The sequence below is a fragment of the Geotrypetes seraphini genome, chromosome 8 (assembly GCF_902459505.1).
Source record: "Geotrypetes seraphini chromosome 8, aGeoSer1.1, whole genome shotgun sequence".
Classification (NCBI taxonomy): Eukaryota; Metazoa; Chordata; class Amphibia; order Gymnophiona; family Dermophiidae; genus Geotrypetes; species Geotrypetes seraphini.
The window spans coordinates 43,930,637-44,002,725 of record NC_047091.1 but is presented as its reverse complement, the minus strand read 5'-3'; positions in this window follow the sequence as shown (position 1 = coordinate 44,002,725).

The window sequence follows — 72,089 nt, the reverse complement described above, 5'->3', positions numbered from 1 at the left end:
AGAAATAAACTTCTAATCACAAGCCAACAGGGCTTCTGCAAGGGGAGATCGTGCCTAACGAACTTACTGCACTTCTTCGAAGGAATTAACAAAGGGGACCCCATAGACATCGTATATTTAGATTTCCAAAAAGCCTTTGACAAGGTACCATATGAACGCCTACTTCGGAAACTGAAGAATCATGGGGTGGAAGGAGACGTACACAGATGGATCAGAAATTGGTTGGCGGGTAGGAAGCAGAGAGTAGGAGTGAAGGGCCACTACTCAGATTGGAGGAGGGTCACAAGTGGTGTTCCGCTATTCAATAGATTTATAAATGATATAGAAACAGAGACGAAGTGCGAAATAATACAATTTGCAGACGACACCAAACAATTTAGTGGTGCTCGGACTAAAGAGGACTGCAAAGAATTACAAAGGGACCTGAACAAGCTAGGGGAGTGGGCGACGAGATTGCAGATGAAGTTCAATGTAGAGAAATGTAAAGTTTTGCATGTAGGAAGCAAAAACCCGAGGTATAGCTATATGATGGGAGGGATACTATTGAGTGACACGTTTGATAAAGGGTATGGAAAACCTTTCATACACTGAGAGACTGGAAAAACTGGGGCTCTTTTCCCTGGAGAAGAGAAGACTTAGAGGGGACATGATTGAGACCTATAAGATCATGAAGGGCATAGAGAAAGTGGAGAGGGACAGATTCTTCAAATTCTCGAAAACTACAAGAATGAGAGGGCATTCGGAAAAGTTGAAAGGGGACAGATTCAAAACCAATGCTAGGAAGTTTTTCTTCACCCAATGGATGGTGGACACCTGAAATGCGCTTCCAGAGGGCGTGATAGGACAGAGTACGGTATTAGGATTCAAGAAGGGTTTGGACAATTTTCTGAAGGAAAAGGGGATAGAGGACTACTACACAGGTCCTGGATCTGTTGGGCCACCGCGTGAGTGGACTGCTGGGCACGAAGGACCTTTGGTCTGACCCAGCAGAGGCACTTCTTATATTGCCTGACCTTATTTCTGAGGTCCCTCAGACCCCTGAACCTGAATTCAGACCAGCAGGAACAGGCTGAATGTTCCATAATGAGTGATCAGCATCCGATGTCTGCTTCCTTTCTGGACAATCCGGATTTGGCTAGGATTCTCTCGGAGGTCTGAGAGTCCCCTTAAATGTGCTAGGGACATGGCGAGGCTGTATCCCATGAACCCGGAATTCACTAAATGTCTGGTGCCACTGAAGATAGATTTGGCTGTGGCGCAAGTCACTAAACGCACTTCCTTACCCTCGGATGGAGGGGTTGTCCTGAAGGATGTTCAGGACAGGTGAGTGGCTTTTGTCCTCAAGTGCCTTTTTGATTCTGCGGCGGCGGGAGTGAGAGCTACAGCGGCCATCTCCTTTGTTGCCCGGGAATGTTACACCAAACTACGCCAAGATCCGAGAAGATCATCCTTCGGGACCTGGACTTCCTAGTTTCCGGGGTGAATTATCTGGTGGATGCCCTTTATGACATGATGAAGGTTTTTGCTAAGCTTGGAGCTTATTCAGTGTCCACCCAGCGCATGCTGTGGATTCGCCAATGGTCCAATGATTCTTTTTCCAAGGCTACGCTGAGCAGGCTTCCTTTCAGAGGTTTGCTCTTCTTTGGCCAAGGGCAGGATGATTTTATGGCTAGTGTTCAGGACCTTAAGCTTAAAGTGCTTCCCGGTTCTAAACCTTGCCTGGCACGGGGTTCAGGATGGCCGAATTTTCATCCCTACTGGCACCTTCGCCAGTATGCCTGGTCCTCAGCGACAGGCCAATGCTTCAGAGCTCCCTCTAGAAGACCTTGCTTCGGAGGCCCATCCCGCCCACGGTCCTCCAACAAATGTCCTCCTGCCCCCTCTAAGAAGCCCTTCTAATGCCAGGTATCTGGCACCTCTCCCTCGGGGGGGGGGAGGGGGAGAGGCTTTCAGTCTACCTACCAGAGTGGCAGAGGGTAACCTCAGACCAGTGGGTCCTTGAAGTCTCTGAGAGGGTCTCAGGCTGAAGTTTTACCGACCTCCATTGGATTTTTTCTTGGCTTCTCCCACAGGGCATCCGGAAAAAGCTCGGTGCATGTGAGCCACTGTTCGCAAGCTGGTAGATCTGACAGCAATACAGCCATTTCCAAAAGAAGACTTGGACATAGGGAAATACTCAATATACTTCATCGTGCCAAAGAAAGGCTCCGAAGATTGGAGACCTTTTCTGGATCTGAAGGCAGTGAATGCAATCCTGCAAGTTCCACGGTGGAGACATTGATTCATTTGGTAATTGCAGCAGTGGCTCCTGGGGAGTTCTTGGCTTCCTTGGATCTCACAGAAGCCTACCTCCACATCCCAATCTTTCCGGACCACAGAAGGTTCCTATGTTTCCATGTGCTGGGGCAGCATTTCCAATTTGCGGCTCTGCCCTTCGGCCTTGCCGCGGCACCCAGAACCTTCACCTAGATCATGGTGGTTGTGGCTGCTTACCTGCGCTCGTAGGGTGTCCTAGTCCATCTGTACCTGGACTGGCTGATCAGAGCTCCCTCGCTAGCGGAGGGCTGCAGGACAGTTTGCCAAGTGGTGCACCTGCTGGAACGTCTTGGCTGGGTGATCAACATGAAGAAGAGCCAACTTGAACCCACGCAGGAATTGGAGTACATGGGTGTCGGGTTTCATACGGCCAGGAACCAGGTGTTCCTCCCGGATCCCAGGAAGCTCAAGTTGTGGAGTTCCATTCAGGCCATGTTGGCAGTACTGGCTCTATCGGCCTGGTAGTATCTGCAGATTCTGGGTCTCATGGTGGCGACAATATTCAGAAAACACGTCATTACCAACTAATATCCTCCCTTTATGCACAAGCTCTCCCTCGATAGAATAACACATTAATTCAATTCTTAAAACCTTTCCTATCATACATACTCTGATTCCTATATAAACATTTTCCACACTATCCAATAAACTTCTTACGTCATTATTAGGTAACTTCCAATCTGTAAACCGTATATACTGATAATATCCACTATATTCTGTTATCACTTGATTCCCTTGATATGTAATTCTCATAATTGAATACTTTACCACTGTTTCTACTGTAAACCGCTTAGAACCTCACGGTACAGCGGTATATAAGAAATAAAATTATTATTATTATTATTATTATTATTGCCATTGGGAATGAGCAGTATCACTGCTTGGGTGGGGTTGAATCAGTCCTGTGCTGTCCCCATGTACTGGATGGCACAGAGCATTGTCTCTGTATGAAGTTTCCAAGTTTATTCAGGGTATTTTTTTATCCTGCTCATGAAGCATGTAGTCTGAGTGGCTTATAAGTATAGTATAGTAGGAGGGTAGAGAGAGAATGAGAATTAAGAAGAATGGGATAGCTGAAAGAGGGGATCAGGCTTGCTGTCCACATCACCACAGCAAAGAGATGTCAGGTATAGGCATCGGAGAAAAAGAAGGCTTTAAGATTTGATTTGAATAGCTGAAGGGAGGAAGAGAATCTACAGTGGAGGGGTAGCTTATTTCAGATTTCCAGGCCTTGCACAGAAAAGATTCAGCGATGAGTAGTGTCAAGAGTGAATGCATGGAAGGAAGGGATAACTAAGTAAGTTGCGTTCAGAGGATCGGAGTGGTCTAGAAGGACAGTAAGAGGTCAGGTAATGAGAAAGGAATAGGGATTCCCGTTCACATTGACCAGGAAAAGTAAACTCCAGCATTCTAGTAAGATCTATACTCGGTTATTTAAATGCGCAAGAGTATGGGAACTTCTTTTAGTGAGGATCCCCTCACACACTCAGCTACAGAAATTTAGTACCCAATATTCAGCAAGAGGCTTCTGCCCAGTTATTTCCCACTGACTGGGTGCTCCTGGATTATTAGCAGCACATAACTGCGTAGTGCTACTGAAAATCTGGGAAGACTGACTTGTCACTATCCAGCTAATGCCAAGACAGTCTGGGGAGCAGTCAGAGTAGACTTGAATTGGCATGCTGGTGTCAAGATAGCTATCCTGGCAAGTAGGACTGCAGAAATAGCTGTCCTAACTTGCCCAGATTGTTATTTGAATAACAATATTGGCCAATACTCAGATAAGCTCTGCTAGCGAGGCAAGACAAATATTTAGTGCTTGCAACCAGATTAGGCCTGGCATTGAATATGAGTCATATTCAGCCCTTAGTGGTCAGCACCTTAAAAATCACCGATCGCTGCTGGCTGAAGATGGTGCCCTTATGATACCATAACAATAATATTTATACGCAGAATAGTATTCTAGACGTGTAGATATGCATAATGTATGTGCATGCAGCTCCTCCAGATGCTGATACTATTATGAACATAATATTAATTCTGCTGCTAATATAAGCTTGTATTCATGTTTCCATGACAACTGACATGCTCTCCTGACTGCTCTCCTGTGTTTGCATATATTTATGCACATATTATTTTCATAAGATTTGGTTACAGTACTGGGTGCAATATTTTTTTAATGTGTATGTTAGAAAACTGTTGTTCTTCAGTATACAGCTCCAATGACCTACTTATCACACTGGCCTTTGAGTTCTTTTGGAAATGGCATTAAGAAAGAGACGGGGTCTTTTTAATGCAGGGGTAGGCAATTCCGGTCCTCGAGAGCCAGAGCCGGGTCAGGTTTTCAGGATATCCACAATGACTGTATATGAGATGGATTTGCATGCACTGCCTCCTTGTGATGCAAATCTATCTCATGCATATTTATTTTTTTTATCAATAAATGTTTTTTGAAAGTTTTATGTTTGAAAATATACAAACCAGAATATAAATATCAGGGACAACAGAATTGAAAGCAAGCATACAAAGACCACAACAAAAGATCTACAAGTCTCATAAAGCACCCCCAACAATACAAACATCATAAATTGCCCCCAACGATACCAACAAGCCCCCGATATTCATCAGTAACCAGAACTCCACAGTTCCCCCCCCACCCCCCAGCTCCACCTCCATCAAAGAGGGACTCCCTGTTGTTTCTTCAGAAGAGTCCCCCCATCCACAATCCCCCCCCCCACAGAAAGAAGCTCAAAATAAAGATTCGATTTTCTCAAGTATTTGTGTCCAAGTCCGGGTGTAAGTATAATAGTAACCATGACGCTTTGCAATAGACAGTTCCATTTGATAAATAAACTGAAGCTTTAAAGTCCAATCCAATTGAGTAGGTGCCAGTCCCTGTTTCCAATGAGCAGCAATCAGGCATTTAGCTGCCGCCAGACCCCAGCGTCGAAGCTTAGTTTGCCAGGAATATAAACACACATTATAAAGGCCTAACAAACATCCCTGTGGAGAAAAGGGCAATAAAATTTGTAACAGTTGTGATAAACATCCCACTACCTTCCTCCAGTAAGGCTGTAGAACAGGACAGTCCCACCAAATATGCAAAAAGGTCCCCAAGGCCAACCCACATCTCCAACACAATGCCAAAACACCAGGAAACATTCGGTGGCGACGTTCCGGCGTATAATACCACCTGATGACCACTTTATAAGCATTTTCCTTAATAAGTGCACAAGAGGAGGCCTTGCCTACTTCCGTAGTAATCATCGCCCACTCCTCAACAGAAAAGGTACAGTGCAAATCCATCTCCCAAGCCCGCTGGTAGAGAGCCGGAAAAGAAAAGGAGCCCTGAATATATTGGTAAAGAACAGAGATAGGTTTAGGAAGGTTCCTAAGAGTGACCCACATGTGAGCAAAAGGATCGAGAGATTGAATGGGCCCCCGATCCCACTCCTGAGAGTGAAGAAAATGACGTATTTGAGAATAGGCCAGAAAATCTCCTCTGGGCAAGGCAGCACTGATACGGAAGGTTTCAAAAGACACCAGGACCCCCTTCTGAAGCACATCTCGAAAGGTATATAACCCTAATTGTTCCCACCGCACAAAAACAGAACTCTCCCTACCGGCCGGGAACATGGGCTCCTCCTGCACCGCACCAAGAATTGATGGGACTACCCCAGCCCCCCAATGCCGTCGAGTAACACACCACACTTTCAAAAGATGTTCCAAAAACGGATTCCCCGGAACCGCCAATTTCCTAACACCAATGGAAGAGGACCAAAGCCAATGTTTCAAACAAGGGCGTCCCACAAAATGCTGTTCCATATGCACAGCCAACTTAAAGTCGGCAATCTCCCAATCCAATAAGAGCCGCAGTTGAGCGGCCCGGTAGTACCAAAACAGATTCGGCACTGCACGCCCCTCTCTGTCCCTGGCCGCCCACAAAGCAGCTCTAGAAATACGAGGAGATCTCCCCTGCCAAATAAAACGAAAAAGCAAAGTGTGTAACTGTTTCAACACCAGATAGGGGACAGAAATCGGTAACGTTTAAAAAAGGAAAAGCAAACGGGGTAGGACATTCATTTTTAAAACTGCAATGCGACCCCACCAGGACAACCAAAACCCATTTCAGTGTTGAATATCAGTCCGGATTTGGTGAATAATCCGTGCATAGTTAGCTGTATACAATTGGGATAGATCAGCAGGTAAACGAATCCCCAAATAGCGGATAACCCCAGGAGCCCAGCGAAAAGGAAACCGGACAGCCAAATGACGTTGATCCTCCGCTCCCAAATTAACACTCAACAATTCAGATTTATCCATATTCACCGTAAACCCCGAAACCTGCCCATACTCCAAAAAAAGATCAACCAGAATTGGCAACGAGTCCTCCGGGTCCCGGACGTACAATAACACATCATCGGCAAACATTGCTAAACGATATTCAATATCCCCAACCGTCACACCCAATAAATCTCCATGTTCCCGAATACGAATGGCCAGAGGTTCCATAGAGAGAGCAAACAACAGAGGAGACAAAGGGCAACCCTGTCGAGTGCCTCTCGCTATGGAAAAAAACTCGCTATAAACCCCATTAAATATGCACAGTGGCCCTAGGAGCCTCATAAAAGGCTTGCACCCAGGCCAAAAAGAAAGCCCCCAACCCCATCCGAGTCATCACCTGCCATAAAAACTCCCATTCAACTTGATCGAAAGCCTTCTCTGCATCAATCGCCAAAAAGGCAATTTTAGCAGAAGTCCGCTGTGCAGCCCACATGAGATGTAACGTTCGTCTAATATTATCACAAACCTGCCGCTTTTGAACAAAACCAGATTGATCCAAATGCACCAAAGAGGGCAGTACCTGTCCCAAACGAAGCGCTAAAACTTTCGCTAAAATTTTTGCATCAGTATTCAATAACGAAATCGGCCGATATGACCCACACCCAGTAGGATCCCTGCTCGGTTTAAGCAGGACCGAAATCCCGGCCTCCCCCATAGTGGAGGGCAACGGGGAACTGCCCCGTACCCCATTCGCAACCCGAACCAACAATGGAGCAAGAACCTCACGAAAAAGTTTATAAAACTGATTAGTATACCCATCCAGGCCAGGCGATTTACCCAACTTAAAATTAGCAATGACTCCCAAGACCTCTCCCAATTCAATAGGCTCATTAAGCAAATCTCTATCCTCATCCGAAAGTCGAGTAAGCCGCAACTCCGAGAGGTATCCCTCAATAGCAGTGGGATCTCACCCCATCGAAGTCCGATACAAATCAGAATAATATTTAAGGAAAACCGAGCTAATAGCCGAATCAGTACGATGTACCGTACCCACCGAATCCCTTATTGTTGTAATAGCCGCTCTCGCCTGCTTCAGTTTAATAAGCCTAGCCAAGCGAGATCCAGGTGTATTATTATACTCATAAACCGTTTGACGCAAGCGCACCCTCAAAAACTCATATTCCTCCATCTGCAGTAAAGAAAGTTCCGCACGTACCTTAACAAGATGCTCATATACTAAGGGGTCTTGGTGTCTCTGATGCAGCCTCCCCAACCGCTCTAGCTGTTCATGAAGTGCCAATGAACGCTGCACCCGTAGATGCTTACGACGAGCACCCCACTTAATAAAAATACCCCGTACCACCACCTTCAGGGCATCCCACAAAGTCACATCGCTGACCGTGTTATTATCATTAATCTGAAAGTACTGGTCCACTGTCGCACCTGGTCCACTGTCGCACCTGTGGTCCACTGTCGCACCTCCCGAACCACAGCTGGATCTTTCAATAAAGACTCATTAAGTCTCCAAAAACGACGTTGCTCCCCGTCCCAATAACCTGTACAAGCTACCCATACTGGCGCATGATCAGAAACTTGAATAGCTCCAATTTCAGCTGTTCAAATCCCACCCCACGAATTGCAATGGACCCATAGCCCATCTATACGTGCATACGATCTATGTGCATGTGAATAATGAGTATAGGAACGCTGTGTGGGATGCGACAACCTCCAGCAGTCTACCAAGCCCAGAGAAGAAAACAAAGACAGTAAAGCCCGTCTAGCAGTCTTAGACGGAGACCGAGTCCCACCCACAGAATGATCCAGCGTAACATCTGGTGTAACATTAAAATCCCCACCAAGATAAACAGACCCCTTCACCAAACCGACCAGATCAGCTTTAAGAGACCCAAAATAGCTGGCCTGACCTGTATTGGGTACGGCCCTGCAAAGTAGCCACAAGGGCCAAACATCTCCCTGCACCATCATGATAAACTTGATCGACCACAAGCCCAATCCCTTTCGTACTAATATGGCCAAACCCCCCACCTTCTTCCCCGGTGTCGACCCCTGGTGGGTCCAGATCTGATCATAAGAGGGGGAACGTAAAACTGCCACATCTCGAGGCCTCAAGTGTGTTTCCTGAAGTAAACAAACATCCCATTGCATGCGAACCAATTCTTTATACACAATACTACGCTTACCCGGACTATTAAGTCCATTAACATTCCACGAACCTACAGTGAAAAGCTTCTCATCCACCCTCTCCTTCCCACCCCCCACCCTAACCTTCGTCTTCCGACTCCGAATGAGTCACCGGTCCGGCCGCCATCTTTTTTTTCTCCCCCATGCTGCCCGCCGCCTCCGGGCCCGATTTCTCCGGCGGATCGCCAAAAAATTTGAATTTTTCCAGGCGCTTTCGGGTCGCCATAAGAAAGGGAGCCCGGACAGCCCAAAATAGTGGCAAAGAAGACGCACTTTGGAAGCACCAAGCTCAATAACAAACAAAAGCCCAACGGAGCTTCTGCTTCACGCTGCCATTCAGCAAGATGACGTCACTTCCTCTCCTCATGCATATTTATTGTAGATATCCTGAAAACCTGACCTGGCTTCGGCTCTTGAGGACCGGAATTGCATACTCCTGTTTTAATGTCTTCTACTGGTGTTATCAATCTGTTGATTTGGGCTTTAGCAACTCCTAGAATTGATATGTGTATATGCAGATACTTCTGAAGACCCATTCGCTCCCCCAGGCCTTTTGCCTACATTCACATTCAGTCATTCCTTGGTTTGACTTTCACCGCCTTGCCATCTTTGCATATATCGGCATGATGACTTCCTTCGTCCTGGTCGTGATACCCTTTTTAATGTTGGGTATCACTGAAAAGGGTATCACGACCAGGACGAAGGAAGTCATCATGCCACTGTATCGTGCAATGGTGCGCCCACATCTGGAGTACTGTGTCCAGTACTGGTCGCCGTACCTCAAGAAGGACATGGCAGTACTTGAGGGAGTTCAGAGAAGAGCGACTAAACTGATAAAAGGTATGGAAAACTTTTCATACGCTGACAGGTTGGAAATACTGGGGCTATTCTCCCTGGAAAAGCGGAGACTTAGAGGAGACATGATAGAAACCTTCAAAATCCTGAAGGGCATAGAGAAGGTAGACAGGGACAGATTCTTCAGACTGTGGGGAACCACAAGTACAAGGGGGCACTCGGAGAAATTGAAAGGGGACAGGTTTAGAACAAAAGCTAGGAAGTTCTTTTTTACTCAGAGGGTGGTGGACACATGGAACACGCTTCCGGAGGTTGTGATAGGCCAGAGCACGCTACAGGGGTTCAAGGAAGGTTTAGACAGGTTCCTAAAGGATAAGGGGATTGAGGGGACGAGATAGAAGTAGAGGTAGGTTATAGGAATAGTCAGGGACCACTTCACAGGTCATAGGCCTGATGGGCCGCCGCGGGAGCAGACCACTGGGCGCGATGGACCTCTGGTCTGACCCAGTGGAGGCAACTTCTTATGTTCTTAACAGACCTAAGTGTATTCTGGGTATGTGCAGAATAGAAACTGCAAGACACTGAGAATATAAAGAAGCTAAAGTCTTTGAATATTCAGGAAGAGTAGAAATCAAGTAGAGGCAGCTGCTCCCCAGATTATGGTATTGTAATTAATGCTTCAACCTTCCCTCCAGGGACAGGAGTGGTTTATTTTTAATTTTCAAGGGATTAAATGAGAGATATGAATCGGCATGATAATGTGGACAGTTCCAAGAGTACACAGGTGGATCTATCATCATCTCATGGCCAAGACATGAGGCAACTGTCTTGACATGCCTCCAATTAGCTTATACTACCGTCTGCTTTACAGTCTTCTAGACCCCCTCCCCTCTCTCACTGCAAGAGCTGCTGTGGAATCTGCAGTCCTAGCCATCCTCTGCCATTTCAGCCAACCACAATTCATCTTGAGTTATAGGCTTCAATATATTGATGAAAACTACTGATCTTCATTCTATTCGCTTTTTTGGCCACCACTACTCACTGGGCAGAAGATTTCAATATATTGTTCATGATGACCCCTAAATCCTTTTCCTTGATAATGACCCTAATGTAGAACAGTTAGTTATTTTATTTGATATACTGCCATTATTAACAAAAAAAAAAAGTCAAATCAAAGCGGTTAACAATAGATAAAAGTCAAAGGGAAATAATTAAAAAAACAACAATAAAACAAACACAACAGGGAAATGTATGCAGCACAATTAACAATGCTAGACAAAATGACAATCAAGGGCAGGAAAAGTTTACAATATCGAGGTAAAAACAGGAGGATAGGGGGAAAATGCGAGAAGAAAGCAAGGAAGAACTAAACTGAAGTGTTAACGCCAGTTTGAAATAATAGGCTTTCAAATGTGATTTAAATGAGTTAAGAGATTTTTCTGTGCGCAGACAGCAGAAGGGAGTTCCAGAGCTTTGGGGTCATTACAGAGAAACTAGAATCTCTGTAAATGTCTAGAAAAAGCTGCCTAATTGATGGGATAGTCAGTAAGGATTGATTGGAGGAATGCAGCTCCCTTCTAGGAAAGTATGGGATCAGATGAGAAAATAAAAGAGAACCAGAGTCCGGTATCTGAAAAGTAAGTAGGTTATATTTATAAAGAATCCTGAAGGAGATGGGAAGCATGTTCTCAGTTTTGAGAAGCGGAGTAATATGGTTGAAAATTGAGAGATGGTAGAGAAGACTAAGTACAGTGTTTTGTACTAGTTGGAGTCGACACAGTTGGTACTGCAGAAGTCCAACTAGTAATGAATTGCAATAATCCAAACGAGAAATGACCAGTGAGTGTAGGAGGATTCGCAAAGAATTCCTATTTAACACTGACTGAACCGAGTGAAGCTGACGAAGCCGTAGAAAAGAAAATGAAACTACTTTTGAAATCTGAGAGTGGAGCAACAAAATGAAGACCAATGTGACTCCAAGGATTTTAATTGAAGTTCAGTAACCTAGTATCATGTAGCTATAATTTCAGTTATTCTTTCCAATATGTATTACTTGAACTTGTCCATATTAAATTTCTTCTGTCATTTGGATTCCAGCCTCCCAAGGTCCTCGTGCAATTTCACACAGTCTACATTCAAATTAACTTCTTTGAATAGTTTCATGTCACTTGCAAATCTGATCACCTCATTTTTCATTTCCATTATCAGATCATTTAGAAATATATTTAAAATATCATTGATTCCAGTTCAGACCTATGTTCCCTCTAAGCAGAGCCAGGGCAGGATTAATTCTTCGAAGGCCCCTAGGCACACAAGTACACTGGGCCCTCTAGTCCTGCACCGCCTATGCCCCACCCTTGCCCCGCACATAATCCACCCCTGCCCACCTATGCTCCGCCCTCATTTAATTACCTGTTTTCTTATTTACTTCTTTATTTCCACTTGTATTTCTTTTTTTCTTGTATTATAAAATGCAAAACAACAAAGAATACCATACCAGTGCCAGTGTACAGTTTTAGTTCTATGCAAGCCCCAGCATCTCTGAACAAATCCTCCTTTCCTTCCCACCTATTGCTCAGGACTTTAACTCTGAACCCTTGCCATACATATATAAAAGTGTTCAAATGCATTGTAAAGCAGTAATACTATTTGAAACATAAGTCTTTATTAATAACCAAGTTTGCAACTCCTCTCAGCTGCCTCACTCTATGTTGTCCAACTTTAACCCATATGTATGTATAAACAACCAAATCTGTAACTCCTCTGGTACGTTCCACTCCATATATGTTAATTTGTAACAAACCAACAAGGCAAGTGGTCCACCAAAGAATCCAATGTGGAACAAAAGAAGATCGACAGACAATAAGTAGATTCAAGTCAGGTTTATTCAAGGTGCTCTCAGGAGCCATGCCCGATGCATTTCGCCAAACAAAGCTGGTCAATGCTAACAGAAAACCATAGGCCTGTTTTCCAAAGCCGCGCAGTAACAGCCCCGAAGCCCAAAGAGATTTAAAGGGCTTCGGGGCTGTTGCCGCGCGGCAGCCACTAGTGCGGCTTTGTAAAACAGGCCCTATGTCTTTCATACACACAAGACACAGAACCACCCTTATCCAGTATGGAATAAGTAATCACAAAATACCCTCCCCCCCCTTTTTTTTTTTTTTTACAAAAGCACGGAAGAGGTTTTTAGCGCTGGTGGGCTGAATGTTCTGCGCTGTTCTGACGATCATAGGAATTCTATGATCATTGGAGTAGTGCAGAGCATTCAGCATGCTGGCTTGTGCTACAAACTGAAGGAACTGTACAGTTTAGGGGGTGAAGAAACTGGTGCATATCCCCCAATACTGAACAAAATATAAAGATAGCAGATGTAAATTTGAAAAAAAGAGAAATAACAAATCACTTTACAAATTAACAAATAAAAATAAAACAAAAAATGTGTATGTACACGAACACAAGGAGTCTTAGAAATAAGATGGGTGAATTAGAAGCTATGGCACAAAGAGATAAAGTTGACATCATAGGCATCACAGAAGCATGGTGGACTGAGGAAAATGTCCAGGATACTGTGCTACCGGGATACAAACTATACTGCACAGACAGTGTGGCTCAAAAAGATGGGGGCATTGCCATATACGTCAAAGAGGGAATTAAATCTACTGGAGAGAACATGCCACAACTGACGGATAAGTTAGAGTCTGTATGGGTCAAAATTCCGGGAACAAACGGCCTGGAAATGAAGATTGGCATCTACTACCGATCTCCAGGGCAGTCCAAAGAAATTGATGGTGAAATGACGGACGAGATTAAATGCAACTGCAAGGGAGGCAATGCAGTTATCATGGGTGACTTCAACTATCTGGGAATAAACTGGAACCTGGGCACATCCAGCTGCATTAGATAGACCAAGTTCTTGGATGCTGTAGGCGATTGCTTCCTGGAACAACTTGTCAAGGAAAACACTAGAGGAAATGCAATTCTGGACTTAATTCTAAATGGTTTACGAGGATTGGCACAAGATGTAGAAGTAGAAGGGACACTGAGAAACAGCGATCACAATATGATCCGCTTCGATCTGGACACAGGGGAGAAACATCAGACCAAAATGACAGCCACGGCACTGAACTTCCGAAAAGGGAATTACGAAGGGATGAGACTCATGGTAGGGAAGAAGATTAAGAAGAGGATAAGCACTGTAAAAACGCTAGAGCAAGCTTGGTCCCTTTTTAAGGACACAGTCACCGAGGTGCAGAATCTAAATATACCACGTATCAACAAAGGATCAAAGAGGAAAAAGAACAAAGAACCGGTGTGGCTCACTGTAGAGGTGAAGGAAGCGATAAGAGCCAAGAAAACCTCGTTTAAAGAATGGAAAAGGTCATAAACGGCGGAAAACTGGAACAAGCACAAACAACATCAACATAGGTGTCATAAGGCGGTAAAAGGGGCCAAAAGAGACTACGAGGAAAAAATAGCCAAGGAAGTGAAGAGCTTCAAGCCGTTCTTTCGATATATTAAGGGGAAACGACCTGCGAAGGAAGTGGTGGGACCGTTGGATGACCATAGAATAAAGGGAGCACTAAAAGGAGGACAAAGCAATCGACGACAAACTGAACACATTTTTTGTGTCTGTATTTACCAAAGAAGATGTACACAGCATACTGGAACCCATCAGGCTATATACTGGAAATGAAGATGAAAAGCTGATAGGATTCACGGTCAGTCTAGAGGAGGTATGTAGGCAGATTGATAGGCTTAAGAGGAATATACCTCCGGGACCGGATGGCATCCATCCGAGGGTCATCAAGGAACTGAAAGGGACCATAGCTGAACTGCTTCAATTAAAAGCCAATCTGTCAATCAAATCGGGAAAGATTCCGGAAGACTGGAAGGTGGTGAATGTTACGCCAATCTTCAAGAAACATTCGAGGGGAAATCCGGGAAACTACAGACCGGTGAATCTGACCTCGGTACCGGGAAAGATGGTAGAGTCGCTGATAAAGGACCACATCATTGATCACCTTGATGGACACGGGCTGATGAGGACCAGTCAGCACGGTTTTAGCAAAGGCAGATCATGTTTGACGAACTTTCTGCACTTCTTTGAGGGAGTAAACAGGCAGATAGATAAGGGCGACCCAGTTGACATTGTATATCTGGATTTTCAGAAGGTGTTTGACAAGGTTCCGCATGAACAACTACTTCGGAAAATTGCGAGCCATGGAATCGAGGGTGAAATACTCACGTGGATTAAAAACTGGCTGGATCATAGGAAACAGAGTGGGGGTAAATGGACAATACTCAGACTGGAAGAGCATCACCTGTGGGGTGCCGCAGGGCTCGGTGCTTGGACCCGTGCTCTTCAATATCTTTATAAATGATCTAGACATTGGTACAACGAGTGAGGTGATTAAATTTACAGACGATATGAAGTTATTCAGAGTAGTGAAGACACAGGGGGACTGCGAAGATCTGCAACGTGACATGATCAAGCTTGAGAAATGGGCATCGACATGGCAAATGAGGTTCAACGTGGATAAGTTTAAAGTGATGCATGTCGGTAACAAAAATATCATGCACGAATACAGGATGTCCGGGGCGGTGCTTGGAGAGACCTCCCAGGAAAGAGACTTGGGAGTTCTGATCGACAAGTCGATGAAGCCGTCCACGCAATATGCGGCGGCGGCAAAAAGGGCGAACAGAATGCTAGGAATGATAAAGAAGGGGATCACGAACTGATTGGAGAAGGTTATCATGCCGCTGTACCAGGCTATGGTGCGCCCTCACCTGGAGTACTGCGTCCAGCACTGGTCGCCGTACATGAAAAAGGACATGATGCTACTTGAAAGGGTCCAGAGAAGGGCGACTAAGATGGTTAAGGGGCTAGAGGAGTTGCCGTATAGTGAAAGATTAGAGAAACTGGGCCTTTTCTCCCTCAAACAGAGGATATTGAGAGGGGACATGATCGAAACATTCAAGGTACTGAAGGGAATAGACTTAGTAGATAAGGACAGGTTGTTCACCCTCTCCAAGGTAGGGAGAACGAGAGGGCACTCTCTAAAATTGAAAGGGGATAGATTCCGTACAAATGTAAGAAAGTTCTTCTTCACTCAAAGAGTGGTAGAAAACTAGAACACTCTCTTCATAGGGGAAAACACCCTCCAGGGATTCAAGACAAAGTTAGACAAGTTCCTGCTGAACCAGAACGTACACAGGTAGGGCTAGCCTCAGTTAGGGTGCTGGTCTTTGACCAAGGGCCGCCGCGTGAGCGGTCTGCTGGGTATGATGGACCACTGGTCTGACCCAACAGCGGCAATTCTTATGTTCTTAATGGAAAATAAGATAATACCATTTTATTGGACTAATACATTTTTAAATTAGCTTTCAGAGGTCAAACTCTTTTTCCTTAGGTCAGTAAAGTATTACAGTATCCTGTCATGACCTGAGGAAGGAGAATTTGGTCTCTGAAAGTTAGTCAAAAGTGTATTAAAATTAGTCCAATAAAATAATCGCCATATTTGCATTTTCTATTTATAAACATTTATCAACACAGCTACAATACTACGTTATCCTATAGCAAAAAGAATTTTAAAAATTGATTTATTATTTTTTTTCCTACCTTTGTCGTCTTGATTTTCATATAGGCTTTCCATCAGCTGAATTGCACTAGAGTTCTCCATAGTTTATTGTAATCCACATAGTCAAAAGCTTTGATGTAGTTGAAGCAAAGGTATAGGGGGTTTTGGTATTCTTTGCTCTTCTCCAATATTCTTCTAATATTGGACTAGGACTCAAGCACGAGTTGATGGCACCTAACAACCTTTGTCTCCCAGTTTCTGCTTTCCTCATCTTGTCATTTTCTTTCTTCCATCCACTTTCTCGCCTTCCAGAAACTGTCTGCCAACCTCCTTCCATTTTTCCATTTCTCCTCCTTCCCTCTTAGTCTGGCATCCATCTTCTTCCCTCTGTTTCCCACATCTCCCTACTTCCATCTTTCCTTCCTTCCCCGTCTCTTATCATTTCCTCCACTCAGATCTGATATTTCTGTCTCCTTCCCCCTTACCCCCATTCTCTGGCATTTGTCTCTTCTCTATTTTCTGCTTCTGTCTAAATTAAATTCTCTCTTACTATTCAGTCCTCAGTTTCCCTTTTTTTACTGTCTACCCATAGATTGCCACTCCTTTCCTTCACCCCTCCACTATCTCACTAACTCTCTTCCTCCATCTAGTATATGCCCTTTTTCTTTATCCCCTCCTTCCATCCAGTTTGTGTTCTTTCTCCACTTCCATTCAGCATCTGCTCTCTCCTCTGAATTGATATCCGTCTGCCCCCTTCTCTCTCTCTCCCCCTTCTCCCCACTTCCATCATCTGCCCCTTCTCTCTCTCCCTCTACCCTAGGCCCATCTCTCTCCCTCCCTTCCCCTCACCTTTGCAGGTTACCACTCACTTATCTTTCAGCTTTTTTTTTTCCAAACGGGCGACAAGTAAGATCAGAAATACCCCCCTTAAGAGCGGCAATGCCCCCATCCCTCTGGCATCAATGGCACTTAAGATCAGTATCGGCAATGGCCCTACCGTTTCCCTTCACCTTGACCTTTTATTCTTCAAATGGCTACGACAAAAGATCGGCAACGCTGATTTTTTAAAAAGCTGTTGATGCCGGGTGGGGGGGGGGGGGGCTGTAGCCGATCTTACTTGCCATAGCCTTTTCAAAAAAAAAAAAAAAAAAAGGCGAGGTGAAGGGAGACGATAGGGTAGCTGCTCTCTGTTTGTCCTCCTTCAGCGGGCCCCCTGAAATTTTGGGCCCTAGGCATAGAAACATAGAAACATTGAAGATGACGGCAGAAAAGGGCTATAGCCCATCAAGTCTTCCCACTCTAACCCCCTCGAATTTAACCCCCTAGAGATCCCACATATGTATCCCATTTCCTTTTAAAATCCGGCACGCTGCTGGCCTGAATCACCTGAAGCGGAAGTTCATTCCAACGATCGACCACTCTTTCGGTGAAGAAGAACTTCCTAGTGTCACCATGAAATTTCCCACCCCTGATTTTCAGCGGATGTCCTCTTGTGGCCGAGGGACCTTTAAAAAAGAAGATATCATCCTCCACCTCAATACGGCCGGTGATATATTTAAACGTCTCTATCATGTCTCCTCTCTCTCTACGTTCTTCGAGTGAGTATAGCTGCAATTTATTCAGCCTTTCCTCATACGGGAGGTCTTTGAATCCCGAGACCATCCTGGTGGCCATTCTCTGAACCGACTCAACTCTCAGTACATCTTTTTGGTAATGTGGCCTCCAGAATTGTACACAATATTCCAGATGAGGCCTCACCATGGCTCTGTACAATGGCATAATAACTTCGGGCTTCCGGCTGATAAAGCTTTTTCGGATACAACCCATCATTTGTCTTGCCTTTGATGAAGCCTTCTCCACTTGATTGGCAGTCTTGATTGGCATGTGCCTCCTGGGCCTATTCATTAATCCTGCCCTGAGCAGAGCAGATGAGCAATTGCTCATACATTCTAGGAGCGTCGCTCACAGCTTTTACATGGTCACTCACAAAAATACTTGCAAATCTGGAAAAGTGTTGGTTTTTAGAACTTGTTGCTCACATGAGAAAAAATGTGCACACATCTGAAGGGAGTATTGGTTCAGACTAGAGCATGACATGGGGATAAATTTTTCCCTGTCCCCATGGGAATTCATTTTCCCATCCCCGCAAGTTCTTTTCCTGTCCCTGCCCCATTCCTGCAAGCTCCATCCTCATCTGCAGAAGCCTCAAACACTTTAAAATCATAAGTGTTCGAGGCTTGTGTGGTTAAGGCAGAGCGTACAGTAATGGGGCAGGGACAGCAACAAAACTCATGGGGACATGGAAATTGAGTTTCTGCAGGGACGGGGACAAATTTAACTCCGTGTCATTCTCTCGTTCAGACCCTTATGGCACTCCACTATTCAACTTTCCCCATTGAGAGAATTGATCGCTTAATCCTTCTCTCTATTTTCTATCTATCTTTTTTTTTTTTTTTTAATTCTTTATTGATTTTCCATACTTCAATAGTGCAATACATGAATATATAACATATAATACCGCAATACAAACACATTCAATTTACAATTATACCTAACCAATCATTTTCTCCCACCCACCCACTCAATGATTATTCAATAAGCACATAGACATAGATTTTCCCAATAACCTTATCCTAATCAAATTAATAATATCCCCCCTTCCCTCCCTTCCCTGGATGTGTATGAAAATAAACAAAAACTGACTTATAATCAAAGACCTGCTATAGTGAAGTAATATATCTTTCTATCTTTTAACCAATTCCTAATGCACATCAGAGCATTGCCTTCTATTCCATGGCTTTTTAATTTTCTCAGGAATTTTTCAAGAGGGACTTTGTCAAATGTTATTTGATAATCTTGATACACTACAATGGCTCACCTTTATCCAGCACCTTCCTGCTGATGTAAATTATGTTTCTTCTATGAGCCCAAACCACGAAGATTTCACTCCTTCATTTTTTCTGGCATTGCCTTCTATTCCATGGCTTTTTAATTTTCTCAGGAGTTTTTCAAGAGAGATTTTGTCAAATGTTTTTTTGATAATCTAGATACACTACAATGGCTCACCTTTATCCAGCACCTTCCTGCTGACGTAAATTGTGTTTCTTCTATGAGCCCAAACCACAACAGATTTCACTCCTTCTGTTCTGGGATCTCAGCCAGCTTCAGCCTGTTCCTGATTTCATCATTCCTGACCTTATCACTTTGGCTCACCCCAAACACTCTGCATTTCAAAATGCATTTTATAAAGAGTAGAATATGAAAAATGTACAAGGGTGTGAAGACTTTTAAAAGGCTGTATTATCCCTCTCCTCAGCTGAACTGTCTCTCTCACTAAAGCAAGAAGTATCCTAATCAGGTTCCCAGATTCCAGAATATTGACTTCTTTCCAGGACAATGGCCAGGATGTGTTTTATAAAGGGGATTTGTTACAGCAAGCAATGATCCTAAGCCAAAATAGTATCACAGAATAAGATTTATTTGATTTAACAGTCATGAAGGGGCTTATGAAACAGGGTATCTTTCAAAGCAACATATACTGGCAAAAATGGGCTAGCTTGGTGGCTCAGTGGCATGTGTTGGCAGAAGACTTTTCTGGATCCAAATTCTGCCTTTCCTACTATGCTCATGATAGAGTTGCAGTTTGTAGGCCCCTAGACTGGTTTCAGTCAGCAGGGAGATTATCAAAAAGGTGGATGAAAATGAAGGCTCATGGTATCAGATCTCAGCCCTGGTTCTCACTGATCTAGAAGTACAAACAGCAGGAGGAAACTGCCAATTAAAAACAAAACACAGTTTTAAATAATTGCAGGCAACTAAAATACAAAACAAATCATTAAAAAAAATGGATTGCTATCTACTCAGAGCTGCCAAGTTACCCATTCCAAATAGGAGACTTTTTGGCCAATCCTGGTTTTACACTTAAATTTCAAAGCAGTAAAGTACAGGGGTGCCCATACTTTTTGGGCTTGCGAGCTACTTTTAAAATGACCAAGTCAAAATGATCTACCAACAATAAAATTTTAAAAAACCCCACAAAGCACACTGTACGCAGAGAAAATGTTAATTATCATTTATATTCTGGTTTTTTTTCAAAGAGGTCAAGGCGGATGATTCTATGCACTGTCACCTCAGTAACAACCATACAAAAATAGACAAATATACCTCCCTCCCTTTTTACTAAACCGCGATAGCAGTTTTTAGCGCAGGGAGCTGCGCTGAATGCCCCACGCTGCTCTCAACGCTCATAGGCTCCCTGCGCTAAAAACCGCTATTGTGGTTTAGTAAAAGGGGGCCATAGTGCAAAATGTAGACAGCAGATATAAATTCTCAAAACGGACACATTTTGATCACTAAATTGAAAATAAAATCATTTTTCCTACCTTTGTTGTCTGGTGATTTCATGAATCTCTGGTTGCACTTTATTCTTCTAACTGTGCATCCAATCTTTCTTCCCTTTTTTCAGCCTGTATGCTTCCTCTCCTCCAGACCTCATTCCCTCCCCTAACTTTTTCTTCCTCTCTCCCTGCCTTTTCTTTCTCCATGCCTCCCTTTCTTTTTTTTCTCTCTTCATGCCCTCTTTCTTTTTTTTCTGTTTCCCTTCTTTACTTCTGTCTCCCTGCCTGCCTCCTTTCTTTCTTTCTCCCTGCCCTCCCCAAGCCACTGTTGCCGCCATCGAAGAACAGGCCCCAAAGCCACCGCTGCCCCAAGCTCTCCCTGCTTTCCTGCGTCGGGCCGACCAGCATTCCTCTCCCCGACGTCAATTCTGCCATCGGAGAGGAAGTTCCGGGCCAGCCAGGCAGCGATTAGCTGGCCCAGAACTTCCAGTCCGACAGCAGAATTGACATCAGGGAGAGGAAGGCTGATCGGCCCGGTAGGTTGTGAAGGCAACGCAAGTCTATCATGGAGCCCAGGATGGGCCCCGCGACTGACTCTCTTTGCCTTTGCGATCGACCAGTCGATCACAATCGACGTATTGGGCACCCCTGGTATAGTAGTTGTAGTCCATGATTCTATCAATTGACATCAGTGCTGCAGGTCTTATAATGCAACAGGATGAGGGTGGCAGAAATCCAGGCCAGACAAAAAAGTCTCCCTCCTGGAATGGGTAACTTGGCATCTCCTACTACTACTATTTATCATTTCTATAGAGCAAAAAGGTATAGTAGCGCTGTACATTTAACATTCAATAGATGGTTCATGCTTAAAAGAGCTTACAATCTAATTTGGACAGACAGGATATCTCAGGGTCGGGAAGTTTCTGGCAAAAGGAATGGTACAATGGGTATAGTGAGTGGGAGTTAAGAGTTGAAAGCAGCTTCGAAAAAGTGGGCTTTTAGCTTGGATTTGAATACTGCTAGAGATAGAGCATGACTGTCTAATTCTTGCAGCAGTAACAGTGTTGAAAGTGTTGTGGATGCGCTTTCTGCTTCCTGCAATTATGTACGGGGTGGCACTAGAGCAGTTTCTCAACTTCTTCAAGCCAAGTACCCCCTAAGCCTAACAAATAACAACTGAGTACCCCTGCCCAAACTCCACCCCAGACCTGCCTAAGCTCTGCCCCTGACTCCACCCCCATAGAAATAGTACTAATTGTAATGTCATTTCTTCAATCCATTTTTCATATACACACAATATAATCTTATTAATGCATAATGGTAACCACAAAATAATTAAAAAAAACCACAAAGCACACTGTACATAGAGAAAATGTTAATTATCATTTATATTCTTTTTTTTCCCTAGAGGTCAAGACAGATGACTTTAAAATATGCAATGTCACCTCAGTAACTACTATAGAAAAATAGACAAAATATAGTGCAAAATATAGACAGCAGATATAAATTCTCAAAACTGACACATTTTGATCACTAAATTGAAAATAAAATAATTTTTCCTACCTTTGTTGTCTGGTGATTTCATTAGTCTCTGGTTACACTTCCTTCTGATTGTGCATCCAATATTTCTTTCTTTCTTCCTCCTGCACGCTTCCTCTCCTCTGGACCTCAACCAACATCTCTCTCTGTTCCTCCAAGAGTCCAACTTTTCTTCCTCTCTCTTCCACCCCCATTGGCAACATGTCTCTTTTTCTCTCTCATGTCCTCCCTTGCTGCCACATCCAACATTTCTCGCTCTTTTCCACCAGTCCAACATCTTTCTCTCTACCTCCTGCACGCTTCCTCTCCTCTAGACTTCATTCTCTTCCCCAACCATCTTTCTCTGTCCCTCCAGTGAGTCCAACTTTTCTTCCTCTCTCCTCCACCCCTATTGGCAACAAATCTCTTTCTCTCTCTCTCTCACTGTCCATCTGTCTTGAGAGATCCAGGCATCTCTCCCACCCCCTCTACTGTCACATCCAACATTTTTCCTTCTCTCATCCCACGGATCATGTGCAGCATTTTTCACTACTGCCCACCATGACCATTTCTCCTTCTGTCACCTTTCTGCAGCACCATGCTACATCTCTCCCTCCATCACTATGTCCAACATTCCTCCCCCTGTCATCCCCTTCAATCTCTCTGTTCCCTCTCCACCACAATATCCAACATTTCTCCTCTCATCCTTCTCTCCCCATGCATCTCTACCTCTCTCCTCTTTCTCTCTATACCCAATTTTCCTCGTTCTTCCTTTCCCTCTCACTCACACACTGATGCCCAACAATTCTCCCTTTCTATTTCCTCCCTCCTGTCCCAAGTTAGAGCCCCCTTCCTCCCTCCCTTCTGTGTTCCATGTTCATTCCCCCCTTCCTTCTGTGTCATTTGTGCCCCCTCCCTGCCTTCAAGCCATTGTCCAAGAACAGTACCCCTCCAATGTCCCAACATGCTCCTTCTCCCTTCCCCTCCCCCACTCCTTTTCTCCCTTTGTCCTCTTCCTTGTTCGCACCGCACTGCTCTTTCTGCCTTCAGCGGCTTGTTCGGGGGATGCATAGCAGGCAGTGATTTACATGCTGCACGTGGTTGACCCACAAACCTTACTTCCGACAGCCCTGGGTTGGCTTCGGGATGGAGGAGCAGGGAAACAGCAGGTGGAGCAGGAAGCAAGGAGGGATTGGCTTTGATGGGAGGGAGAGTGGACAGGGCTTCAGCTTCCGTGGGAGGAGGAGCTGGAAGGAGGGATCCCCGGCAGTGGTTGCAGCTTCGACAGGTGGGCAGGGAATATCATCTGCAGTAGCCAGGCCGCGTATCCCCAACAAGCGGCTCGCATACCTACCATGTGTTGAGAGACATTGCACTAGAGTGCTAATCATAAAGAGAAACACCTAACACCACCATCTCTATTCCTTACAACAGAAGCCTTCTTTCTTCTGCCGATGTTATATTGGGTATTTTGCTGATTCAAGAAATCCCCTCTTCCCTTCTTTTCACTGCCGAGGGAGCTTTTAAATGCCTCTTTGATGGTTCCAAGTTTATTTGTATAGTACTGTATTACTATTTAAAAAGGCTTACCAAAGACCTTCAGTCACTTTCCTCACTGGACAGAATGCCAGGAAATCAAAATAGTATACAAATTAAGTTTTATTACATATATACAATATTTCTAGCCATAATCATTGATTAAGTACAGAGTTTGAATCGGTACATTACCGGTTATTGCATCATCACTCCGTCGGGGGACCACGATCAGGAGGCTTACTCAAAAAATGTCATCACACAGCTTGTCAGCAGTGGAAATGTCCCTGCCTTTCTTTCTAGGGGAAGCAGTATTTATCCCCCTCTCCTTGTGGATTGAGCTAACTGAATGCCGGGGTGATGTTTACCAATCAGCATGTGTTAGAAACTCCTAGCCTGCCTCGTGAGCTGATTTCCCATCCCCTCCTTGTGGAGGATGTTTACCAATCTGACTACACATCCCCTCCTTGTGGATTGAGCTAACTGAATGCCGGGGTGGATGTTTACCAATCAGTATGTGTTAGAAACTCCTAGCCTGCTTCGTGATTACGACTTGTTTTCATAGTACCTGTTCTTTTAACGTCTGCCCCGGATCCAAGGCAGTGTCATTCAATATTAATAATTCTCTCATACCATCCGTTTCACATTCGTGTCACAAGTACCAACAGCAACCACTCACTAATGACCTTCCGCAGAGCAGACCTTCTGTCAGATCACTTTGTCTGTCCTGGCCCCACCCGCACACGTAATGCCCACTTGTTTGCCTTCCCGTCCCTAAAGTGCTGCATCTATAAGAGTTTCCTTGACAGAATCCTGGCGTTCCAGGCAGGCAAAAGGAACAAATGTCTGTCCACTCATCTCTAATTCTCCCTCCTACCAAACTTTCAGGAAATCAATCAAAACTTATCTCTTGGGGGGGTCACTGTCCTTCTACAATTCGACCTCTCCGCAGCTTTTGACGTTGTCCACCACGACATTCTAATTTTCCAACTCTCCGAGATAGGCATTAGCTCCATAGTTCTTGATTGGTTCTCCAAATTCTTGCGCTCCCGTTCTTACATGGTTAACATGAGCGGCACCTCATCCTTCCCCTGGACCCCGACTTGTGGTGTCCCACAAGGCTCACCCCTCTCCCCAATCCTCTTTAACATTTACATGTCCTCCCTGAAACTACTCCAACTATCCCCCCTTGAAACTCTTTACACTTACGCTGATGACATCCTCGTCCTCCTTGAGACCGACTCGAACCTCACTAACCTCTCCATGAACATATCCTCATGCATAAAGAACCTCCAATCCTGGGCATTCACAATGCATATGAAACTAAACGAGTCCAAAACAAAACTCCTTTGGCTCGGCCAAAAATTAGACCATCTACCTTCTTCCATCCCATTGTCCACCGGCCCCCCATTACAGCTCGAGTTCTCAAGCAAAGTTCTGGGTGTCACCTTAGACTCTTCTCTATCCTTCAACGAACATCTCCAATCCCTGGTGAAGAAATGCTTCTTCAGCCTTCACATGCTAAGGAAAGTCAGACCCTATTTTCACCAAAAACACTTCGCAGTCCTAGTACAATCCATCATCCTCTCCAGATTGGATTATTGCAATTCTATCTACCTCAGCCTAACCAAGAAAAGCCTCCACAGACTTCAGCGGATTCAGAATGCCGCAGTTAAGCTTGTTTTCGCGAAAAGCAAATTTGATCACGTCTCACCACTCCTGTCTAAGCTCCATTGGCTCCCAGTAATCCCCAGGATCCACTTCAAATGTGCGTGTCTGGCCTACAAGATCCTACATGGCATCCTTCCTGCCGTTATCCCTCTATCCTGGAACTCCCCAACCCCTACTTCCTCAAGATCCTCCCAAATTTTTAAACTATCCTTCCCTTCCATAAAAGGTATTTCCCATGTAGGCAAACTTGGGTCATCCCTCCCCTTTAGAATCACTGAGATCTCCCCTCCCCTCTCCGAACCTCAAGCTCCCTCCAACTCTTCCGCAAACACCTAAAAACCTGGCTATTCTCAAAACTGTAACACTTCCCCCCTCTTAGGCCTCTCACCTTCCCCCTTTACACCTAACTCTTTACTCTCTCCACTATAGTTCCTCTCTCATCTTTCTTCCTGTAAACCGTGCCGAGCTCCGCATTCGTGGAGATGGTGCGGTATATAAACCCAAGGTTTAGTTTAGTTTAGTTTAGTCACGTGATGCAGCCTGCCTGAGAGGTCACGTGCAAGTGAGGCTCCCTCCGAATCCCCTTAATATCGGCCTTTAAATCTTGCTATCAACTGCAGCCGACGAGTTGGAGCGGCGTGGAGAGGCAGAGAAGAGCCTTGTGGTGGAGGTAGCGGATCCGACGCTTATCGGGGGGTCTGGTATGCCTTTGAAACCGGCATGAGCACTGAAAGATCGGCCAGCTCTGACCCCGGCCAAGATGGCGGAGGAGACCGCGACTTTTACGGTCCCCGCAGGGGAGTGGGTGCAACAGATCACTCGCTCAGTCTCGGCAGCGCTGGCGGACCGCTTAAATAAACTTCAATTGGGCATGGAAGAAATGCATGAGAAATTTGATTCTCATGCACGCAGACTCACAGAAGTGGAACAGAGAGTATCCGCGCAAGAAGACACGTGCAGTGGCCTTGACGCTAGAGTGCTCGTGCTGCAAAAGGAAACAGAGCAATTGAAAGAGCAGCTTGATGAGCAGGAGAACCGGAGCCGCCGGAATAACCTTCGGCTGGTGGGGCTCCTGGAGACTGTTAAGGATGCGGAGCTTTATCATATTTTCTCTACGTAGCTCCCGGACCAGTTGCAGCTGAAAGACTGGCTTGCTTTTTGCATGTGAAAGAGCACACCGAATTGGATCCCCGCAACAACTGGAGAATCGGAGACCTCATACCGCGATAGCCCGCTACAACAGCTGGCGGGAGAAGGAAGACCTTCTGCGGGCGTACCGAAAAAAAGGACCCCTGGACTACCAGGGAGCGAAGCTGCTTCTCTTTAATGATTACTCTATTAGAGTGGCGGCGCAACGCAAGCTCATGTCTCCTTTCTGTTCTACACTCCATTCTAATAATAATAATAATAACTTTATTTTTATATACCGCAGTACCACAAACAGTTCAAAGCGGTTTACAGTGTAAGAGACTGTACATTTACAGTGAAGATACAATGCGAACTGTACATATTCAGTAAAGGTGTTTATACAGCAAAGAACAGTGTAGGTTTACCATGCAGGAGACATTACATATACAGCAGAGATATATATATAGTGGGGAGGCAGTGCGAGGGGCATTATAATGAAACAAAGCAGTGTACAAAAACCAATGCAGGGTGGTGAATGTCAAGAAGACTACCAGTATCAGTTATAGGATGGAAGTATTTGATTATTTGGTGATGGGGGAGGTTCCAGAAATTTGTCATAGAGGAAAGATTTGAGAGATTTCCTGAAGGATGAGTAAGATGGAGCAGATGAGATGAGGGTGGTCAGGCAGTTTGTCCATCTGCCAGCTTGGTATGAGAGAGTTCTATTGAAGAATCTTTTGTAGGTGCAACCCTTTGGAGAAGGGTAGGTAAACAGATTGGCATTGCAAGTGCGGGTGGTTCCAGGGAACACGAAGTGGTGAGACAGATAAATCGGGGATAAGCCAGTTAAGGTTTTGAAGCAGAGGCAGGCGAATTTGAAGATGAGTCTCGCTTCTATTGGCAACCAGTGAAGTTTTCTATAGTAAGGGGTGATGTGGTCTGATTTTTTTGAGGCCAAAGATTAGGCGGACCGCGGTGTTTTGGATAAGTCTCAGTCGTTTGATGGTTTTCTTGTAGGAGCCCATATAAATTATATTACAGTAATCCAGTATGTTTAGGATTAGGGATTGGACCAGCAGTCTGAAGGAGGGGAAGTCGAAGTAATGTTTGATGGTACGGAGTTTCCAGAGGGTATAAAAGCATTTTTTGACCTGGGCGTTAGTGTGGTCTTTGAAGGTCAGGCAGCGGTATAGGATGACTCCAAGGATTTTGATGGTGGGGTTAATAGGATAAGTTAGGCGCCTACTTGCTGTGGTCTCCCTACTATGTATAGCCTGCACTAGCCCAGGCTTTGTGGACTGGCACTGGACCTTAGGTTATCTTGGACCTAAACCGGCAGTCTTTTCTGCCTGACTCGGCTTGTTGCTTATCCCTTTTCTCTGACACAGTTGGTATTCTTGCTGTTCTTTAAGAGTTATCTGAGTAGGGTTATGGCCCATGGATCCGACAGTGTTTTAATTTGTTTTCTCAGTCTCGCTCATTGCTTCTGTCTGGTAGAGTTGTTGAGAATATAGGCCTTTTACTGTTTTCTGTTGGGATCTTATCTAGGGGGATTTGGGGGGGCTCCCTTGCGAGCGGGGTGGGTAGTGTGCATTTTGGGTTGCGGGGCTTGGGGGAGGGGCTACCGCTATGAAACTTCGTGGGGTGGGGTTGTGGGGGTTGCAGGGGAATGTCTGGGATTGTATGACTGTATATGACTGGGGGAGTGGGTGTTGGAGGGGGAGGGTTTGTGGGGAGTGCTTGACTACAGAGGGGAGAGCTGCAGATTGTTCTATTCAGCCCGGGGACCTTGCTGAGAGGTCTTGGCGGGGTGGATGACTTTAAGTACTGGAATTCTTAGTGTGTGCTGGCTGTATGACAATGGCTGATTTTGGTCACTCTTAATGTGTCTGGCCTTCGGTCGCCCATAAAAAGATCCAGAGCACTAGTGGCCCTATGAAAATTGAATGCAGACGTAGCTTTCCTCCAGGAGACGCATCTGTCCCAGCTGGAACACTCCAAACTCCGCAGAACTTGGGTGGGGGAAGTGTATTCCTCCTCATTTGGGGGCCGGAGACGTGGAGTGGCAATCCTTTTTCACAAAAAATTACCTTTTCAGCTTCATAAGTTGGTTCAAGATCGGGATGGGAGATTTGTTTTAGTTCTAGGGGAGCTGTGGGGAATGAAGCTGATGTTCTGCAATATCTATGCCCCCAATGTATACACTCATAGTTTCTTCTCCTCCCTTCTGTCTCGATTGTCGGGTTATCCTGAGTATAGTATAATAGCAGGGGGCGACTTTAATATCACCGCTGATCCGGCTATCAATTGCAAGCCACCGAGAGCAAGGCCGCGTGACCAAGATACTAGGGGGGTTAATTTTTTGGCCAGTCATTTGGACCTTCTGGACATTTGGTGCACTCTACACCCGTACGATCAGGACTTCACCTTTTTCTCTCATGCGCACAGTACCTATGCGAGGCTGGACTATCTTCTTCTTGATCGAAGGCTGTTTGCTGCCGCTACCCTTGCCAATATTTATGAATGTACTGTCTCGGATCATGTCCTTGTGGGGGTTACCCTCTCTCTATCTTCTCCCAATGTGAGCAGATCATGGAAACTGTCCCCCCAGCTTTATGCTGACAAGGAGTTCTGGGAATATCTTAGAGTCCGCTGGGTGGACTACCAGATGATTAACCAGACCGCAGATGTGGGACCAGGGACATATTGGTATGCTTCTAAAGCAGTATTGAGAGGGCATATCATAGCCTATACGGCTCATAAGAGAAAGGAGCGGGACCGGGAACTGCTGCAGCTTACGGGGAAATTGCGGATTCTTAGGCAACGCCATATTCAGTTGCTAACTGATTCTGACAAACGCGAACTCCGGATGCTCAGGGAACAGATAGAGGGGGTGCTTAATGATCGCATGCGGACTTCTCTCCATTTTCAACGATATCAGCTGTATAGGTGGGGCAGTAAGACTGGTAAACTCTTAGCTAACTTGGTGCGCCCCCCCTAAAAAGACACAGATTATTACCTCTATTAAAGATGCGCAGGGGAAGAAGTTTACCACGGCTCATCATATAGCGGAACAATTCGTTTCTTACTATCAGCAATTGTATGCCAGACGCCCGTTAGACAGGGAGGCTTTGCTGTCTTTTTTTTCTGATGTTCCTCTCCCTGGTCTTGAGTCTTTGCAACTGCAGGCCTTGAATAGTCCAATTGCGCGAGATGAAGTTTTGACTGGTATACGATCCCTTACTTTGGCAAAGGCACCAGGCCCTTAAGGCCTGGGCCCAGAATATTATAGGATACTCCAGGACTTGGTAGCGCAGCCCTTATGTGATCTGTATAATGGCATATCTGAGGGTGAAGGCTTGTTCCAGGATAATCTAGCACATGTGGTTCTTTTACCGAAGCCGGGCAAGGATCACGAAATGGTCAGCTCGTACCGGCCCATCTCTTTATTAAACCAGGATGCAAAGCTATTAGCGGCCATCTTAGCGCGTCGGTTAAATGCTATCTTGCTGAATCTTATTCACCCTGACCAGGTGGGTTTTGTACTGGGTCGCTATGCATCCATGAACTTGCTGAAAGTGCTGGGCATGATTCAGTCCCATGTGGGGAGGGGGGGGGGGATAATCTGCCGTTGCTGGGCTAGATATGGAGAAGGCGTTTGACAGCATCTCCTGGGAGTATCTTTTTTGGCTCCTGGAGCGGTATGGATTTGAGGGATCATTCCTCGCCCTGGTGAGGGCACTGTATGATGAGCCTCGGGCCCATCTGATAATTAATGGGGGTATGACGGCTTGCTTTGGTCTCCAGCGGGGTACCCGACAGGGTTGTCCGCTGTCCCCGCTGCTTTTTCTCTTGGCCATAGAGCCCTTAGCCATTAAAATTAGACGGAGTGACCAAATTCAGGGGGTGTGGGTGGGGGGCCGAGAATGTAAGATCAGTCTTTTTGCGGACGATTTTCTTCTGTACCTAGATCGAGCCCCAGTGCATTTGGATAGGGCACTTGCGGTGGTGAAATCATTTGGGAAGCTCTCGGGCCTTCAAGTTAACTGCACTAAGTCCGAACTTTTGTTGCTGGCCGGGGGGCCTTCGGAACCGTGGCATAAGTCCCTGACTATTCCGCCCTTGGCTAAGCCGATGCGGTACCTGGGTATTTTTTTGAGTACGCAGCAGTCCACCTTCTATACGGCTAATATTATGCGGCCGCTGGAGGAGATTGGCCAGCTGTGTCAGGCGTGGCAGGATCTCCCTTTAGGCCTGATGGGTAGGGTGGCCCTTGTAAAAATGGTACTGCTTCCTAAATTGCTATACTCCTTACAGACGATACCGATATGGCTGCGTCGTAAAGAGGAACTTAAATTTAAATCTATTATTTCCCGGTTTATTTGGCGCTCTAAAGCTCCGCGGATCAGTTTGGTGAAATTGATGATGGATAAGTCGTTAGGGGGGCTGAATATCCCGGACATCCGTCTCTACAATGTAGCAGCTTTGATGCGTTGGATTCATGAAGGACATATGGGGTGTGAGCGTTACTTCCCTCCGGGTTGGATTGAGGGTTGGAGCGCTCCATTTCTGCTTATGAACTTACTCCACTCCCAGTCGGACCCTTCCCATCGGTATAGGGATCATCTACACTTTATGCGGCTGCTGTGGCAGGCTTGGCGATGGTGGAGACGTAGACAGGGGCTTAGTCTGACAGTCTCTCCTTTTCTCTGCTTTTTGGGAAACTCCAATTTTCAGCCGGGATGGGGAAGTTCGATTTTTCGGGGGTGGGCATCTAGGGGCTGTAGATCCATGGTACAATTGATTGACATGGTACCGGGCTCTTTTCCATCTTTTTCCCAGGTGCAGCAGCAGTGGGGCCTCCCCAACTGTCTTATGTCACGGGGCTCAGGGATCTCCCGTATGAGGAACGGCTGAATAAACTGCAGCTCTACTCCCTTGAGGAACGCAGGGAGAGGGGGGACATGATCGAGACATTCAAGTACCTCACGCGCCGTATCGAGGTGGGGGAGGATATTTTCTTCTTCAAGGAACCCACGTCAACACGAGGGCATCCATGGAAAATCAGGGGAGGGACATTACATGGCGACACCAGGAAATACTTCTTCACCGAGAGGGTGGTGGATCGATGGAATGGTCTTCCGATGCAGGTGATTGAGGCCAGCAGTGTGCCTGATTTTAAAGCTAAATGGGATCGAAAGGTGGGATCTCTTCGCAAAGGGAGGTAGGGGAGGGTCATTGATGTGGGCAGACTTGATGGGCCTTGGCCCTTATCTGCCGTCACCTTCTATGTTTCTATGTTTCTATGTTTCCAGCTTCGACACTACTGGGACACTGAGCGTAGACGCTCCCCTGGGACATGGACTCTTGGGGGACTTGATATTCAATTTTTACATACCACGGTTCCTCTAAATAAGCTGTCACATTGGTATAAGATCTTAAAGCTTTCGTGTTCCACAGATGGGATTTCTAAAGTGCGTGAGGCCTGGCAAGATGATTTGGGGGTGCCTATTGCAGAGCATCAGTTTATAGAATGTTTTGCTACACTTTATGCCTTCACTAAATCTGTTGACTATCAGAAAACTCAGTTTAAACTCCTGCACCGGTATTATTTAACTAGACAAAAGGGGGCCTCTTTGGGCTTATGGGATGATGCCCTTTGTGTTAAATGTAAATGTCTGCCGGGCACGTATCTGCACTCATTTCTGGAATGTTCCAAACTCACCCTCTGGCGGGAGGTGCTGTCAGTATTGGACGCAGTACTCCAGCAGAATGTGGTGTGGGACTATAGAACCCTGTTGCTGGGGCTGCAAGAGCCTCTCCTGGAGCAGGGTCTGTCTGTTCCCCAACGACGTTTCATTTATAATGTTTTACTTGTTATCAAAAAAACTATTTTGTCTAGCTGGATCTCTGAGGATTCTCCGCCCGCTGGGATGTGGCGCACTAAATTGAAGGAAATGGCCACTTTTGAGCGACAATGGCATAAAGGTGTTTCTAGCCCTGAGGGGAAATACTACATTGCTTTATGGGATGGCTTGTTGCAATCTTCTGCGGTTATGGAGCTGGTAACTTAGTGGTGGACCTGGTGACTGGCATCCGCTTCATTGCTGTGGATTCTTTTTGGTTTTTGGGATCCACCCGTCTCTTTTGGCAGATTTATCAGCTCTTTTGGTTTACATTTTCTTTTTACATAGCTCTTCTCTCTGGGGGTAGGGGGGTGTGTGGCTGTGGGGAATGGTACGTGTGAGAGAGTATATGTTGTTGTTCTTGGGATGTGTATGACTGGAATGAGTAGATTGTTGCGTGGGCTCTGGGGGGTGGTTCTTGGGACTTATGGGAGAAAATGAAAAAGGTGGGTTTGCACTGACTCCGGGTGGGGAAGTTTCCGCCATCTCCGGATACTGACTTGTACAGGGTGCATTTATCTTTTCGTTTACTTTTCACATGTCAGATGTTCCTGTATACTTTGTGTTATTTGATTGCCTGTTCTGGGATCGATGTCTCCCGGCTGTTTGTGCTGCTTCACTGTTAATAAACATATATTAAAAAAAAAAAAAAGCAGTTCTGTCCCAGCACCGTCAGACGCCGTCACCCACTCGTGTGATGCCTGACTCAGTCTTGCTTGTCAAGGGGAAAACAATTATTTTCAATATCCAACTAGAAATATTCTTATAAGTGCAAGTCGAGTAACTGGATTGGTCAAGTATGATCACATGATCATGCTGAGAACCCAACATTTCTGCACAGTAAATTCAAAATGAATATCTGCTCGCTGGTAATATTTACTGTTTAGCATATAAGTTAACAGAGGTCATTTATCTAAAGTGGTTCCTGCCTGCTCTTTATTGAATAATGTTATTGACAGAACTTTAGCAATTTATTTATTCTCTAACATTTTTAAGGGACAGCTTTATGTTCTGTAGCAATCAGAGGAGCTTATCTGGAATGTCACTGTTAATCTGGGAACTAAAAGATATGAGGACAAGTTGTTGAAAGTGAGGGTTTCCCAGGTGTTCATAATGATGTTGCTCTTGTATAAAGAATGTGTGTTAGTCCACTTGGATATGTTAAAACAAATTGTAGCATGTCTTTAGATCTATTAAGAGTCAAATAAAGTGGTATTACCTAGAAAAAAAATAAAAAAACTTATCTCTTTGACAAATATCTCTGACTCCCGCCCCCCTTGTAACTCTATCTTTAACTATGCCTTGCACCTCCTATCTACCTGCCTCCTACCTACCTGCACCTCCTACCTACCTGCACCCGACTTCCTAAGCTATGCTGTTTGACTTGTTTATAACCTCGCTATAACCTTCTTGCCTACTCCTGACTTGCTAAGCTATATTGATTGATTGACTGATTTGTAACTTCGCTGTAGATGTACAGTCTCTTGTCATGTAAACCGCTCTGAACTATTCTGGTACTGTGGTATACAAAAATTAAGTTATTATTATTATTAAAGACCTTCCTCTTCTGCCAATCGGGCCATTAAAAACTGCCTCCTCAATATACTTCTCCTAGTACACTTCTCTATGAACAGTCTGGTCTCTAGAATAAGCTCTGTTATTGTCTACTGTAACCTATTTGTTATGACTAGTCTGTTTTCAAATGACTGGGAATGTCTACTTGTAACCCATTTTGAGCTTCTGGGAGAATGGGATAGAAATCGACATAAATAAATCTTATAGTCTCTCTCCAGAGACCAGGTCACTTGGCAGAACTCCCCTCCTAATTCATCTTTTTTTCTGCTTCATTTGGTCTGGAGTTCAACTTCCAGTTCAATGTCCTGTTCCCGAAGTCCAAATCAAAGCACAAACAACCCGTTCATGGTTAACAGATGCCAACATGTGTTCTGAGTGGATAAAATGCTATCTGACCTAGATTAACCCTGACTGGCTGACTCAGTTCTGGTTTTTGCATTACATAAATGCTTATTGTTATTGCATTTACAAGAAAGACTGGAAATGCAGGTCCAGAGATGCAACAGGGCAAAGCCAGAATTAGATTAACCACTACAGATTGACCTGGAAACCTCCTTGAACTTGTCCAAATAGTTTTTAAACCCATTTATACACACTGCCTTGACCACACCTTCCAACAAAAATGTACCTGATTTGTTTTAAATATAGTATCTATTAGCTTCATAGAGTATCAGAAATGACAACTTTCTTCGTTGCTTCGCCACATCCACTTGACACCAATTCACCACTATGTATCAATAATCTTAATTACCCTATCCAACCTACCATAAAGATACTAGGTGTAACTTTGGATCAGTGCCTAACCATGAGAGACCAGGTGGACTCCTTGATCAGAAAGGGATTTTTCACTCTCTGGAAACTCAGATCCATTAAAGCTTATTTCGATACAGCGGCATTCAGAACCCTAGTCCAATCCCTCGTACTGAGTCTACTTGACTACTGTAACATCGCCTATTTAGCAATTTCCCAAAAGAACATGCAGCGTTTACAATTGATGCAAAATGCAGCGGTCAAACTGATCTTTGGGCTGAGGAAGTTTGACCACGTGACACCCTACTACCGGCAGCTGCATTGGCTGCCAATGGAGGCGCGCGTAAAGTTTAAATTTGCCTGCTTCTGCTTCAAAGCACTACACGGACTTGCCCCTAAATATATAACTGACCTTTTCGTCTTCTCAGCCAACAGACACAAGAGAAGCTCACATTCCAACTTCGTTTCCCCCCCAGTGAGAGGTTGTAAACTGAAAAAAACACCATGAACATCTTCTCTCGCACCAAGCAGCATCATGGGGTAAAGACCTAGAACAGTTGCTTTCGCCCACTACTTATGAGGAATTTAGGAAACGTCTGAAAACACACCTGTTCCTAAAGTATCTAGACAACTGATCCTCTCTTCTCTCTCCCCTCTATAGCGATTAACTTGTTCTATTGATCACTCTCTCCTCAAAAATGGATTTCCTGTCCTATTAACCCTCTTTCTTCCTCCCCTCTTAAAGTCAATCAATTTGTACCTTTGCTTAATCTTTGTAAACCGCATAGAACTTCACGGTATTGCGGTATATAAGCTGTTATTATTATTATTATCTCTTAATACTAGCACTATTTGAAGGAGTAAATAACTGTTCCCTCTTTACCAATTTCACTCCATTATTTTATAGACCTCTAACATATCTCCCTTTGGTTGTCTATTCACCAAGCTGAAGAGCATTAACCTCCTTTGATTTTCCTCATAAGGAATTTGTTTCATCCTCTTAATTATTTTGGTTGCCTTTTTCTGTACCTTTTTCAGTTCCATTATAATGATTATTTAACCCCCCCCCCCCCCCACCCTTTTACAAAACCATAGTGCAGTTTTTAGTGCTGGCAGCAACGGTAACAGCCCTGATGCTCATAGGAGCTAATACCGCTACGGCCGGCGCTACGGTTTTATAAAAGGGAGGTAAATGAGCTATTCATGTTTTGAACTTCTGAAAATTTACATTTAGATGTCCATATTGCATGGATGTCCAAATCCCAATTTATGAAACCAGGATATGGTTAACAAAACTGCAATATGTCCATTTGGCAAAGGGGCATGGTCTGGGCATATTTTGGGTGGGACTAAAGAAGGGCCAAAAGATGGATATTCAACTCTGATTAAAGAGGGGAAAGGGACACCCGTGTCCAAAAAGATGTCTGTATTTACACTTGGTATATGGCACATGCAGATTACAGAAAGGTGCTCCGATTGAGCAGCTCTCCACTAGAAAGAATAAGGAATACCACAGTAGGTGTTTTTCTGTCCCTGGAGGGCTTACAATAAAAGAAAACTTTAAAAATTCACAAACAACTACATGGGGATTTAAACCTGTGACCTCATCTGTGCTGGTTCTTAGCTAATTGTTCTGATAGGCTACTCAGTCACACTTATGCCTAGATGGGCATTTTATAAAATGACTGTTCCTCTGCTGCCATTTGTCCTAGGGATAAATACAAAAAAGAATGAAATGTTGAGAACATCAAAAGAAACACAAAAATTATGTTTCACAAGTGACAGTTCATGTTGGAGGCTGCTTCAAAATTGCTGCCTCAACCTCTAGCTGGTGGAGTTCAGGTGACTTGGACCTTCTTTGCTCTGCCCTCGGGAGAGGGGGATTGGGCTTTGGAGATATCTTTCATTCTCTGGGGTGAGAGGGAGGATTGGAATGAGGGGACTGGAGTTGCTACCCAGAAGGTAACTGAACCCCAGCCAATATTCAGAGCAGTGCCTAGTTAACTTCCCCACATAAAGTTAGGACAGTGTTTTTTCTGTCCTAACATTATGCAGGTTCCTTGCTGGTTAGTAGACTGAATATTGCGCTAACTGGCTAGGTGACTGTTCTGCCCAAACTCCATCCCTGATCCACCCCTAACCTCACCAGTTGGCCTTAAGAGCAATATTCAGCACCACTGTCCAGTTTAGTGTTGCTGAATATTGCTGCTTAGTCTCAGACCAGGGGCCTTTTAAATCACTGTGAATATTCTACTCTTGTACATTGCAGGGGAAGTTAGAGTTGATATTCAGTGGCAAGGTCACTGAATATCAGCAGATACACAGAAAAGAGTATTTAATATCTGTCAAATCTTTAGTGACCAAGACATTGTGCAAGATATAAAGAATGAGATGTTGAGCAAGATATAATTTTATGACTGGATTGTTAGTAAAAATTGCTGATAAAGAAAAAAAAAAAGAATCCTGGATTATCTATGATATCAAGAAAACAGTAGAAGTGATAGAGATGTATCAACTGGGATTTTTATTGATAACTTGCTGTAACCATACTACTGACTCTACACAGCCCATAGTGCCAGCTCTGTGGGTGCCTGAACACCCCCAATATTTTGGATATGTCACATGACCATAGATGCACTAGTTGTCCTCGGCCCCATGGCTTTAGGGGGCCTACCGAAGGCCGGCAGGCTTCCCCCTTGTCACCACCCTGGTCCAGCGTCTCCCTGGCATTCCTGTATTTTTGTTGTAATTTGGGTTATTATTCCCTACACTAGTGTTAAAGCCCGTTACATTAACAGGTGCTACAAAGCAGCCCCCTTTCCCTCTCCCCCTCCAGTTCCTCCCTGACTGTCTCTCCGTGGCCCCCTTCTGTCTCCCCTCCCCCCTCCCCCAAGCAAAGCTGTCTGCCTCCCAACACACCTCTCCCCCCAAAGCAGCCTCCTTTCCCTCTCCCCCTCCAGTTCCTCCCTGACTGTCTCTCCGTGGCCCCCCTTCTGTCTTCCCCCCCAAGCAAAGCTGTCTGCCTTCCAGCATACCCTCTCAGCACACCCCTCCCCCAAAGCAGCCCTCTTTCCCTCTCCCCCTCCAGTTCCTCCCTGACTGTCTCTCCGTGGCCCCCCTTCTGTCTTCCCCCACCAAGCAAAGCTGTCTGCCTCCCAGCACACACCTTCCTCAAAGCAGCCCCCTTTCCCTCTCCCCCTCCTTTGATAATTTTTACCTGCATGGGACATCTGCAGCACCGGCACCATACCCTCCAGCCGTTCCTCTGAGTGAAACTGCAAAATTGCCACTACCTGTTCAAACTCCTTCACGCGCGCCGCCCACCTACACACTGTTGAGGCTGCTGCGCACCGTCCCCACGGTCTGGCCGGCTCCCTTAGTCCCTTGCTGCCCCCTTCCCTTCCCGCAGTCCCGACAAACGTCCTGACTCCAGCAGCGGCCGCAGCACTCTAAACACGCTGTTTCGGGCAGAGCAAATCAGGGCAGTAGAAGGCTGCGAAGCAGCGTGTTTAGAGTGCTGCGGCCGCTGCTGGACTCAGGACGTTTGTCGGGACCGCAGGAAGGGAAGAGGGGTGGTGGCAAGGGTCTAAGGGAGCCGGCCAGACCGCGGGAAGGGAGGGTCAGATGGGAGGCTGAACGGGGGTTCGCGTGTGCCAGGGAGGGGGGGAGGGCAAAGACGCCAACGCCGAAGACGAACTGTCTTACAGGGGGGGGGGAACCCTAAGCGCGCATGTGCACTCCTGCGGCCACAGACATACGGATCATGGAAGCACGCAGATAAGAGTGTGCATGCGCGGCTAGGGTTTTATTATATAGGATAGGATGAAATTTATTGTGAACGAGTGCAAAGTGATACTTCTGCCATTTGCTCAGTCTCTCAGCTACTGTACGCAAGGTCCTCCTGTAATTTCACACAATCCATATGTGGTTTAACAACTTTGAATAATTGTCATCTGTAAATGACCTCACTCATGGTTCCCATTTCTTCATCTCCCAGTTTCAAAACAATAAAATAATTTATGTTCTACAAAATACATATAATGTTCTTTGCGGATTACAAACTAGGGGGTTACGATCAAAGTGCAAAATCACAACTAGTAAAGGTTCAGAGAAGGACAACAAACATGATAAAGAGAATGGATCACATCCCTCATGAAGAGATGCTAATACAATTTATTTAGCTCATCCTCCCAAAGGAGCCCAGAACGGGTCACAAGAGTACATTCATAGTATAAGCAGGACAAACTTTAGTGGGGAATACAGACTTGGTGGACACAGGGGGTTTAAATATCAGCTTTTACAGTATAGTAGTAACATACAGACTTAAGGTGGTTTAAATTGCAGCATTTTCCGTATAGACATAGCATAGAGCTAAAATTGCTTTGCTTTGCAGGTGTGTGCATCATTGAAGTATGGCGATTTTTGATCCAATGGGTGTTACAGATAGGTTTTACTGGGAATGAGGTTTGAATTTTGAATATAGTACAATTTTATTTTGTTTGGAATGATTTGTAAGTTTTAGTGATTTGTAAGTGAGAGTACGTTTGGTGTATTAGGCGGGGCTTTTGAGATCCATCAGTCAGTAGAGTATGTCTTTTCAGCTCGGAGACAAGATGACTCAGAACGGATATGATAGAAGTTTATAAAATTATGAGTGGGGAGGAATAACTGAATAGGGAACAGTTGTCTAACCTGTCAAAACAACACAAAATCAAGCGAATGTCCCATAATACTAATGACCAGCAGTCTGAAAGCAAATTGTAGAAAGGGTTTTTTTTTGAGGGGGGGGTCTTTTTTTTTTTTTTTTTTTGCCACACATAAGCTGTGGAATTTGTTGCTATGGGCAAGGTGACTAACATAAGGGGATTCAAGAGGATTGAATGAGTTCTAGAGGTTGTGGTAAAAGCGGATAGCATAGCTGGTGTTAAGAAAGGTATGAACTAAACCTTAAGTCAAGTCTATAGTCTGTTATTAAGACATGGGGAAAGTCTCTGCTTGCCCTGGATTGGTAGCATGGAATGTTGCCACTCTATGGGTTTTGGCCAGTGACCTGGATTGGCCACTTTGAGAATGGGCTACTGGGTTTGATGAACTTTTGGTCTGACCCAGTAAGGCTATTCTTATGTTCTTAAACATCCATAAAAAAAAATTATTGGTCAGGTAGACTTGGAAGAGCCATTGCTCATCTACATTTTGGGATCTGAGAGGTGTTTATGACACTGTTGGGGACAAGATGCTGGGCTAGATGAACCTTGGTCTGACTCGGCCTGGATTTTATTTTCTTATGAGTCCAGAATCTGCTGGCCCAGCTTGAATGTCCAGTATGCTAAACATATTTCCACCCAGGTGGATATTGAAAAAGTCCTGAGAGGGAAACAGCAATGTTTATAGTCAGCAAAGAATGAAGCTTTCAGACCAAGGAGTGTGGAAGGGAAAGTGAGGTAGAGGAAGGAAGAAAGAAAGAAGGGAAGAGAAAGGAATGAGGGAAAGAGAAAAAAAGAAAATCAGAGGAAAAAAAAGAGGGGGAGGGGGAAGACAGGCAGAGAGGGAAGGATAGAAAGAAACAAGGAGGAAAAGGGGAAAGATGGAAATGGAGAAAGAAGAGGATAGAGACAAAGGAAGAAAAATGCAAAGAAAGAAGTGAGAAAGGCAGGAAAAAAGGAAGTAGGAGAAGGGATGGAGTGAGAAAATGTAAAGAGAAAGGGGTCAGATAGAGGGAAAAAGCTGAGAAGCAGCTCAGAGTCAGAGAGAGAGCAGTGGCATTAGTTCTGTTTAATCAGTAATTTAGAAACTTAATAAGTAATTGTGATAAAAATAATTATGTGGAAACTATAAAGTAAATAGTTTCCAGGTAAACAGAGTGAGAGCATAAACCTGTTTCTAATGTGAAGAGTCTCCTGATATTGCTGAACCAGATGGGTCTGGTCTGAGCAGATCTACTGACCTTGAAATCTGTAGAGGTTACTCCTGTACAGCTCAGGTGCCTCAAAAGGAAAAGTTTTAACAGGTTCTGAGGTTATAACCAAAGTGATTTACATATTATATATAAGTATGAGGGTAAATCAAAAACTAAAGGCAATTGTTAAATTACACAATAACTGGAACAGAGCTAGCAAAATGCAACATATATACTCGTACATTGCCTTTTGGATAGTTCATCCATACACAGTGCAGCGCTTGGCCTTTAGTCGTGTGGCAGCCTCGAGGTCAGAAATAGAGAATGACATGGTGGCTGTTACCCGCCGCTAGCCAAAATGGTGGGGGAAAAACTGTGTTCACCGTGGCTACGGGCAGCTACTGCACAACATCAAACAGCAAGCCTGTCCCGGAACCCTTCATTCTACTTCTGGGGGCAGGCCTGCTTGTGGATGCTGTGTGGCAGCTGCTGAAGATTGAAAACTAAAGTGCTGGGAGGAGGTGGGTGGGGGATTCGGAAGCTGCTGAAAGGTCATGCGCTAGGGCAGAGCTCCTGGGAACCCCCCCCCCCCCCCCCAACAAAGCAGCATTCTGCTGTCTATGCAGAGAGCAAAAGACAAAGCATGATGAAGTAAAGGAAGCGGTGCTCACCCGGCTTCAGAAGCAGCTGAAAAACTTTGTCTCTGTAGGAATGCAAAAGCTAGTTGACTAATATAACAAATGTATTGTCTTGCATGGGGACTATGTGGAAAGTAATATGTTCAGTTGCTCAGTTACATCTATTAAAGCCATTAAATGTATTTTGCCTTTACTTTTTGATTTACCCTTTATATCTGGGGCAACAGAAGGTTAAGTGGCTTGCCTATAGCTACAAGAAGCTGCAGTGGGAATGGAATCTGGTTTCCCTGGTTCTCAGGTCACTGCAGTAACCATTAAGCTACCTCTCTACAAGTCATTAGAAGCTGAAAACTGGGGTCATATGGGGGGAACTCCTAGTCTCTTAGGGCTCCTTTTACAAAGCCACAGTTAGGGCGACCAGGTTATCTATTTCAGAATGGACACTTTTTGGCTAATCCCGGATTTTTGCCAACCTCATCCTGCTGCATTGTGGGACCCTGCAGCACAGATTTCAATTGATAGAATCATGGACTACAAATACTACACTGCTTTGGGATGTAATTTTAAAACTGGGAGTCGCCAAAAAGTCGCCCTTCTGGAATAGGTAACCTGGTCATCCTAGTCATGATAGCAATTCTGCCATGGTAAATGCACCAAAGCCCATTCAGTTCGTATGGGCTTCAATGCATTTGCTGCAGCAGAATCACTACCACAGCTTTGTAAAAGGTGCCCTTAATGATAAGGCCAGCCCTGCATACACACCCTATTTAGGTACTGCCTTGCATGACTTTGGCAGTTTTATGTGTTGGAAGGCAGCTTAGATATTTCAAAACAGCCAGCATAGAGCCATATTGATTGTGAATTGGACTATCACCAGTCTGAGGAAATCCATGATTGCAGCAAAGGTAGATGGCATTTGGGGATCTCACCAAGCATAAGTATTCTCTCCAGCAGAGGTCTAAGCCAAAAGACTCCAGAGAAGAAGGGATATACCCACAGGACAGAAGCCTGCTCAGGCCAACACATGGAGCAGTAGCTGGAATACTTTAACATGCACATGCTGCTCAACAAAGGGGGGTGGGGGGTGGGATAAAGAACATTACTACTCTCAATGTAGTGAAATAAGAGCTAGGGCAGAGATGTCAAGTTACATTATGGAACTTGCAGCACTGATTGCAATGGGCAGAATCAAGCACAAAAAAATCCCACACTGCCTTGAGATGTATGGTAAGTTCACAATCAGGACTGTTCCAAACTTCAGCCAGGAACTGGATAACTTGGTAGCTCTGTAGGGTCAGACAGAAAAGAGGGTAGACAAAGTGTCATTTTTCTGCAAATATTTTGCAGCAGCCTAGTCACTTAAATCATCTTTCTGATACTCAGCTAATGTAGTAAGGAAACAGAATAAAAAGAGCAACGCTTGAAACATATGTGTAGCCCAAAAATTTTCATTGTGTTTAGTTTCCCATGTAGTTTAGGGGAATTTCCTTTATGTTTGGGGAGTACGGTAATATTGTTAGTAGTGTGTACTCTTCCAGACTGTGTGCATTCTTTTGGAAGAATGTGTAATAATCCTTAATATGGTGCAATATTTATGACACAGGAAAAAACACTGTAAAGGGATATTTGACGTTTTTATCCTTTCCTTTCTTTTCAGGTAAAAATAATGAGCAAGTCCAGATTTTCTGACAATCATATCCTGATGCATTGCTGATTTGAATGGATAGAATTAAGGTAAGGTTAAGCCCACAACTAGAACTTCAAAATGGGCAACATGGCAACTCTAGCTTTGTCAGATTCAGTAAAGACTACCCCTACTATCAAGATGCATGCAATGAAGCTAAAGCAAGCAGAAGCACCAGAGCTACTACCGTGTTTCCCCGAAAATAAGACACTGTCATCAAGCAGCATTATGGGGCAAAGATCTGGAACAATTGCTCACGCATACTACTTATGGGGAATTTAGGAAACACCTAAAAATATACCTGTTCCTGAAGTATTTAGGCAACTAACCTGTACAATCCTACTCAACAATAACTGATCTCTAGCGCTGTTAATAACTAGCTTCTAACCTTGTTAATTCTAATTAATTTGTAACATCTTTTAACCATTGTAAACCTCATAGAACTTCACAGTCCTGCGGTATATAAACTGTTATTATTATTAATTTTGGGCCCAAAAAAGGGACTAGGTCTTATTTTCAGGGTAGGTAATTTTTTCATGTACTATTCAATGATCATCTTTCCCTTCCTCTCCTCTACCCCAATTCTTCCTATTTCCTTTCTCTCCCCCACATGTGCAACATCTTTCCTTCCCTCTCACCCATCCCCTTGTGCAGTGTCTTTCTATCCCTCCCTCCCATCCCCCTGTGCAATAGAACCTTTGCAGCTTGTATCCCTCCCTCCCATCCCTTGTGCAGCAGAACCCTTGCAACTTGTATCCCTCCCCGCCCCCCGTGGTGCACCCACCCGCCGACCCTTTCATTTCTCCCACCGACCACAAGAACAAAATACTGTACCTTGTAACAAACGGCAGCATCACAGCAATGTAGACAAGCTGCTTCACGGACTTCTGCCCGGGTGCGTGTGCTGCGTTGCTGATGACATCATCAGTGATACGGCTGAGCTCAAAAATAGCTACAACAACTCTTGACCTGTAAATATATTTCAGCAAAACAGACCCACAAAGGATCCTGATTGAAGAAGGGATTTCAGAAACCTGCAGGGGTGAGAGAAGGGGCACTTGACAGGGAAGGACTCTGGCAAAGAGGTTCCATATGGGGAACAGAGGGGAGATCTGATGGAGAAAGGTAAGAATAGGTTTCCTTGAAGGGGAAAGGGAGGCAAGATGTATCTGACGATGGGAAATAGAGCAGAAGATCAAGGTCTCAAGGTGATGAAGCTACCCTAAAGTTGCAGAAGGAAGGAGGAAGTGAGCCATATAAGGGGGGAGGCTGTAGAGTTAGAGGAGAGAAAGAGTGGCTGAAAAATGCCTCATGCATGCTATAGTCTTACATATGTAGCCAAATCAACATACTGTACTGTATCACAACAGCATACTCAACTACTTTGTCTCTTTTACAAACTTTAAACAATGCATGGATGGACACAGTGGCGTAGTAAGGTGGGTGTGAGGGGGCGATCTGCCCCGGGCATGGTCTTCTTTGGGCACCGGCACCCCTCCTCCTCTCCACCCCCCTTCCCATTTCTCCCCCTGCCATGCACGCCTGTGCCCTTTCCCCGTACCTTTTTAACTTTGGCGTCTGCTTTTACGCTTTCTCTGAAGCCAGTCAGAGAGAGCTCCGAAGCAGACATGGGCAGCAAGTTTTTTGCTGCTTGCACTGAAGTTAAAAAGGTACGGGGGGGAGTGATGGACGGTTGACTGCTCAGCTGCATGTGCCTCGAGCCTAATTTGTATTGATTTCCCTCCCTAATTAGCGAATCCAACCCTACAAACTGCAGATCTTAGAGCAGAATTGTTACGGAGAGTGCCTGTGTCTTTATGGCTTAATCGGTCCGTCGGACACTGAAGGATTTTGCCTTTGGCCCTTTGCAGACTGACGCAGCTAAGATGGTGCCAAAGGGTGAAGAGGAGCCTACACCGCCGCTCAGTGTAGAGCTGCAGGTGGAGAGAATTCTGACCCGCTGCTGCCGGACCCTCTGGCTGAAGTGTGGTCTCTGTTCCGGGAAATATGGAACGAGATGAAGGAGCTCAAGGGTGAATTTACTACACTGGCAGCAGATCTCCGTTCTGAATTGACTGAGCTGGGCACCCGTATGGGAGATTTGGAGGGTCAGTTTGATGAACAACATGCAGCTCTTGCCCAAGTGGATATGCGTTCTAAAGATCTACAGGTGCAGCAAATTTATATATATAGTACTCCCCCGCTTATTCACGCTTCATATTTCACGCCCCCAGTCATTCGCGGTTTTTTCATTCGCAAATTTCCCTCACTCAATTGTGGTTTTTCTTGTATTTTCCTGACAAGAATTAATTTAGAACCATATACTGAACAGTAATTCTTATTTCTTATCTCTTATTGTCGTTACAGAAACTTACTGATACTGTACTCCCGATCGCTGCCTCGTTCTTCCCCAAGTACCGCATGGTCGTTGTTTCTTCATGGTGGCAAGGAAGGTATTACTGTACAGTACATGTCTGAATTGCAGCATCAATGCCATTTCTATTAACTTTGAGAGTCCAAACCATACTGTCTAGGGAGTCCATGCTTCAATCATCCCTTGCAAGCTAAATTTACATATACAAATGTCTGGAAGCACAGTGGCCAATCAGGATAATTGAGAAGGTTTGGCGGGAGTTTTGAAAGTAGCCAGTTAGAGTGTAGCTATCTCGAGTGTTTCACGAACCGGTGAAAGCCTAAGATGCCACCTAAACGCCCTGCACCTTCAAAGGCCTATGGCAATGAACCAAAGTGTAAGACACTCCAAGAGAAAGTTGAGCTGCTAGATATGCTCCAAGAACAAAAAAGTTATGCTGCAGTAGCGCACCATTATGGCATTAATGAAAGCACCGTACACTACATAAAGAAGAACGAGGCAGCAATCAGGAGCACCGTATCAGTAAGTTTCTGTAGATGTTGCCAAAAAGGTAACGACGGTAAGAAATAAGACTATCGTTAGTATGGAATCTGCCTTGGCATTGGGGATCACTGACTGCAGGAAAAAGAACATCCCCTTGGATGGTAACATCATCTGTGAAAAAGCTAGGAAATTGTACCAGCAGTTTGCAACGGATGCCATAGAACAGCAACCCGGATCATCTACAACACAAGAGCCTGAAGATTTTCAAGCCAGCAAAGGATGGTTTGATCATTTTCAAAAAAGATTCAATATTAAAAGTATTTCTCTACATGGAGAGGCAGCATTTGCTGACAAAGAAACTGCTGAAAAGTACCCCAAGACCTTCAGGGACATCATAGAGGAGAAGGGCCAGAATAAGTTTTCAACATGGATGAGACAGGCTTGTTCTGGAAGAAGATGCCTTCCAGAACTTACATTATGATGGATGAAGCCAAAGCTCCAGGGCTTAAGGCACAGAAGGACAGAGTGACGCTCATTATGTGTGGCAATGCTGCTGGCTACATAATGAAACCAGGACTCATCTACAAATCAGCGAACCCTAGAGTCCTCAAAAACAAAAATAAAAACTTGCTGCCAGTCCACTGGATGCACAACCCAAAGGCCTGGATTACCAAAATCCTAGCTTCAAACTGGTTTCACCAGTGCTTCATCCCTCATGCCAAGGATTACCTCCATGACTTAGGCATGGACTTCAAAGTGTTGCTCATTATGGATAATGCTGGTGGACACCCTTTGAATTTGTATTATGAGGAAGTACAGATTGAGTTCCTCCCTGCCAACTCCACCTCTCTGATCCAACCTCTGGACCAAGTTGTGATCCGTGCCTTCAAGGCTCTTTTTACAAGAAATTCTCTCCAACACCTTGTGGATGCAAAGGACACAGATCATAATTTTACATTAAAGAGTTACTGGCGTAACTTTACAATTGCAACGTGCCTATCAGTCATCCAAGCTGCTCTTAAGGAGATGAAAAAGGAAACCCTCAACACATGCTGGATCAAGCTGTGGCCAGAATGTGTCCATGACTACAATGGCTTATCACCAGAAGAAATTCAGCATGAAGCTGTCAATAAGGCTGTGGGACTGGCAAGGATACTAGGTGACGAAGGTTTTGACGACATCACTCAAGATGAGTTCAACAATCTCATTGATACCCACTCTGAGTCCCTGACGGATGGGGATTTGTTGGAGTTAACAAAGTCTGCCAGTGAAGATGAGGGGGAACGACTGATCTTGAGGAGGAGGAGGAGCAGGGTCTGATATTAGAATGTCTATCCCAGATTATTAGGACAGCAAGGGATGATTGAAGCATGGGATTCTCAAAGTTAATAATGGCATCGATGCTGCCATTCAGACATATAAGACCCTCCTTGCCACCATGAAGAAACAATTACAGCAATTTCCCATCACAATGTTCCTCAAACCTATGAAGGAAAGCCAGCACAAAACTACACCAGAAGACGACCAGTCAGAAGATATGACTCCTTCTGATGCGCTTGAAGAGATGCCACCCGAGGAGCTGTAAATCCTCTGCTTTGCTGCTTTCCTGTCCATACCTTCATCATTATTGGCGAGAACACACATTCTACTCTATTTAAATTTGATTTGGAGGGCATATTTAGCCATTTTAGCACCACATCCAATATTCACAGATTTTCAAAATTCACGGGTGGTCTTGGAACGGAACCCCTGCGAATTTCGGGGGAGTACTGTATGATAAATTGGAAGATTTAGAGAACAGAAGCTAGTGGACAAATTTGAGGATCCGGGGGAATACCAGAATCCATGCAATATATGGATTGTGAGAGGGTTGCCCTACAAATAGCATCTTTACTATTGGTTGATGGTCTAGAGTCCGGATCCCTACTGGAGACCTCTATTGGTGGCCCCCCAAGGGGAATAAACCTAGAGACATTGTCTGCTTTAAGGATTTTAAGATTAAGGAGGCAATTTTGCGGAAAGCCAGATCGTTTGCTGTACTTAAATGGGAGGATCTGGAATTTGAAATTTATCAAGATTTGGCTGCTGTTACTTTATGTCATAGAGCAGAATTGAAGCCCTTACTTCGCTACCTTGTAGACCAGACAATTAAGTACAGATGGTGATACCCTTTTCTCTCCTTTTTTTATCTAGAGGGTTCCTTGTGCACTGTGCGGTCCCTTTCCGAGGCCAAATCACGGAGACCTCCCCAACAACCATCGGGTCAGATGAATGATGGACGTCCACGATGGGCAGAGCCTCCTCAACCTAGGTGGCAGCGAGCCCGATGGGAGGGTGGACGCCTGAAACACCATTCGCTTGACCAGGAGCAGCGCTTTCTACCTGACACTTGATGGGAATTAGTCAATGGCATTTGGCTTCATTTCTTATCCACGTTTGCAGCTTTCCCACTGTTTCAGTGGTGTGAGTGTCTCCTGTATTGTGGAGTGTTTTGAAGTTTGAGATCTTGAACTTTTGGGTTGGATTTTTATAAACATGTGTGGATTTATCAAGGGAGGGCATTGGTTTTGAGATTATACCATGGTTGATACTTTATATGCTGGTTGAGGGGGCACATGGGGAGGGGCCCTTCTCTCCTTTGGGTTAAATGGGTGCACTTCTTGTGGGTGCTCATGTGTGGTTACTATGGATGGGAGGGGGAGGAGGAGTTAGGGGGAGGGGGAGTTAGGAAGAGGGGTACAGGGGATGATATGGGAATTGTGGGTTTTAGGTAGAGTGTTTTGTGGGTTTTTTGTTCTTCTTTTGGAATTATGGGTGACCTAAAATTACTGTCTATGAATGTATGGGGCATTTTTATTAATAAACAACGCCTGCATCTTGTACATTGCTGCTGTTTGTTTGTTGTTTTCTGCTTGCTGTTTGTTCTACTGCAGACCACGTTGGTTTTTCCCCCCCTTTTTTGTGCATCCTCAACATTTGCTGTCTAAACATGAACGAGTATTACACCCCCCTGGGTATTCGACCATTTATTTTGCTTCTAATCAACATCAACAGAAAACTAAGGGAGTGGCCATCAGTGTTCCCTCTAAGCGGGCGGGTGTTGTGAGCAAACTTTTTTCACCGTGAGCCAAAAATATCGGGCGCCAGCAAGTTATGAGCCAACTCGCCCGATTCTCCTCTCGCCGCCCTGCCATCTGCCGTACGCCTCTTCCGATCGTGCGCTGTGACGAGAAACGTGTGCGCTGCGATGTAATATTTTGTGCGCCAGCGCACGCCAGCGCAGCTTAGCGGGAACACTGGTTCAAATGGTTTTATTTATTTCCCCAAATTTATTTTTGTTATACGCATTGAAAATATTTGATATTGCGTTTAAATCAAAATCTCAATAAACTTGAAACGAGTGCCCGTGAGATTGTGGGAGGGTTAAATACTCAAAACTTAGAAGTTTTTGCTACGCCAGCTTTCTGGTATCTTTACATACAGTGGCGTACCTAGCATATGTAACATCCGGGGCCCATCATTTTTTGGCACCCCCCCCCCATCTGTAAGAAAAACATGATTTTTAGTAACAAACCACACGTCACACATGAGTACCTAGGAAAAGGCAGCATCTTACATATTGCAGTGAGCAGTACATCAATACACCCATTGTAAAACTAAACAAGCCAGACCAGCACAGATCAATCCTACACCGTCAATCCTAACAGAAAACCATGTCTTTCGAACACACAGAACACAGAAAGCACCTTCGCCTAGTAAGGAATATGTAATCACAAACTAACCCCTCCCTCTTTTACAAAACTGTAGTGTGGATTTTAGCTACGGAGGTAACAGCTCTGATGCTCATAAAATTCTGAGCATCAGAGCTGCTACCACCAAGGCTGGTGCTAAAAACGCTTCACAGTTTTGTAAAAGGGGGGATAAAATAAAAATACATAGACAAAGGTTAAATTGAACCAGCAAGAAGCTGGACTCTGCATACAATGCTTCACAGAAACAGTGACACATGTCTCCTAAAGCAATAAATAAATAGAAATTTTTTTCTACCTTTGTCTTCTGTGGTTTCTCCTTTCCTCATCTTCTTGTAACTCTCTTCCTTCCATCCACTGTCTGCCGTCTCTCTTCCCCTATATGGCATCTTCTCTCCTTCTATGCCCCTTCCAGAAACTGTATGCCTCCCCCTTCCATCTCTCCTTTCACCCCATTGGTCTGGCATCTCTCTCCTCGCCTTCCCTCTCCCACACCTCTCCTCATAGTCTGGTATCTCCCCTTCCCTGATTCTCTGGCATCTCTCTCCTTTCCTTTTCTTCCATCTTTCGTTCCCCCTCCATGCTCTCACATCTCCCCCTTCCTTTTCCCTTAGACTGGCATACCTTCCTCCTATGCTCCAAGCCCTGGCATCTCCTTTAATTCCCTCCCTCATCTTCCTTCTCCCTCCAGCTGGGTACCGCAACACTCTTCCCTGCAGCTCTGCACTTCCCCACAATTGCCATGCTTCGGTTCCTCTTCTTCCTTCCTTCCCCCCCCCCCCCCCCCGCGGGACCCTGCGGCACCATCAACTCTTACTCCCTCTAATGTCGGCCCTGCAGCTCCAGATTTCCTCGCACCTTCTCCCCTCCCCCTTTGGATCGCTATTATTTTAAATGTTATAGCCGCGGAGCTGTATCCATCAGTGGAGATGTCTAACCTCGGCCTGCCCCGGAACTCTTACTGCAACAGTGACTTCCTGTTCCTGCCTAGACGGGCGGCTGCTGCAGTAAGAGTTCCGGGGCAGGCCGAGGTTAGACATCTCCACTGATGGATACAGCTCCGCGGCTATAACATTTAAAATAATAGCGATCCAAAGGGGGAGGGGAGAAGGTGCGAGGAAGTCTGGAGCTGCAGGGCCGACATTAGAGGGAGTAAGAGTTGATGGTGCCGCAGGGTCCCGCGGGGGGGGGGGGGAGGAAGGAAGGAAGAAGAGGAACCGAAGCATGGCAATTGTGGGGAAGTGCAATCCCCCCAATGCGTCCCCTTACCTTACCTCCCCTTACCTTTGCGACGCGTGTGTGCGCTGTGAAGAGAAACTTTGCGCTGCGATGTAATATTTTGTGCGCGCGCGCAGGCCAGCGCACCTTAGCGGGAACACTGGCACCGTGGCCATTCTTTTTCATAATAGCTTACAGGTTCAGGTGGCTACAAAGCTGAGGGATCCGGGAGGTTGTTATTTGCTTCTGGGGGTCACTATTGCTAATCAGAAGTATACCCTTTGCAATTTATATGCTCCTAATGCGGGTCAAGAGGACTTTTTCACACAACTTGATGAGACTTTATATACCCTCATATAGATGGTTTGCTATTATTGGGGGGGGGGGGGCAATTGTAATATAGTATTAGACTCCCAGTTGGATAATTCTTCTTGTCAGAGTTCCAGCTCCCTGGTAGGTTGTACTGGGTTTCAGCGGCTGCACTTACATTGGGGGATGCATGATATCTGGCATATAAAACATCCTGGGAAGTGGGACTATACTTTCCATTCTGCTGTTCACAACACTGATTCCCACATCGATTATTGGCTGGTAGATGGCGTTGTATGTCGAACAGTACAATGTTGTGAGATTCACACTACGATCTTAGCAGATCACTCTGCGGTTAGTCTGGTGTTGACAGGGGGAGGGGGCACCCCGTAAGATCACACAATGGAGATTTAATGATTGCCTATGGCAGACCCCTCCAATGTGGTGCAATTGGCAAATTATATCATGGACTATCTTGAATTAAAAGATATTAATGATTTACATCCCATACTATTGTGGGAGGCGTTGAAGGCGGTGTTTCAAGGGAAAGTAATTGCTTTGCAAGCTTATACTCAAAAACTGAGAACACAGGAGGAGCGGGCTAAACGGAGGGAACTTTTCTGATCTCGAACTTTTCTGATCCCAGGTCCAGGGGCAGCGGAGAACTACTCAGGAAAATGCTCAATTGGCCAAATTACAATTGGATTTGAAAAATCTTGAGCTGGCTATCATTGAGGTAGCCTTACGTCAGATACGACAGGAATATTTTGAATTTAATGATAGGGGTAGTAGACTTTTAGCGCATAGATTGAAAACCCGGGCCACTTGCAATGATATTTTGGGTATTCATGATTCCTCGGGTACTTATTGTACTTCAGTATCGGATATGGGGAATGCTTTTTTGCAGTTCTATAGTGAACTTTATCAAGCTGACCCAGCCTCCTTAGAACAGGACATAGAGGACTATTTAGGACAGCTTTCGCTTTCGGCTCTTTCTGAGGGAGTGACGGCCCAGTTATCTAGACCTATCACTGTTGCGGAGGTGAAAGAGGAGGTTCTCTCTCTCTCTTTGAACACTGCCTCTGGGTTGGATGGGTTCACTAACAAATTTTATAAAACCTTTCAACATTTATTGGTGCCACTGTTGGTTAGAATGTTTAATAGTTTTGATGCTTCCCATCCATTACCTCAGACTTGACGCAGGGTGGCTGTAATGTTAATTCATAAAAAGTGGAAAGATCCAACTTCCTGTGCGGCCTATTGGCCTATCTCATTGCTTAATGTGGATTATAAAATTTTTACTAAAGTTTTAGCTTTGAGATTGCGGGTTTATATGCCACAATTAGTCCATCCTAATCAGGCAGGCTTTATTTCCCGGCAACAGCTTTACATCTAATTTGGCATGTTCACCAAGAGGGCATCCTTGCCCTTGTTTTGTCCCTTGATGCTGAAAAGGCATTTGACCGGGTGAGTTGAGTATATTTATTTAAGGTGTTGCAAAAAATGTGTATTGGACAGAGATTTTATGGTTGGCTCTAATTATTATATGATGCCCCTTTATCCCAGTTGAAACTTAATGGTACCTTGCTGTCCGCTATTCCTTTGGCGCGAGGGATGCGTCAGGGCTGTGCCCTCTCTCCCTTGCTCTTTCTATGGAACCTTTCGCGAGTCGGATTCATCATCAGGGAGATATTCTGGGGATTCAATTGGGAGCACAGCAACACAAAATTTGCTCTATGCTTTTGTTGCGTGATCCTGCGTTATCTTTATTTAATGTGGTTCGTGAACTACAATGGTTTGGCTCGCTTTCTGGTTTCAAAGTAAATATGACTAAATCAGTGATCTTAAATCTTACTCTGGAAGATAGTGTTGTCTGCAGACTGCACTCTGCCCTCCCTTTTACTTGGGCTCTAGAATTATCACTTACCTGGGTATTAATTTAGTTGTGGATTATAAGCAATTATATAAATTTAATTATCCAGAGCGTTTTCGAGTCTTATTTCTTGATTTGGAGCGTTGGGAGGGATTACATCTTAGTTGGATAGGCCAGATTTCAGCAGTCAAAATGATGATTTTACCTAAATTATTATATGTTATTTTGTCTCTTCCTATAGCTTTGCCAGATAGTTTTTTTCGTCTCTTATCTCGAAAGGTTTTTGCCTATATCTGGCGAAAGAAACCCCCGTGGATCCGCCAGAGTATTTTATATAGACCTAATTTGGAAGGGGGTATGGGGATTCCCAATTTCCGCTTGTATTATCAAGCTGCTCTCTTACAAGAAGTAGTGATGTGGGTTACCTATGAAGACCGCCCATGGATTCATATTAAATAATGTTTTAGCCCCCAAGTGTCTCTTTGTATGTTGCCTTGGGTTCTGGGAGACCGTTTGCGCACAGTGTTAAAAACATCTAATCCTTTTTTGCAGGTGGTTCGTCAGAATTGGTATGTACTTCGCAGGTGGATGTTCCCAGAACATATGTTTTTTTCTCAAATGGCAATTTTGATGTTGCCTGCTGCCTCGCCGGGTAGAGAGAGGGTGATTCGCAGTAAGTGGATTCCTGTGGGCCTCCGGACCTTGGGACAACTCTGGGAAAATATGCAGATGCGTCCCTTTCAGAATTTGGCTTGGAGAATAGAGATTCTTTTCTATATACGCACCTGCGGATTTTCCTATCTCAGCGGGCTTTTTGGGAGTTATCCTTAGGGGAGACTTGGCTTGAATAGGCTTTTCGGGCAGAAGTGGGGAGAGGGGGAGTCTCTAGAGTATACTGGGCCTTGTTAAAAATAGAATCACCGCTAGATCCTAATAAAACACAATGAGAGAGGGACATTTCAGGGGGGAGGGGGCTACCTAGCTGAGACTCTATATATAGGAGGTTATTTAAATCAACATTGTCCCTTAACTATATAGAAAATGGTTTTAAAATGTATTATAGGTGGTATTATACCCCTGAGAGGCTTTTTTCCATTTTTCATGTGGGTTCAGATCATTGTTGGCGAAACTGTGGGGAGTTGGGGGATTTTACACATATCTGGTGAACCTGTCCTGGAGTGAGAACTTATTGGCAGCAAATGGGTTGTTTTTTTAGTTAAGATCTTTCATATTTCATAAGCATTGTTACCTGTTGCTGGAATGTTGTTTACTAAATGTGGGAGTTCCTGGTTTGATGACTCCTGAACAGAAATTGGCAGCCTTTGCTTTTACAGCCACCAGACTTGCTTTGGTGCAGTGCTGGCGTACTCACAGGGTGCCTCCTCTTCACAAGGTTTACTCGCGTTTGGATTTTTTCTGCAATTGATGTCCCACCTTACTGCATTGAAGCATAATACACTCTTAGCTTATCATAAGATTTGGGACCCATATCTCCAATGGAGACAACACTCTACCCAGTTTTGATTTGTGAAATGGACCTATCAGATTTTGGATGGGGGGAGGGGTTTAGGGGGGAGAGGAGACTTTGAATTTCTCAATGTTTTGATTTTTGCTTTTTGTATTGCCTTTGACTGTGTTATGTTGTGAAAATTTCATAAATAAAGATATAAAAATAAATAAATAAAAAGGTACAGGGAAGAGGCACAGGTGGGGAAGTGGGCAGGAGAGGGCTCACCGCCCTGGGCACCAGTCAACCTCACTACGCCATTGAATGGGCACAAACTGAATACTTGTGCACACACAGTTACCAACACCCATCCTACAACATATTCTCAGCTCATGTATTTCACCTACTCCCACTCATCTGTGGACAGACACATATGGTCCCCTAAAGAACCCCCTACCCATTCAGATACAAAGGGTCATGGATGTGATATACTGCCTTTCTGTATTATAGCCAAAGTGATTTACATTTATTATATGCAGGTTATTTTTACAGTCCCCAGTGGGCTCACAATCTAAGTTTTTTGTACTCGGGCTAGTGGAGGGTTAAGTGACTTGCTCAGGGTTGCAAGAAACTATGATAGGAATCAAACCTGGTTCCCTAGGTTCTCAGTCCACTAAGAACATAAGAACATAAGAACATAAGACTCTATATATAGGAGGTTATTTAAATCAACATTGTCCCTTAACTATATAGAAAATGGTTTTAAAATGTATTATAGGTATTATACCCCTGAGAGGCTTTTTTCCATTGTTCATGTGGGTTCAGATCACTAACCATTAGGCCACTCTTCTTCCATACTAAATTCATATGCTTACTTTTGTAGACATACCACACCCACTCATTCCAGGCACTCAACCATTCAAGCATATCTCACTTTGTGCTCACACACGTACTGTACCTCCTTCCCTACCCAACACACTGCATTTAGTCACTCTACCCCTATGGTCAGTAAGTGGCCTGAGGCACCTGATTCCAGGAATATATTCTCAGAATTGTTGCATGTTTTTATAAGAAAGTTTCATAATTCATATTATCATATAATCTATTTGTGAGAGAAATGAATGTATTTATTGGTGCATAATTCACTGGAGTGAAGTTCGGAAAAGATCAACAAGTTGAAAGTGATAAAAAGAGACCAACAGCAACTTGATTAGAAAAATTAAGGCCCTCTTTTACTAAACTGCGGTAGAGGTTTCTACCATAGCCCTGAGTGCTAAATGCTCTGGTGCTGCTCCGACCCTCTTCCATGGCTTAGTAAAAGGGGAGGGGGAATGTTAAATGATCAGACAACAAAGGTATTTAAAAAAGCATTTCATTTCAGATAGTGATAGGTCAGCTGGAGGAATGTGTGGGTTAAAAAAAATATTTTTATAATTTGATCAATAGAGGAGGAAATCATATCTGGGGGGGTGTTTGCACTGAATCCAGAGTTAATTCATATGTTACCTGCATGTTTCTATTTCTCATGTGCAACCCATTATTTTGCATTTAGTGAGGATCTGTTGTGTTCTCTGCACAGATCTGTCACAGTCTGACTTGCTCTAGTTTCCTAATGGAAGATGTATAGGAGACTAGAGTTTGATATACAAATAATATTTGCATTCTGTGCAAGTCCTTAAAGTTAATGGTATTTCAGCATGACATAGACATCATATTGAAAATGCCATATAAGTCCAAATTGAGATGTTTTGTTGAAAAGTAAAAAAAAAAGTCTAGCATGCAACCATAATTGAACCAGAAAAATTTCTACATTTCTAATTTATAGCTTGAGCTAAACATTTTTATACTCGACACCGCCATTTACCTGTACCATTTTTGAAAAAAAACCAAACAGTGTCCTAGGGAAAAATGAAGAAAATCAAGCCATTGGGAATTCTGTCTGACAGCATTCCTAGTTAACTGGCCACACAGACATCCCAACTGTGCAGAAGCAGATGGAGCAGCCTAGTGGGACCCAGCTACAAATCCTACCTAAACCCCTTCATATTGTATTATGAGCCCTCCAGGAGCAAATAAAAACTACTGTAGCTAAAGGTCTACCACTACAATCATCTGCCACTTTGTGCCACTTTTGAGTTGTTCTCTGCAAAATGAGTACCATAGTGTTTTTTGCAGAGTTTTCAATAATTGCTTTGTCACTACCAAATTTCCAGATCAAAACTTCTATGTAGGATTTCCAAAATAGTAAATAATCAAATAAATCCTACATTCACCAAAGTCCTATGCTTTTTCTTGTTCAGAAGTAGCCGTTGTTAGCAAATATTTACTGCTAGCAACTAATGACCAACTGCCACCTCTTCATATGTCCAAGAAGCAATTTTATAACTTCTATGCATTCTTCACACAATGTGTCAATTGATTTCTCAACAAAGCTTCAATATTTTTCAAAAGAACTAAACTTATCTTGTAAACTGTGCAGGAGAGTCAGTAGCCGACATAGCTATTGTGTTCCTGTGTCAGCACCATGCCTGTTTCTCTTGTTGACTCTTTAATAAAAATGATTTACAAAAAAAAAGAAAAAAGGTTGACCATTCCGCATACATTCATGGAAAACTTTTTTTAAAATCAGTTATAAAATCACTTTAAATACATCTTTGTTATCCCTGCACCAAAATGTACCTTCAGCACATACACTTCTCCCTCCATATTTCCTGTGATAGGGGATTAACAGAACCACAAATACTGAAAAACTGCGAATAACTGTTTTATATGTTATTTGCTGTTTTCTATTAAAAACCATCATTAATATGGTGAAACCGCGAATAACATGGTCGGAGACCTGGCCTGTTTCTGAAGGAGCGGCAAAACACGATGAACAAAGTGCTGGGAATCAGTGATTTTCTCTAAACACTTGGAATCAGCGATTTCTATATGCAAGCTGATGTGATTTGGGGGGAGGAGCCAGCAAGCTAAAAAATGTGAATAATCGTAACCACGAATGCTGAAACCGCGAATACAGAGGGAGAAGTGTACTATCTCTCCTTGACACATCTTTCACTAAGATGGTCACTGAAACTTGATATATCAGTAGGGCAAAACTATCAAATGACATACTTCTGCTATTTGGATCCCATGACTAAATTTCAAATTGCAGACATCCATTCCATTTCAAGGTTTAACCCCATTGGTTTACTCCATTATTTAGCTATTTAAGTGAAAAATCCACTATTGTTCTTTATAACTATGCAAATGCTCCAAATTGCCACCATCCCTCCCCAACAGAATAACATCTAGAATATGCCACCATATAACTTTAATCCTGTTACCTTTTCCAAGACTCTTGATCAGTGCTCAATCTCTTCCCCACATAAATTAACTCACCGGGGCAAATGATGTAATAGATCACATCATGTGAATTGCTAGTAGTGTTAGCTCTTGCTGCAAAGATCCAAGATTTTTGTGATCTTGCCATTCGGGTCCATCAATAGCCAACTCACATCATTGACATGTACCACATATCTGTTGACCAATTAACATGTCATCACAATGCTGGTAATCAATCCTTTCGTAAATCAAAATTTTCCCTATGTTCTTGCTTCTGCGGAAAGAAAAAATGGATGAATAATGAAGCAGACATGCAATGTGAAAACCTCCAGCACCCTAAGGTTGTGAGTTCAAACTCCGTGCTGCTCCTTGTGACCCTGGACAAGTCACTCAATCCTCCATTGACCCAGATACGTTAGATACGTAAGCCCACTGGGACAGATAGGGAAAATGCTTGAGTACCTGATTGTAAACTGCCTAGATAACCTTGTTAGGCAGTATATAAATACCTAAAAGAAAGAAAGAAAAAGAATCAAAATAGATATCTTAGAATCATGCTCAGAATGGGGAAAAAACAGCAGTCAAAATTTCTTCTGTAATACAGCATTAACTTCCTCTGAGCAAATCTAGCTGACATGTATGCTCTGTTAACAACATTCCAAAATTTGAGACTGCACATCATTAGCGAAGTCGTAAAAATTGACCCAACGATATGCTAGATTTGAGTGTATATGGATGAAAACTCCCAAACTATGAAAATGCATTTCTCTCCACTGCTTTACGATATAAAAAAGTTTCCAAGTGGTCAAATCACTTGAAAATATGTACATCCAAAAAATCAATATGGTTTAAAAATGATACTGTGCAGTAAGCTGTAGCTGAGGATCACAACTATTAATCCATTCAATAAATTTCAATAGCTTGCTCTCAGTCCACACAAAAATGTCATCCAAAAATCACTTCCACAATTTAACATGTTGGAACCATTCAGATCCATAAATGAATTCTTCAAAATCAGCCACATATAAAGTTGCTATGGATGGCGACAAAGAAGCTTCCATAACAACCCCCTGAGTTTGTAGGTAAAATTTACAAAGGTGATTATTGTAGCGGATCGTGGCAATCACTACGATGCCTATAGGGATTCAATGGGCATTAAGCATTTGCCATGCAGCAGCCACTACCACACCTTTGTAAAAAAAAAAAAAAAAGTGGGGGGGGGGGGGGGAGACAAATGAGAGTTGCAAAAAAAACCTCAGTGGATATCTGAAACTCTGTAGATTTTGCATCCAAACTTTCATGCGTGATCTCCAATTCTGCTGACTGTGAAATCATGGTATATAATGAAGTTTCATTATGGTGCAGGGATGACAAAGATGTATTTGAAGTGATTTTATAACCAATTTGTTTTGAAGTTTTTCATGAGTGTGTTTGAAATGGTCAGCCTTTTTTCTTCAATTATTTTGCAGGAGTTTGTTTGCCCTAACGCAGGAATCAAAACATACCTATGTCGGCTACTGGGTCTCCTGCACAATTTACAAGATAAGTTTATTTCTTTTGATAAATATTGAAACTTTGTTGAGAAATCAATTGACAAATTGTGTGAAGAATGCATAGAAGTTATAAAATCGATTTTTGGACATATGAGGAGGTGACAGTAGGTCATTTACTTGCTAGCAGTAAATGTTTGCTAACAATGGCCACTTAATCTGAACAGTCCAAGAAAAAGCATAGGAGTTAGTTAGATGTAAGGTTTATTTGATTATAAAATAATTTATTGATTGTATAGTATAATTATTTATTGTCATTACAGCATTGCATATCAATGTAATCTACATGTCACACAGTAAGTGATAGTTTTACTAGAGAATGACACGGGGAAAAAATCTGTCCCCGTCACCGCCCCGTCACCGGCCCACCATCCTCTGCACCGCCCCGTCACCGCCGTTCCCTTCACCGCCCCGTCACCATCACCGCCATCCCTTTCACCGCCCCGTCACCGCCACTGCCATCCCATTCACCGCCCCGTCACCGTCCCCGCTGCATCCATATAAGCCTTAGTACTGTAATATTTAGCTTATTCCTTTCTTATAAATCAAAGTTCCTGCTGCTGAACTAGAGAAAGAGATGTTCAGCTGGCAGGGCTTTGTTTATAAATTTTTATCAACACAACTAATATACTATTTTATCCTAAAGCAAAAAATAAATAAATAAATATAATTTTTTTTTTCTACCTTTGTTGTCTGGTTTCTGCTTTCCACATCTTCTCATTGAATTCCTTCCATCCACTGTGTGTCTTCTCTCTGCGTCTTCCATTTGCTGTTACTGTGCCTCTCCCTTAACCCCCCCCCCAATTGGTCTAGCACCCATCTTCTTCCCTCCGTTCCCCCATAGTCTGGCATCTGTCTTCTTCCCATTCTGTCTTCCACATTTCCCTTCGGGGTCTGTTCCTCTCCACCCTCCTTCAATGTCTGTCCTATTCCTTTCCACCACCACCCTTCCCTCCCTCCTTTACCATCTGTTCCTTTCTACCACCCTTCAGCTTCTCTCGCGTGGCCTATCTATCTACCTTCCTCCCTCTTATTTTCATGGCACGTTACAATGTAATTTGTGCAAGCCACTGGAGCCTGCGAGCTCGGTCCCTGTCCCATCCCCACAAACCATCTCGCTTCTGTGCTCCTATTTTCCCCATTTCTAATATCTCCCATATGTATCTGCCATTGCCCCCCCCTGTGTCCATATACCATCCCCATGGCATGTCCCCTTTATGTCTCTGTCCCTATGCCCCATGCACATAATTTCCCCTCTTTCTGTTACCTTCCTGTGTCCAGATTTCCCCTATCTTCCTCTTCCATACCAGTGTGTCTCTTCTTTTCAACCCCATCTAGCTTTTTTCCCTCTTTCTTTCCCCCCCCCCCTGCTTCTAGCATCTGGCTCACCTGCCAGTCCTTCCCTTTCTTTCCTGCTGTGGGTTTTTCTTTCCGACTTCATCCCCTTTCCCTTTCACTCCCTCCTTCCAATTTGAGCCGGGAACACTAGCGATCGCACGTTCCCCGCAGCTCACACCCGCCTGCCCAATCGATTCTAGTGTTTAGCCAGCTCTCTCCCTTCTCACCTTAGTTTGTAGATTTTCTTTTTCGGCGACCCGCACACTATCAGAGAGCCGCGCACTCGCGGCTGCTCAGTGTTCAATCTTCTGCTCTGCTGCAACTTCCTGTTTCCGGTTGCGTCAGAGCAGAAGATTGAACACTGAGCAGCCGCGCGTGCGGGTCGCCGAAAAAGAAAATCTACAAACTAAGGTGAGGAGAAGGGAGAGAGCTGGCTAAACACTAGAATCGATTGGGCAGGCGGGTGTGAGCTGCGGGGACTGCGCGATCCTTCATGCCTCACTGCGGGGACAAGACCATTCACCGCCCCGCGGGCGGTGAATGGCCTTGTCCCCGTCACCGCAGCGACTGCTAGTTTTCTTCCCCGTTTTCGGCGGGTGACCCGCGGCTAAAATGCGGTGGCCGCGGGTAAACCGCCACCGTGTCATTCTCTAAGTTTTACCTCAGAAAATGTTTGTGTGGTATTTTTAAATATTCAAATATGTGAGAAAAGCGCTGCCCACAGGATGAGAAAAACTCTCGGAGACTTTGGGTAAAGTAATGCAATTTATTTTAATTACTTTTTGGCCAAAAAGGGTGTCCAATTTGCACAAAAATTGGCAAGTTAGGCACGTAGAAGTTTACATGATCACACAATATATAGTTAGTTCATATTAGTCCCTCCTGCCTGTCTGCTCATTGGATAGAGCAAAGACAGTTCACAACCTATCAGATCCTTTCTCTGCCTCTTCCAGTTTCTCCTCCCCTAATTACTTCTCCCATTACTGTTATTCCCCAGACTCCAGACTCATATTTGTGCACGCACTCCTCCCCTCAAATGCTCGCCCCTCACGTGACATGCATAGATCATCTTCTTAAACAATAATCCTTATGGTTAGTTCTGCTGACACCTCTAATTCACTTCACTGCAGGCATTGTATTCAGTGTCCCAGAAATGCTCCCCCCTCCCACCTTTTGAATCACCAATACTTACTATTATGTGCACACAGTGTTAGACAAATTCCTTCTGTTGGAATTTTACTAGTACCAGTGGTGCCTCGCATAACGGCCGCCTCGCACAGCGGATGCTGCGCACAACGAACTTTATGTCGTGATCCGTATAACGTACTTCGTTTCACACAACGAAGTCGCCCGAGCTGCATCCTTCCGGGGTTCCTGCGGGGTTGGATCGCAGCGGGGTTGGTCGAGGGTAGTCTCCTTCTCCTTACCTGCCCTGTCGCAGCACACAGCCGAACGGAAATCTTCCCGATGTCAGCGCTGACGTCGGAGGGAGGGCTTAAGCAAAGCCCTCCCTTCCTCCGATGTCAGCGCTGACATCAGGAAGACTTCCGGTCGGCTGTGTGCGGCTGCGGCAGGGCAGGTAGGAAGAAGGCAATGGCGAACGAAAGAGGGGGGAGGGGGCGGTCCGCCCCGAAGAATGTGCACAGCTGGTCAGGTCCCCCGATCGACCGACAACAGGCCCGGCCGACAAACCTCCCTGCCCTGTAGCCGCGAATCTAAATTACCTCTTACAGCAGCTTCAATAATCCAGCTGCTGTAAGAAGGTAATTTAGATTCGCGGCTACAGGACAGGGAGATTTGTCCGACCGGGCCTGTTCTGTTGTCGGTCGGGTGCAAAAGCGCCACAAAGGTGGAGGCAGGGAGGGAGGAAAGGTGGAGTGGAGAAGAAAAGACGCTTAAGGGGGGAGAAGGCCGCTGAAAGCACATGTTGGAGCAGGGGATGAGAGGGAGGGAGAGAAGGGGAAATATTGGACAAGGGCAGAAGGGATGCTAAATCATAGGGTGACAGGCAGAGAGAACAACAGGAAAAAGAGTGGAAGCAATCTTGAACCCTGAGGGTGAGGGCAGAGAGAGGTGGTGAGATGATTGATCATGGGGAGAGGGACAAAAGGGAATAGAGATGGGATAGGAAGATAGTGGAAGTAAAAGGACAGGGAGATGTATGTTTTTAGATGTATCTAAATAAAAATAATAACAAAAAATGTATCTTTTTTATGTCATCTTAGCATATTTTATGCTGCAGAACGAATTATTTTTTTTTACATGTATTCCTATGGGAAAACGCGTTTCACATAACGAACGTTTCACATAACAAACTTGCTCCTGGAACCAATTAAGTTCGTTGTGTGAGGCACCACTGTATTTCATTTAGGGCTCCTTTTACAAAGGTGCGTTAGGGCCTTAATGCGCAGAATAGCACGCACTAAAATGCCGCACACGCTAGCCGCTACCGCCTCCTTTTAAGCAGGCGGTAATTTTACAGCTAGCGCGTGCTAATCTTATGCGTGCGCTAAAAACGCTAGCGCACCTTAGTAAAAGGAGCCTTTAGTTTTTATTACCACTTATTAATATATCCTTATTTGTATAATATTGCTTCCTCAGGGTATTTATTATATGACTCGCTGCCTTATTAGAATTATATGTATTAGTTTGTAGTTTTTCTGCCTTTGGTTTGTCACATCTGGTTAAATGTATTATATGTAAGTGTTATATTCTATGAGGTTCATAAGAAAAATGAAAATACATCTAAAAACCTGCCTAAATCGGTACTTGGAACGATCTAAGACAGGTCATCCAAGTGCTGATAATCGAAATGGGTTTTCAGACGTATCTAGAGACATCTTAGGCCTCTTGACTGCCGCTGTGCGTCCTGAGCAAAAAGGAACGTTTTCGAGGAGTGGTTAGGGCAGGAGGTGGGTGGGATGTGGGCGGGCCAAACTTTGTCGTACTGCAGCGATAATGAAAGTTTGATGCTTAGACGGAACTTATACGTTGTGACTTAGGCGATCTAAAAACAGGTATAAGTGCCCAGAAGGTATCCAAAGTGACTAGATAACTACTATAGACACAAAGTACAGACCCACACACACTCCCCCAGTGATCACTGACCTCCCATCATACCACCATAAAAATCGGAATAAAAATGTACATACCTGCCTCCAGAACATCAGCACCTGGCATAGGAAAGCCTAGTAGAGCTGCATAGAGGTGGCTTAAGTAGTCCGGGGGGGTGGGCTAGTGAACCATAGAGAGGAGGACTCAGCCCCATAAGTCACTCTAACCACTGCATTCATGGTGAAAAATGTAAGCCCATTAAAAAAAAAAACCCAAACCCTACTGTATTGCTATATAGGTGGCACCTGCAGCCATAAGGCTATTGGGGTAGTAAAGAGGTAGGTATAGTAGGCTTTGGGGGTGTTTTGGGGAGCTCACCATGACCTGCAAGGGAGTTGTAGTGAGATGTTTATGTGGCATTCTTTTTGTGACGTTTACAGCAGTGCCATGTAAGGTGCCCCACTACTCTGTTACCATGTCTGGGTGGCCAGTCTATCACTTTGCTGGCCCTTCCCACGTCCAAAAGGTCTTGTTCTAGGCGTTTTGAACTTGGATGATTTTTTGGACGAAAATGCGGTATAAAGATAGACGACTTGGCAATCTGGACAATCAAATGGCTGAATGTATAATTAGACGATTCTCGGAAAAAAATATATTTTGGACGTATTTTTCAAGAATGGACTTTAGATGCTGCAGACTTTGGGTGACTAGCACCCTAGGCCCAAAACAGACTTAGATGTTTGTTTGTTTTTATTATGCCACTCCACATGTTCACACCATTGTATTATTTTTGCAACAATTAACACCATTAGAAAATATATTAGTATTTTTATTTCTCACATTTTCATGTAAAATATATCAAGATAAATGCAGAATATATATTCATTCTAATGCTGGGAGGAGAGAAGCTGATATGCACGGACGGGGAGAGGGACCTTGGGGTGATAGTGTCCGAAGATCTAAAGGCGAAAAAACAGTGTGACAAGGCAGTGGCTGCTGCCAGAAGGATTCTGGGCTGTATAAAGAGAGGCGTAGTCAGTAGAAGAAAGAAGGTGTTGATGCCCCTGTACAGGTCATTGGTGAGGCCCCACTTGGAGTATTGTGTTCAGTTTTGGAGACCGTATCTGGCGAAAGACGTAAGAAGACTTGAGGCGGTCCAGAGGAGGGCGACGAAAATGATAGGAGGCTTGCACCAGAAGACATATGAGGAGAGACTGGAAGCCCTGAATATGTATACCCTAGAGGAAAGGAGAGACAGGGGAGATATGATTCAGACGTTCAAATACTTAAAGGGTATTAACGTAGAACAAAATCTTTTCCAGAGAAAGGAAAATGGTAAAACCAGAGGACATAATTTGAGGTTGAGGGGTGGTAGATTCAGGGGCAATGTTAGGAAATTCTACTTTACGGAGAGGGTGGTGGATGCCTGGAATGCGCTCCCGAGAGAGGTGGTGGAGAGTAAAACTGTGACTGAGTTCAAAGAAGCGTGGGATGAACACAGAAGATTTAGAATCAGAAAATAATATTAAAGATTGAACTAGGCCAGTTACTGGGCAGACTTGTACGGTCTGTGTCTGTGTATGGCCGTTTGGAGGAGGATGGGCAGGGGAGGGCTTCAATGGCTGGGAGGGTGTAGATGGGCTGGAGTAAGTCTTAACAGAGATTTCGGCAGTTGGAACCCAAGCACAGTACCGGGTAAAGCTTTGGATTCTCGCCCAGAAATAGCTAAGAAGAAAAAAAAAAAAAAAAAAAAAATTTTAAATTGAATCAGGTTGGGCAGACTGGATGGACCATTCGGGTCTTTATCTGCCGTCATCTACTATGTTACTATGTTACTATGTAATGCCCAATATTAATTTTCAAAAGTTAATCTAAGATAATAATACCCTTAGCGCACATGCGCACTTCAATTTTTGTGGCTCCGTGCGTCCGTCGCTCTGTGGTCGGCAGAGAAATGTTGCAGAGTGTGGCGCATGTGCGGCGCGTGCGCACATTGGGAGCCGACATCGGGGAGAGAAGGTGGCGGCGACCGAGCTACGGAGCTAGGGGAGGGAAGGCCACAACTACTGCCGCTCCGTGGTCGCACAGCCTTCTCCTCTGTCTCCACTCTCCCCTCTGGGTGAATTTCCGGGTCGAGGATGAGGATTTGTTGGAGGCTGGTGGCGCTGCCGCAGAGGGGGTGGGATGGGCTGGGGGGGCGGTCAAAGGAAGGGGAGCGGGGCGCAGGCAGGGAACGGGAGAGAGGGAAGGAAAGAGACAGACAAGACAGCAGCCAAGGAGAGAGAGACAGAAAGACATACAGGCAGCGGCCAAGGAGAGAGAGAGAGAGAAAGAAAGAGACAGAAAGACAGACACACAGCGGCCGATGAGAGAGAGAAAGAGACAGCAAGGCACATAAACAGCGGCCAAGGAGAAAGAGAGAGAAAAAGACAGAAACATACACAGACAGCAGCCAAGGAGAGAAAGAGATAGAAAGACAGACACACACAGACAGTGGCCAAGGAGATAGAGAGACAGCGGCCAATGAGAGAGAGAGAAAGAGACAGGCACATAAACAGTGGCCAAGGAGAAAGAGCAAGAAAGAGGCAGAAAGGCACACAGACAGCGGCCAAAGAGAAAGAGACAGAAACATACACAGAGAGCGGCCAAGGAAAGAGACAGACAGACACACAGCTGCCAACGAGAAAGAGACATAAAGACAGACAGACACACAGACAGCGGCCAAGGAGAGAGACAGACAGATAGCGACCAAGGAGAGAGAGAGAGACAGAAAGACAGACAGACACACAGAAAGACAGACAGCGGCCAAGGAGAGAGGGAGAGACAGAAAGACAGGCAGACAGAAGCCAAGGAGAGAGAGAGAAAGAGACAGAAAGACAGGCAGACAGCGGCCATGGAGAGAGAGACAGACAGAAAGACACACAGACAGTGGTCAAGGAGAGACACAGCGGCCAAAGAGAGTGACAGAAAGAAAGACAGCAGCCAATGAGAGAGAGAGACAAAGAAAGACAGACACATCTATTCTAGCACCCGTTAATGTAACGGGCTTAAAGACTAGTGTAAATATATTTGGAGAAGAAGGAGTGAGAGGCATTTAATACTCTTGTGATATATTACAAAGAATTTATTACAAAGAATTTATTGATATTTAGTAATAACTTTCCACTTATCTTGGAGTTTTTGACCAAGGATGTGTCAACCTGTCTCAAAGTTGGTATTTTTAGAGCGGCTTGTCTTGTTTATAACTTCACAATCTCCTTCTTGCCTGCTCCCGACTTGCTAAGCTATATTGATTGTTTGATTTATTTGTAACTTCGCTGTCGATGTACAGTCTCTTGTCATGTAAACTGCTTTGAACTATTCTGGTACTGCGGTATACAAAAATAAAGTTATTATTATTATTTGGGCAGTGATTTTTTTGCACCCTTATTAGACACAGGTCTTTTCTCCATTTTTAATTTATGAATGTCTATAGTGCTGGGTGGATATTTGGATATAATTTAGGTGTATACTGTCTAAATCACCTACATGATTGAGTCAGCAGGTCATGACAACATAGCAAAATGGAAATATCCTACCAGACATAAGACTTGTAGTGGCAATAAGGGGCAGACTCTGCAAAGTTATATGACATTACATTTCAATCTTCCATCCTACTTTTCTTCAAAATAAGAGTCAATATGGCTAACAGCAGATCCAAGATGACTGCTGGCTAAACGTGCTGAGTAGCACGCATCAGAGCTGCGCTGTGTTTTTGCATACTTACTTTCTTCAACAGTAATTTACTTACCTGGGATGCTGAAAAGAAGAGGCTGGAGCGCTGCTGGCAACATTGAGGAGCTCATGAGGCAGATGCGCAGAAAAGGGCCATAGCCCATCAAGTCTGCCCACTCTATTATTCCTCCCCATACTACCCTCCAAGGGGTCACTCACAGGTGGCATCACCTCTACACTATCCTCGTAGAGATCCGACATGGGCATCCCATTTTTTCTTAAAATCTTGTATGCTGCTGGCCACGATTACCTGCTCCGGGAGTTCATTCCAATGGTCCACCACTCTTTCTGTGAAGAAGTACTTCCTGGTATCCCCATGAAATTTCCCGCCCCTGATTTTCAGCGGATGTCCTCTTGTGGCCGAGGGACCTTTGAGAAGGAAAATGTCTCCTTCCACCTCTATGCGACCAGTGATGTACTTAAATGTCTCAATCATGTCTCCCTTCTCCCTGCGCTCTTCGAGAGAGTATAGCTGCAATTTATGTAGCCTGTCCTCGTATGAGAAATCTTTGAGCCCCAAGATCATCCTGGTGGCCATGCGCTGAACCGACTCAACTCTCAGCACATTTTTACGGTAGTGTGACCTCCAGAGTTGTACACAGTACTCCAGATGAGGTCTCACCATGGTTCTGTACAATGGCATTATGACCTCCGGCTTCCTGTTAACAAAGCTTCTACGGATACAACCCAGCATTTGTCTAGCCTTGGATGAAGCCTTTTCTACTTCAATGGCTGTTTTCATGTCTCCACTAATGATCACCCCTAAATCTCTCTCTGCTGTAGTCCTAGCCAAGGTATCGCCATTCAGTGTGTATGTTCTGCACGGATTATTGTTGCCAAGGTGCATGATCTTGCATTTTTTCGCGTTGAAGCCCAGCTGCCAGGTCGTGGACCAGTGTTCCAGTAAAAGCAGGTCTTGCTTCATGCTGTCTGACAAATCATTTTTACTTACAGTGTTACATAATTTGGCATCGTCGGCGAATAATGCTATTTTACCTTGAAGCCCCTGCGTCAGGTCTCCTATGAATATGTTGAAAAGGATCGGACCCAGGACCAAGCCCTGCGGCACTCTACTGGTCATCTTCGACATTTTAGAGAGGGTACCGTTAACCAACACCCTCTGAAGTCTACCACTTTGACCCATGCAGTTAGTGTTACACCTAGTCCCATTGATTTCATTTTGTTCAATAATCTACGGTGGGGGACGCTGTCAAAAGCTTTATTGAAGTCCAAGTACACGACGTCCAGGGACGCTCCCTGGTCTAGCTTTCTAGTTACCCAGTCAAAGAAGCTGATAAGATTGGATTGGCATGATCTATCCTTGGTGAAACCATGTAGGTGGGGATTGCGTAGATTCTTCTCGTTCAGGATAGTGTCTAATTTGCGTTTGATTAGAGTTTCCATGAGCTTACTCACCATTGAAGTGAGACTCGCTGGTCTGTAATTCGCAGCCTCTGCCCTGCAACCCTTTTTGTGCAGAGGAACGATGTTAGCTGTTTTCCAGTCCAAAGGGACTTTTCCCGTACTCAGGGAGAGATTGAAGAGTATGGCTAATGGTTCCGCTAGGACGTCACACAGCTCTCTGAGCACCCTGGGGTGCAGATTGTCCGGTCCCATGGTTTTGTTCACCTTGAGTTTTGATAGCTCGCCATAGACGTCACTGGGTGTAAACTCGTGGTTCTGAAACGGGTCTCCCGAGCTATGCTTCTCCTGCAACTGTGGACCGGACCCCGGCGCCTCGCAGGTGAAGACTGAGCAGAAGTACTCATTTAGTAGTTCGGCTTTATCTGTGTCTGATTCTACATAATTCCCGTCAGGTTTTCTAAGACGTACTATCCCATCCGTGTTTCTTTTTCTGTCACTAATATACCTGAAGAAAGATTTGTCCCCCTTTTTGATGTTCTTTGCTAAGTTTTTTTCTACTCGAAGCTTGGCCTCTTTGACTGCCAGTTTGACAGCTGCTGACTTGGCCATATATTTTATTCTAGCCTCTTTTTCCTCTGAGCATTTGTAGGAAATGAATGCTTGCTTCTTGTCTTTGACGAGATCTGATATCTCTGCAGTGAACCATTGAGGTCTCTTGTTCCTTCGCCGTTTATTTCCCGATTTAATGTAGTGGTCTGTTGCTGTGTGTAGGGTAGATTTCAAGGTTGACCACATAGCCTCCACATCATTGGTCACCGCTTGGTGTTGCAGCATCGGAGATTAGCCCGCTGAGGACACTGGGAACTGGCGAGACCGTGGATGTTCCTCTTGGGCCCGATACAACTCACAGCCCTGAAGTAAGAGCGCCACTCCCGCAGCCTGATTACCAGCTCTCCACGGGGCGAGGAAACCACGGAGAGTGGGGTGTTCCTTTCTCCAGAGGCAAGCATTGTTATAACAGAGAGCTTGGAAGTGGGTGCCCCTATCCAGGGAAGCCCAATTGAAGAGTCTGTGGCTTATTCAACTTCTGGGGATGGATTGATCCAGAGAGAAAAATGCCAAGAGAATCTACAGGACGGTGAGCACTTTTTCACTAAACAATAACTAATCTTTTTGGATAGGCCCCCCTAAGGTGACTTTAGAGTCGTCATGGGATCTTGTGGCTAACCTTGGGAAGTTCATAAATCCCAACTTCCAAGATATATAGAAGAGAAACTAATTGAGCATTCAAAAGAGCTAAATGATTTAAAATTGGACGTGACTGTCTCCAAATCTTCAGTGCAGAAACTTGAACAGGAATTAAGATCTTTCAAACAAGTACAAGAGACTTTAATAAAAGATAATACAAATGTCAGAAGGAAAATGGAAACACTTGAGAATAATTCTCGTAATAATAACCTGAGATTGATTAATTTCCCTAGGCTTGCAATGGTAACTCCTAGGGAAACGCTTAAGAGATATCTATTGGAAATATTGGAGGTCTCGGAGGAAACTTTACCTCCATTCTCACAAGTGTATTATTTGCCTAATAGAAATCAACCTCACCAACAAAAGATTACTGATCAAGAACCATTGAATGTTTCAAATCTATTGGAAGCAACAAAGAAAAAACCCAACACAGTCTGCAGTGAATAAAGTGCAAGCCGAAACAAGGAAAACTGCAGACAGATGTACAAAGATGCAGGCTAAATTTATTAAACCAAAATCACGAATGTGGTTAATGTTACCACCTTGAACCAAACCTTTGGTTTCAATAGATAAAGCTTGGATTTTGAGACTTTTCTTTAAAAATAGACAGGAAGAATTTCTTGGACTCAAAATACAGATGTTTCCTGACCTTTCACAAAAGACGCAAAAGTGTTGACATGAATTTCTTCTTTTGAGACCAGGGGTCATATCTTTGGGGGACACATTTTACTTAAGGCACCCTTGAATTGTGTGTTACCGCACACTTAAATATGTTTTCTTTGAACTCTATCAATTAACAACTTTTTTGGCATTATCCCATCTGGAGGAAGAAAAATCTTGAGCTCTATATATTTAAATATGATATTCTTTTCTCAGCTCTATAGCTTTTAGCATGTCTTTAATACATATTTTTGTATTTCTTTAGTTTCTCGCTATTTAAATATCTTGGATCCTCATACAGGACTTGAGCATAGTTAGCCAATGTTATTTTCTTTGTTTAATGGTTGTTAAAGTTTTATACTTTAAATGTAATGTAAAGTGTTCAGGCTAAATTGATTTCTGTACAAGTGTATTACTTGGTATTTAAGTAAAAAAATTCAATCAATAAATTAAAAAAAGGCTAACAGCTTTATAAAAATACTGCACCATTTGGTATGCTCATGACTGACTCACAGTTCTTGAAATTTGATCATGAATGGAAAGAAGTCTGGCTTTGATAGGACACTAGAAAAAGAATTGATGCTTTGTGCTCAGTGATGCTTTTGTGTTATTCTGTTACCATCTTATTTGTATGCTGCAATATTAACTTCTAATACTATAAACTCCTCTACGTTTGCCAAAAGGTGCTTAAAAAGATACAAAAAAGAAGGCAAAAAATGTCAGTAAGGACTCTATGAGTGTGTCTATCAGCTAATCACTGCTAACAAACCAAACCATACAAATACCAAATGTCAATTAAGGAGTAGGGAAGCTCTCAGTGTGAGGTTATTAGCGACGGGAGAACAAACTCCAGCGCTTCCACTTACAAAGACGGAGGTGAATCACCCCGCCTGCACACCATCATCGGGCGTCCCTAGTGTGCAAAATCAATTGTGCAGAATTAATAACAATAAATAAGTCACAAACAGTGAACTAGTGAGAGAGTGAATCAAACTGAAAACCCACTCATAGAGTCCTCCCCAGCCTAATCCCCAAGATGCAAAATGAAACCACAGCCAACTTAGCTTTTCAAGCGAGCCAAATGAAGTCAATGAGAATTGCAGGAGACCAGAATAGTCATTGGATCAACCGGTTTCGGGTGAAACCCTTCATCAGGATCTTAAGGCTGGAGCAGAACCGGCTGGGAGGGAAGCAGGAGAGCCCGCAGAGGCAACTGACCGGGCTTAAAAGCAGATCCAAAATGACGTCAGACACTTTCAACCAATCAAAAAGAAAAAACAAGGAGGAGTCACCAAAAGATCAAACAATGGTATTCCACTCCACACATTCATTGAGACCCCCCCGGAATGACCGTGCCAAGGTTGAAAATCCAATGTTGTTCTCTCAATTGGGGTTGTGTAATTCTGTCTCCTCTGTAGGTATCAGGAATTTGTTCCAGCACCATCCATGTTAAGTGTTGGAACTCATGGCCCAATTGTAAACAATGGGAAACCATAGGAGCCGACTCGACAG